The 66923-nt window shown below is 36.2% G+C and overlaps 11 protein-coding genes across 18 annotated transcripts; 6 read left to right on the top strand and 5 right to left on the bottom strand.

Annotated features, from left to right (window-relative positions):
* The first annotated feature begins 7147 nt into the window (after window positions 1-7147).
* On the top strand, window positions 7148-11972 carry LOC18046864 (nuclear pore complex protein NUP62). The gene is made up of 9 exons (XM_006445301.2): window positions 7148-8932; window positions 9350-9446; window positions 9753-9831; window positions 10072-10194; window positions 10469-10546; window positions 10778-10881; window positions 11285-11372; window positions 11458-11556; window positions 11645-11972. Exons 1-9 carry the CDS (start codon window positions 7570-7572, stop codon window positions 11735-11737), a joined length of 2124 nt encoding a protein of 707 aa, XP_006445364.1. The 5' UTR covers window positions 7148-7569; the 3' UTR covers window positions 11738-11972.
* On the bottom strand, window positions 10189-13767 carry LOC18046863. Of its 2 annotated transcripts, none has more exons than XM_024188164.1 (5): window positions 13267-13767; window positions 13047-13194; window positions 12770-12863; window positions 12482-12678; window positions 10189-10222 (listed from the first exon to the last, which is right to left on the bottom strand). In XM_024188164.1, the coding sequence occupies exons 1-5, from the start codon at window positions 13569-13571 to the stop codon at window positions 10217-10219; spliced, it is 750 nt and encodes a 249-aa protein (XP_024043932.1). In that variant the 5' UTR covers window positions 13572-13767; the 3' UTR covers window positions 10189-10216. The 2 variants fall into 2 exon arrangements, with proteins under 2 accessions (XP_024043932.1, XP_006445361.2); XM_006445298.2 differs by lacking the exon at window positions 10189-10222 and adding an exon at window positions 10893-11047.
* Window positions 13768-16326: 2559 nt separating this feature from the next.
* On the top strand, window positions 16327-18182 carry LOC18046579 (cell number regulator 6). The gene is made up of 4 exons (XM_006445295.2): window positions 16327-16671; window positions 16856-16970; window positions 17119-17384; window positions 17661-18182. The coding sequence occupies exons 1-4, from the start codon at window positions 16561-16563 to the stop codon at window positions 17889-17891; spliced, it is 723 nt and encodes a 240-aa protein (XP_006445358.1). The 5' UTR covers window positions 16327-16560; the 3' UTR covers window positions 17892-18182.
* Window positions 18183-18358: 176 nt separating this feature from the next.
* LOC18046578 (elongation factor G-2, mitochondrial) lies at window positions 18359-24084 on the top strand. 3 transcript variants are annotated; one of them, XM_006445293.2, is made up of 20 exons: window positions 18617-19039; window positions 19131-19352; window positions 19460-19581; window positions 19693-19843; window positions 20121-20192; window positions 20365-20460; window positions 20548-20636; window positions 20763-20829; window positions 21160-21198; window positions 21308-21368; window positions 21671-21780; window positions 21862-21936; window positions 22014-22082; window positions 22186-22307; window positions 22674-22799; window positions 22986-23106; window positions 23233-23333; window positions 23422-23482; window positions 23736-23789; window positions 23877-24084. In XM_006445293.2, exons 1-20 carry the CDS (start codon window positions 18617-18619, stop codon window positions 23979-23981), a joined length of 2286 nt encoding a protein of 761 aa, XP_006445356.1. In that variant the 3' UTR covers window positions 23982-24084. The 3 variants fall into 3 exon arrangements, 1 of the variants encoding a protein (XP_006445356.1); XR_002906344.1 differs by lacking the exons at window positions 22986-23106; window positions 23736-23789; window positions 23877-24084 and having other exon boundaries at window positions 18359-19039; XR_002906343.1 differs by lacking the exons at window positions 22986-23106; window positions 23736-23789; window positions 23877-24084 and having other exon boundaries at window positions 18359-19039; window positions 23230-23333.
* A 91-nt stretch (window positions 24085-24175) lies between these two features.
* On the bottom strand, window positions 24176-27763 carry LOC18046577 (3-hydroxyisobutyryl-CoA hydrolase-like protein 1, mitochondrial). Of its 3 annotated transcripts, none has more exons than XM_024187795.1 (14): window positions 27611-27763; window positions 27426-27506; window positions 27214-27282; window positions 27077-27140; window positions 26807-26886; window positions 26482-26565; window positions 26294-26378; window positions 25958-26043; window positions 25749-25870; window positions 25563-25623; window positions 25315-25413; window positions 25101-25202; window positions 24986-25027; window positions 24176-24788 (listed from the first exon to the last, which is right to left on the bottom strand). In XM_024187795.1, the coding sequence occupies exons 1-14, from the start codon at window positions 27713-27715 to the stop codon at window positions 24669-24671; spliced, it is 1200 nt and encodes a 399-aa protein (XP_024043563.1). In that variant the 5' UTR covers window positions 27716-27763; the 3' UTR covers window positions 24176-24668. The 3 variants fall into 3 exon arrangements, with proteins under 3 accessions (XP_024043563.1, XP_024043565.1, XP_024043566.1); XM_024187797.1 differs by having other exon boundaries at window positions 25967-26043; XM_024187798.1 differs by having other exon boundaries at window positions 24322-24788; window positions 25193-25202.
* Window positions 27764-28575: 812 nt separating this feature from the next.
* On the top strand, window positions 28576-31599 carry LOC18046576 (malate dehydrogenase, cytoplasmic). Of its 2 annotated transcripts, none has more exons than XM_006445290.2 (7): window positions 28576-28897; window positions 29574-29732; window positions 29856-30031; window positions 30219-30496; window positions 30657-30792; window positions 30876-30987; window positions 31292-31599. In XM_006445290.2, the coding sequence occupies exons 1-7, from the start codon at window positions 28855-28857 to the stop codon at window positions 31384-31386; spliced, it is 999 nt and encodes a 332-aa protein (XP_006445353.1). In that variant the 5' UTR covers window positions 28576-28854; the 3' UTR covers window positions 31387-31599. The 2 variants fall into 2 exon arrangements, with proteins under 2 accessions (XP_006445353.1, XP_024044409.1); XM_024188641.1 differs by lacking the exon at window positions 28576-28897 and adding an exon at window positions 29177-29379.
* Window positions 31600-32797: 1198 nt separating this feature from the next.
* On the top strand, window positions 32798-37608 carry LOC18046575. The gene is made up of 5 exons (XM_006445287.2): window positions 32798-32994; window positions 33813-33905; window positions 34333-34600; window positions 35502-35646; window positions 37160-37608. The coding sequence occupies exons 2-5, from the start codon at window positions 33822-33824 to the stop codon at window positions 37161-37163; spliced, it is 501 nt and encodes a 166-aa protein (XP_006445350.1). The 5' UTR covers window positions 32798-32994; window positions 33813-33821; the 3' UTR covers window positions 37164-37608.
* A 1998-nt stretch (window positions 37609-39606) lies between these two features.
* On the top strand, window positions 39607-42163 carry LOC18046574 (squamosa promoter-binding-like protein 8). Of its 2 annotated transcripts, XM_006445285.2 has the most exons (4): window positions 39607-39982; window positions 40260-40994; window positions 41502-41656; window positions 41799-42163. In XM_006445285.2, exons 2-4 carry the CDS (start codon window positions 40312-40314, stop codon window positions 41945-41947), a joined length of 987 nt encoding a protein of 328 aa, XP_006445348.1. In that variant the 5' UTR covers window positions 39607-39982; window positions 40260-40311; the 3' UTR covers window positions 41948-42163. The 2 variants fall into 2 exon arrangements, with proteins under 2 accessions (XP_006445348.1, XP_024044185.1); XM_024188417.1 differs by having other exon boundaries at window positions 39607-40994.
* Window positions 42164-48738: 6575 nt separating this feature from the next.
* On the bottom strand, window positions 48739-52558 carry LOC18046573 (squamosa promoter-binding-like protein 7). The gene is made up of 3 exons (XM_006445282.2): window positions 51585-52558; window positions 51264-51382; window positions 48739-49404 (listed from the first exon to the last, which is right to left on the bottom strand). The coding sequence occupies exons 1-3, from the start codon at window positions 52175-52177 to the stop codon at window positions 48947-48949; spliced, it is 1170 nt and encodes a 389-aa protein (XP_006445345.1). The 5' UTR covers window positions 52178-52558; the 3' UTR covers window positions 48739-48946.
* Window positions 52559-63133: 10575 nt separating this feature from the next.
* Window positions 63134-64100, bottom strand: LOC112100031. Its single transcript, XM_024187607.1, has 3 exons — window positions 64008-64100; window positions 63689-63923; window positions 63134-63597 (listed from the first exon to the last, which is right to left on the bottom strand). Exons 1-3 carry the CDS (start codon window positions 64098-64100, stop codon window positions 63134-63136), a joined length of 792 nt encoding a protein of 263 aa, XP_024043375.1.
* An 899-nt stretch (window positions 64101-64999) lies between these two features.
* Window positions 65000-65758, bottom strand: LOC112100030 (L10-interacting MYB domain-containing protein-like). Its single transcript, XM_024187606.1, has 2 exons — window positions 65441-65758; window positions 65000-65359 (listed from the first exon to the last, which is right to left on the bottom strand). The coding sequence occupies exons 1-2, from the start codon at window positions 65756-65758 to the stop codon at window positions 65000-65002; spliced, it is 678 nt and encodes a 225-aa protein (XP_024043374.1).
* Window positions 65759-66923: the final 1165 nt, after the last annotated feature.

The following is a 66923-nucleotide window of genomic DNA, read 5'->3' as shown; positions in this document are numbered from 1 at the left end:
GAGCCATATTGGCCATGAAATCTGCAACTGAATTCGCTTCGCGATAGATGTGAGTTAGGCAGACTTGCCAGTTCCTATCAAGAAGATCCCAGATTGCAACCACTAAAGCATAGGAAACATTGGGCACGACTACCTGCTTGGAAATCATTTGTGTAACATACAGACTATCCACTTCCACCAATAGCCATTTTATGCCAGCCTCCCACGCCAAGATTAGCCCTTGATAAAGACCCCATAGCTCCGCCATAGCCACCGTACACTCCCCAATATTCATACAAAATCCCGAAATCCAATTTCCAACATAATCACGAATAACGCCCCCAGCTCCTGCCTCATATGAATTTCTAACGGAACCATCCGTATTTAATTTGCACCAAGGCCATGTAGGAACCTGCCAGCCGACAAACATCTCTCTTCTCTTCGGTTGCTGACTCATATGAGAAAAATTAATTCTATGAATTTCATTTGCTCTAGCCATAACATCCATAATGATTGCTGAGCTATCCACCAATTTTCCTTCGACCATGAAATGATTTCTCCAGAACCATAGCCTCCAAACGGCCACCCCAAAAACACACTCCCAAGGAATGTGAGAAGCAAGCTTTGACTTGTTCTGAAGATTAACTACAATCCAGTCCCGGAGATTAGCGTGAAAGATAGAGTTATAATCACCCTCTGAAACAAGACACAACCATACCCGTTTGATGCACGGGCAGTCTCTCAAAGCGTGAAGAATGTCTTCAACCGGAGCCCCACACCTATCGCATGCCATTGACACAGGAATATGACGTCGAACTAATTCGCCATGAGTTTTTAAGCTACCATGCATAATCTGCCAGAGGAAAAGCCGAACCGACTGTGGTCCCTTCCACGACCATGCAAGGCTCCACATTTCCTCTTTGATGGCGGGATTTTGGCTGCAGATGGAGTCATATGCTGAACGGACAGTAAAGATGCCTCTGTGGTCAAAACTCCAAAAAATTCTATCAACACCTAGCTGAGGCGCGGGAGGCATAACTGATGCAATTTGCATGAGGATAAAGTTAGGTAGCAAATGCTCAAATCTCGGCCAGTTCCAGCCCCCATGTTCAGTGACATACTCACTCACCGGATCATTGATACGCTCGTGCGGGATTGGCTGGATGGCAAGCGTTATCAAGGGTTCGTGCTTTGTTGCCCAACAGTCAAACCAGAACCGGACTCTCCCCCCGTTGCAAACTGACCAGCGAGCTCCATGCATGGTGTCTGCCCACGTTTTCCTGATAGCCATCCAGATCCTAGACCCTTGTTTCTCCGGAAGTGTAAGCGGTAAGTTTCCAATATCCAAACCATATTTAGAACAAAACACCTTTACCCATAATTTTTCCGAATTCGAAACAACTTCCCACGTTAGCTTCATCAACAACGCCTGATTCATCACATCCAACTTTTTAAATCCCAAACCTCCGTGGGTCTTTGGCTTACAAATTCTGTCCCAGCCCACCATACTTAGCTTGTGCCTCTTCGAATTCCCATCCCAAATAAACCGGCGACATGCCGTGTCAATTTTCTGCCGCACCGGGGGGGGGGGAAGTAAAGTTGTTTGCATTGCATAGATAGGCATTGCCTGAACCACCGATTGCGCCAAAGTTACTCTTCCAGCAAAAGATAAATGCGCGGCATTCCATCCAGTAAGCCTCATGTTCACCTTATCCAAAATGGACTGATAAGTAGCTTTATTCACCCGCTAGTGAATTAGAGGCATGCCAAGGTAAGAACCCAAATCCTTAGTAGCCGAAAAACCCAATGCGTCACCAATAAGCTGGCCATCTCTAATTGATACATTTTTAGAGAAAAAAACTTTGGTTTTCGATTTATTAACCTTTGCTTCAGAGCTTCGGCAATAATTCTCCAACACTTCGTCAATTATATAGGCTTGATCAACTGAGGCTTCTGAAAATAAAAGTAAATCATCAGCGAAAAAAAGGTGAGTTAGGGGAGTTCCATGTTTGGCCAACCGGATTGGTTTCCAAAAGCCTTCCCTCACAGCTTTAGAAATACCATGACTTAAACGCTCAATGCAAAGCACAAAAATGTATGGAGATAGAGGATCTCCCTGTCGAATTCCTCTCCCCGGGGAGAATTCCTCTGTAACCTCTCCATTCCACAAAATGCTCATTTTAACTGTAGTAACACACTCCATGATGAGCCTAGATAGCTGAATCGGAAAACCAGCCAGCTGAAGAGTTTCGAAGATAAACGACCAATTGAGCCGATCATATGCCTTCTCAAGATCGACCTTGATAGCCATAAGCCCTCGCTTGCCTGTCTTCCGTCGCATAGAATGAACTACTTCTTGGGCAACAACAATATTATCGATAATGTGGCGGCCAGGAACAAAACTGGTTTGATGTGGGCCTATAATTTCAGGCAGTACAGCTTGTAAACGGTTCGCAATTATTTTAGTCACAGTTTTATAGGCTACCGTACATAAGCTGATAGGTCTAAACATTTTTAAACTAGTAGGATGCTCCACTTTAGGGATCAACACTAAAAGAGTAGTATTGACCTCTTTAGGGATCCTACCAGAGTTAAAAATGTCAACAATGAACTTGCAGAAGGAAGGTCCAACCACTGCCCACTGAGACTGATAGAAGATAGCTTGCAACCCGTCTGTGCCTGGAGCCTTAAGCGGCTTCATACTAAAAACAACATTCTTGATCTCTTCTACCAAAACTGGTTTAGCGGCACAATCAATATCAAAAGCTACCAGATTTGGGAAATAATTGGGGACAAAATAAGTGCAGGGGTTTACCACCTCACTTGTGAAAAGATCTGAAAAATACCCCATTGCATGATTTCGGATTTCTTCCTCATTATAAAGCCAATTTCCCGAACTGTCCTGGATGGCTTCAATTCTATTCCGTCGCCTACGGACAATAGTTTTTTGGTGGAAGAACCTAGTATTTCTATCCCCATGCATAATCCAATCCTTCCTTGATTTTTGCCACCAAAGAATCTCCTCCTGCCCCATCACTGTCTCCAATTCTTTCCGCAACTGTGCCTCTAAGCGCATTAACCCCCTCGAACTATAATTCTCCAAGGCTGCTTGAATTTCGTTAATTCGAGCCATTAAGACACGTTTCCGCTGAAAAATATTCCCAAAAACCTCTCGATTCCAAACTTTAACCTCTTTGACAAAATTGGATGCCGCATCGCTATAAGAAGCTTTAGGATCCCACGTCTGCTTAACAAAATTATTAAACTGATCATTTGTTAACCAAGAAGCCAAAAATCGAAACGGTCTATTAGCATGATGTCCCCGTACAATTCTTCCAAAACGAACTAGAACCGGTCTGTGATCCGAAGCAACTTTTGGCAGATGGAGAACTGAGTTATCTGTAAACTTTAAAAGCCACTCATTATTACATAAGGCTCTATCTAGCCTTTTAAGAAGAAAGCCACGAGACCATGTGAAGCGAGGGCCTTTGAACTTTAAATCAAATATTTGGTTGTCATCAAACCACTGCCGAAACAAGCCACACCCTCTTGATTGTCCTGCAGCTCCCCCCTGTTTCTCTGATGCGTACAATATAGAGTTAAAGTCGCCACCAATCAGCCAAGGTTCTTTAACAGATAAAGCAAGGCTATCCAAGTGATTCCATAACTGTTTCCTCACCATAGGATTTGGGCTAGCATAGACAGCCGTTATCCACGACACAAAGTTCTTATTTTTGCTGATTTTGAAATGAATAAATTGCTTATGATTTAACCGCACCTCCACCTCTATAACATTCTGCCAAAGCAACCAAATACCCCCAGCGAACCCTACTGCCTCCACACGATGGGAATATTCAAAACCACTGCTCCTAATAAAATCATCTGCTTTTCTTCCACTGATACGAGGTTCCATCAACACCACCAGGGAAGGATTATAATTCTTAACAAGCGTCTTAAAAGCACGGCGAAAATTATTCGAAGCCGCCCCTTGAACATTCCAGAACATGATGCTAGCTGACATAAAAAATTCCAGTAAGGTATGAAAGAACCTTAATTTTGCTGAACTATAATATCAGCCATCAACGCCATGGGCGTTTCTTGAACCACCGTTTCCTCTCCCTCCAACATTGCAGCCTCATCGGTTCCACTCCTAGACTGCTCAGGGTGCATACGGGCATTCTCAACAATATTAGCACATGTTGTGTTTCGAAAGTCTGGCGGATCAGAGGTATGCTGGGGGTCTGTTCCCTGCCGAGCTCTATGCTCATTGTCCACATCCCCTCCATCCCCCGGGGGTAATGTTTGAGGCGAACAGACAACTACAGTGTGCTTCGTTGAGTCCAAAGTGGTGGCAATGTGGGAGACTTGGTGGAGCTCAGCTGCAAAACGAGACGTAACAAAAGGGGTATGGTTTCGGTTTGCATGGGGATTGTGATTTACGTCGTTCTCGCTTGTGGGAAAACCACTTGACTGGAAGGGGTTCTGGAGAGGATTGCATGAGGTTGCCATTTTCTGCCCTTGAGGTTTTGTATTCACTACCTTGTTACGAGGCTTACGCCTTAATCCATGTCTTGCCATTGGCTCTTGATGAGAGGTAAAAATGGGGTTCAGTTCAGACAAATTCATTCGGCATGAAGTAGATGGGCCATCCTGTACCGCTGCATGGGCGGGATCCTCCTGCTCATCTGAATCTTGAGCCAAAACATGAAATCTTGAAGTGCTGACCCCAATCGACTCTCGGTTGCGGTTTAGCTCACTATTTTTCTCCATGCCAATGTTTGTTCTCCTGCCCTTTCTCGTGGCAATCATCCAAGGGCCAAAGGGTTCCACATTGCTATAGTCATGACAGCCAAACTTCTGACGAACATGTTCTTCCTGGCGTTGCATATTAGGCTGGGGGGGATTTCCGTCATCATTCACTGCACCAGCTTCCTTGCAATTGTTGTTATTATGTCCATATCTCCCACAGTTAAAGCAAATCACCGGCAACCCTTCATACTCCACCTTTTGAATCTTTCCATCCAAAACGAACTGAGATACCAACGGCTTATCCAAAGAGATTGTGACTGCAACTCGAGCAAAACGTCCTCGTGTGGAAGAGGCTGTATTCGCATAAATTTTAATCACCGTTCCCACCAAATCTCCAAGCTTTTGCAGAATTTTTCGATCATATAAATGGACAGCAAGACCAGGCAGTCGAATCCATACAGTGACTTGATTAATATCCGTTTTAGTGAAGTCGAAACTGGGTGTCCATGGCTGTACCGTTAAATAGTGCCCCATAATCAGCCAAGGCCCCTTAGTTAAAGCATCGAGAGCATCATTACTTGAACGAAAACGAATCAAAAAATAATTGTTCTCTAAATCAATCACTGAAAAACTCATGGTTGTTTTCCACATGACGTTCAATCTTGTGCAGAGAGTCCTATAGCCGATTGTCCGGCCAAGAAGTTTCACTACAACAGAATTCCTCCACGGTTCACTCAACTTCTCATGGATCCTAGCCGAGAATGCTATTGATGGCATAGGTCCATCATTCTCCTCAATCACATCTCCTTCCTCAAAATCCCAGTCCAAAACTCCGTCTCCATATCCGTTCTCCATTGCTTGCGAAGAGTTTACTAAGGTTTCTTTGTACGAGACCTGCACGGGCTGATCACCAGCTACTTCCTCATCACGAAACCGTGCCTTTTTAGTCGTTCTAGCCTCCCTAAACGGCGGATGAAAAGTGCCTCCGAAACTAGGGTTTTTTCCACGTCCGATATTTTCGGAGGTTTCCTGCATTTGGTTAACAATTCCGAACGCATATATTTAATATGTTGCATATGTTCTTTATCATACCTGATTACCTTAAGAAATGACATGTCATTTAAATGCTCCATCGTCGAATGTCATTCAAATGCTTCATTGTCGAATGTAGTCTGTTATAAGTTATGACGTTAAAACTTTCTATTATGCCGCTTTATTGGGATTTTGAACTTATATATGTAGTAAACTACTTATTCAACTAGTGATGCTTGAAATTCTATAAGTGATATGGAGAGATTTTAATTTTATGTTTGTAACTTTGTATTACGTGTTGTCGAAACTTATTATGTTTTACTTGAAATCATTTAAAATTTATATATGTATTTTATGTTTGATTTTTCTTTTAATTTATCAGCTTAATATTAGTTCAAAACATAATATAAGCAGTTGGCCGCTTTTTTCAAAGCAGTGTGCTGCTGTGCTGCTTGTGTCAAGTTCCTTCACTTTTACATTTTAGTCGCTACAAAGTTTATAAAAGCATTAAGAAATTTTGTAATATTTGTAAATATGTCTATTATTATTATTAAAAGAAAACAATCAACTAAAAGAACATTTTAATAATTTATAACAATCAATTCAGATTTTAAGATAAAGTAAACACATTAATAACAATACAATCTATTTCTATTATGATTTATACAACTAATTTAAACAACTTATTCTGATTCTTGTTTTTTTATTCTCGTTCTTAATTTGTAAATGCACCATCAATCTATTGAAACTCAAGATTGGAGAGTGCCCGTGAAGCTCCTTCACAAATATGGCTATTGAATGACCATAATCTTGTTCTTACCAATGGTTCAATTTTCAAAACCCATTCGGTATTGTCAAATGCCATGTCAATATCTCGGTAACAAAACTCTTCCAAAACTCCGGCTTAATTTGGATACAGGATACAATTGGCCAGTGGGAGAGTAGACCCTTCAAGCATGAATGTGAAAGAAAATGATCAAATACGATCAGTTGTTGCCCCCATCCTCATCCTGTTCAGGCACTTTTTAACTCCACTAAATTAATTGCAATTGCGTTAAGTAGTTGTCAACATTTTCTTGTGACAAATGCAGGTTTCAATCAACTTTGATGCTAATGGGAACTGCCAAGACTATTTTGTAGAGCCTTTGAATCAACGGAAGAGTCCTTCAGATATTTCGATCATCATCAACCCAACGTACTCTGGCAACAAAAATATGTGCATTTAAGCATTGACGTCTTCAGGGTCCATATTTCCCATTTGATACGATGGTGAAATTAAATGTTTTAATAAAGTCTGTTAGTACTTTTGACTCCCAAGAAGATATTTATAGGTGAACCTAAGTTTGCTCGGTCCGAAAGGAGTTGAAGAAGATGATGGATGGTTACCTTGTAGTGACTGAGGTACCAAATCAACTTATACTCTGTTTCAAATTTCATTTTAAAGCCCTTTGTTTACTGGTTCTAAATTGTAAATATACCTGATTTCATTGTACTCTTTGCAGTTTGCGGTCTTATTTTATTTATTTTTGGAAAAAAAAATAGCTGGCTAACTCGCCTGTTATTAATAACCCCGACAATGTTTGGGCTTAGTTGTCCAATTTCTGGGCTTAGTGATTTTTGATGTTTCATTTATAAGGGATCCACCACCAACGGACACAAAGCCAATACCGAAGTAAACCGACTGAATTCCAATTCCCACAGGTGGTTCCGGTCCACCGCCAAAACCCTCGAATTCAAAACCCCAACGCAACGCCGTCGTCTTAGAACAGAGCCAGTGAGAGCGAGAAGAGGGAAGGTGAAGGTAACAGAATGTCACAAACCGCAATGTCAGGTTCCTCGTTTTCCTCTCAATCCTCCACGCCATCACAGTTCTCATTCGGATCCTCCGCTTCGTCCACGGGATTCTCATTCGGATCCTCGCCTCTCGCTTTCGCAAACCCTACCTCTGCCTCTTCCACCACTACCTCCTCCCCTTCCCCTACCTCATTCTCTTTCAATACCTCTTCTTTTTCTTCTTCCTCGTCTCCCTTCGCATCCACCGCAAACCCTAGCTCCGCCCCTGCTGCCGCTCCTCCCGGCTTTGGATTTGGTTCATTTTCGTCCACCACTGTTCCGAGCAGTTCTCCATCCCTGTTTGGGTCAGCTTCATCCGCCTTTGGAGCAGCTTCATCCACCGGCAATTCCAAATCCGGTGCGAGTCCTTCTCCGTTTGGCGCAAATTTATCCGCCAACACAATTACTACTACTCCATCTCCGTTTTCAGTAGCTTCATCCGCTGCTAATTCTGCGTCGAGTACCACTACGTCACAGTTTGGGGCATCGTTTACCGCATCCAGTGCAGCTTCGCCTTCTTTTGGAACGGCTTCATCCGCAGCGAGTACAGCATCTCCCTTGTTTGGAGCACCCTCATTGGCGGCGAGTACAACATCAAACGTGTTTGGAGCACCCGCATCTGCCGTGAGTACGACACCATCCCCGTTTGGACCGGCCTCATCCGCAGCAACTACGACACTGTCCCTGATTGGTTCAGCTTCATCCACAGCAAGTTCTGCACCGGGCCTATTTGGTGCTGCAACTGGCTCTTCTAGTTTATTTGGCTCTGCATCCAGTGGTCCTTCATTTTCTAGCTTGAGCTCATCTTCAAGCTCAAGCTCAGCTTCACCTTTCTCAGTATCTACTGGATTTTCATTTCCAAAAGCAACTCAAAGTTTAACATCTACAACTGCATCCACTACAATTCCATCGCTAACATCCTCATCTAGCGCTAGCTCTTCTAGTCTTTCATTTAGTTTCAACAATGCTACTACCTCAACAGCCACAAAGCCAACCTCGTTATCATTTGGTATGTCTACAGCTCCATTGTTTTCTACTGTCACAACCACTAGTGCTTCCGCTCCGGCTGCTAGTACAACAACTGCTCCTGCAGCTTCAACCGTAGCATTGCCTAGTTTCAGTGTGAGTTCTTCTTCAGCTGCAATAACTACAGCTTTAACCTCAGCACCTGCTAGCTCAGCTGCTTCCACTACTAGTTCTTTTACTGGTTTTGGCACAGCCAGCACAGCTACTTCTTCTGGGACTACTAGTTCTTTTACTGATTTCTCATTGGCTAGTAAACCAATTGTGCCCGCATCTACATCACAACCACAATCAACAGCCACTGCAACTGCTTTTGGTATGTTTGTTTTTTATTTATTACCTTTTGTTGTTTATTGTTTCCAATTATTTTTTATTGTAGTTATGGAGAATGGTTAATAGATGTTTCTGAGGTGCTTGTCTAGGGATAAATTAACTGTTTCTTTGAACTATATGCTTGTCTGCAATACCGTATTATGAATGAAGCTGCATAATTGAATGTTAATTTGTTATCCTGTAACGTCCACAATGAAAAAAAGAAAACAAAATCCTGATCTGAAATCAGGGTTTTCACTTGGTAAACAAAAATGATGGCAGCACTGCTTTAATGGACATTATTGAAGAATTAATTGTCGCAACAAGACATATGTGTGGAGTACCCTCTTTCTGTGTTTCTGCTGTGTACTCTATTGGCAGTTGTTCATGACCTGAGTTCTCATGCAAATTTGTCATGCAGGTGTACCTACTTCAGCTTCTACGGCAGCAACAACTTCCAGTGGCAGTACTCCTGCTCCTCAGACATCTTCATCTCTTGTTGTAGCTTCCAGTAGTGGGTCTGTCTACATACTGCCTCTTGGATCTAGTGTTATTTTTTAATTTTCCTGCTTTTGAATCTGCCTCCCACTATTAGATAAAAGTAAATCTCAATCACTATTAGAAGGATCACTTTAAACATCGCTCTTTCCGCATGCATTCAGAGTCGACTCTCTTAAAAGCACTGGTGTTATATAACAGACTGTTTTCTCCAATCTCTAGATTTCGTTTACCATTAGAATCACATAATAATGCATGTATGAGGTTTGTGCCTCAATGTTGCATTATTGGTTTTCTGTTTATCTTATCATCTTCTTTTCCTGTAGGACAAGTTCAAGTGTTAGTACTGCAGTAACTACCACACCAAAATTACCATCTGAGATCACAGGGAGGACTGTTGAGGAGGTACTTACATATATATAATGAAATAGAAGCTGGGGACTGCCCCTCAATTTTATGTCCATCTCTGATAGCTACCTAAAGAGAGAATGAGAGAGAGAGTCTTTCTTTCGGCTCATTTTTTCTTGAACTTGTTAGGGGTCTTATTTCTATTTTGTTTTTGTGGTAGGAAATAGAGTATGTGGGCTTATTTATATTTTCAGCATTCTGGATATTTTATAATGTAAAATTTTATATTGTTTGAAGATCATTAAGGAGTGGAATTCTGAACTACAAGAGCGCACTGGGAAGTTTCGAAAGCAGGCTACTGCCATGGCTGAGTGGGACAAGAGGATCTTGCAAAATCGCGATGTTCTTCTTAGACTTGAGGTGATGTATGGTCTATTAAGTATTATGACTGCATATACCAGAAAGAAAAAAAGAGTATTATGATTGTATATACCAGAAAGAGAAAAAAACAGTATTATGATTCTATATTACCCTCTTAGTTGAATCGATGTCAAAGAATCTATTTGCTTACAAACTATCTCTTAAATCCACTGTTAGTAAAAGGCTTTAATTAACCGTTTTCTGCTTATCTGAAGTCATAAAATTATGATCATTATGTTCTGTTTGTTTGACCTAATGTACAAATTAAAAGCAGATTGAAGTGGCAAAAGTAGTTGAAACCCAATCTAACTTGGAACGACAGCTGGAATTGATTGAGACTCATCAACAAGAGGTATTTTCTATTAGGGCTGTCTGTCTGGGTGTTGTATATAAAGCTCTTTGATACAAGAATTATTTTACATAAACCCCCATTCTCACAATGAGGTCCAGCGCAATGAGTGAACAATCTTGATCTTTGCTTCTTTGTGAACTTTTGTAAATGTGAATGAGTGATCAATAATTTAAATTTTGTGTCATGATTTGTGAATAATTATGGTTCTTTCTCCTTTGCAAATATTGTCAGGTTGATAAGGCTTTACAAAGTATGGAAGAAGAAGCAGAGCGTATCTACAAGGATGAGCGTGGATTGCTTCTTGACGATGAGGCTGCATCAACGAGAGATGCAATGTGAGGGCTTGTTTCTTTGGCCATTTTCTTCTTTATCCGACTTAGGTTATCTTAGTCATTTTACTTTGGTTGTCCATAATCTTCTGGCTTTTGTCCATTACATCAATTTTAGAGCCAGCAATGAGCTCTTTGAACTTGGGGAAATGCTGGTAGTCTGGTCCACTACCTGTAGTTAAAGAACTAACTGAATTAGTATTATTGTTTACCAACACAAAAATTTTATGGATGATATCCAATGATAGCACATTTATTTTTTGGTCTAGACTCTGTTTAACCTTTTACACAATTCTTAATTTAGGATTGTGGGTATGTGTTTGCAGAACCTGTTTTCCTTAAGGAAATTGTGTGATTCAGGTCCTGCCCTCACCAGAGTTTGAGACATTCTTTTTGGTTCTTGTTACAGGTATGAGCAGGCTGAATTTGTAGAGCGGGAAATGGAGCATATGACTGAGCAGATTAAATCAATTATCCAGACATTAAATGCCAGCCAGGTAATGGTCCAACATTCAATGATTTTAGTCTTTTTATTAAGCTCATTTAACAATTATCAATTTATGATACCTTTGATTATTTTAGGGAGGAGGATTTGATGCATTTGATGGGATGACTCCGTTAGATGTGGTTGTCCAAATCTTAAACAATCAGCTCAGTTCCTTAATGTGGATTGATGACAAGGTTTGTATTCATCATGTCTTTTCATCAGCTTTAGGTTAATAATTCACTTGTTGATTGCAAGAGCACTAATCCCCTGACATCTTATCAGGCAGAAGAGTTCTCATCTCGTATCCAAAAGCTTGCTACCCAAGGTTCTTCTGCAGATCGTGTATTGATGGGCCCAAAATTTTGGATGTCTTGATCCCTGGATTATCAAGTCAGTTTCTAAAAGTGTGTGTGTGTGTTTGTTTTTTTTTTTGGTTGGGCCCTGAGAATGGGGTGGGGGGAAGAAAAGACCTTATACAGTAAAGTAAACATGGGGGGCAAGTTCAGTTTCACGGGCATGTCTGTTGGAAATACATTTGCTTCTGTGGCACTTGTGGATTTTTCTCTCAACTTTACATATACTCTTTATCTGAACTCTTTCTTTTCCTTTTTGGATCTTTAGCATTGAAATTTTTTATCTGGTGATCATGATATTCAGCAAGCTGTAGATGTTTAGTTGTTTGGAACCTTGGCAAATTGAATTGTGGTTGGCTGACCGGTTGTAATCCTGTTCTATTCTCCAGCCTGATGTCTGGTATTAGCATCCTCTCAAGTTTTCTAACTCTTTTCTAGATGCTTGGTTTCAACAAGAGTTTATGCTGTCTGGCTGCTACATTTTCAGGATCACTGCCATCGAAAGTATATGATGAGGGGTTGAATTGGTAAGTACCCAGCAGTATGGGTATAAAGGTTGAAAAATCACAAAGTTGAACTCGGCATTGCTGTTATAGTATATACTGTTCGATTGAGCATGAAAGCTAATGGGTAAACAAACATAAAGTCACAGTAAATTATAAGAGTCTCTCTCTCTCTACTCTCTAATAATTAACGATCAGCTATGAGCCCGAGCCACAACCACGATCACAAGGATCACAATGGAGAGAAGAAAGGATGACCTAACCTTGTCTTCCAAATCGCCTCTGGTTTCTTCTGTGGGATTTTGATCGCTATCAAAAGGTTTGAAAATCTGATCCATAAGCGCTTGGAATTTCTCGATAAGTTCTGTAACTTTTGCTTTTGTGGTGTCTAAGATCCACTTCAAAATATCCGCTGCCATATTTGGTTCTTCATCGGAGTTATGCTTAAGTGCGTTGTCAGCTGCACGGAGACCAATATGAAATTACTCGGATAAATTTGAGAGCAAGCAAATATGTTTGCATTCAGCCATAACAATTCATTCTGAGCAGACCTGCATATAGTGACTCTCTGAGCTTCCGAACCAACTCATTGTTAATAACAGCCTCCCAAACAGCTCTATCAGATGATAGTGAAACCACCAACCTCTAAATGCTCAAAGTCACATGAGAAAAACGAGAGCTATAAATCTAAAAAGAATAAGCTAAATCAATTTGTTTTAAAAAAAATGTTAACGAGTCTTGTATAAGTAAGATAAAATCGGGCCGATAAATTATATTTGAGTCATCAAGGTCTTTAGATAATGCAAAATATGTAAAGGAAACAGACACCTTAACAGATGGGTCTGACTGTAGCATACGGAAAGCATCATAAACTCCTCGTCCATATCCTTGACCTTGAGATAAAGATATTGCTGGATCACACCTCCCCAAAAGCCATTTCAGCTCCGTGCCGAATGAAGAAATCCGATCCATAAAACTGGTTCCAATGGCAATTTCATTAGAATCACGCAATTGTATCAAAGCCAAAACATAAAATGTAGCTAGTCACCTCTGAAGAGCAGCTACCGCATTTTCAACTTCAATATTTGATGGAACAGGCCCAAAAACAGTGTTATCTGACAGCCCACTTGCTCTTTTCTCTTCGCTTCTATCTACAGAGTCCAGATTTTGACGAGGATCACTGTGGCAGGAGCAAGAACAAGAGGTACAAGTCTGTCTGAGAGCACTGTTATTATTGGCTGAAACCGGGAAGTTGAGATTAGAAGAAGAAGAAGAAGATGGAGATGGTAGTTTTGACGAGGAAGTACAGAACTGAGTCATAGGAAAACCTATGTGCATGGTCCCTCCTCCCATACTCGATGTTTTCTTTCAAATTTCAATCCGATACTGGCCTGGTTCTCTCCACTTCCAGTTCAGCATAGAGAGATAAGAGATGGAGATAAAAACCGCTGCTTTTATTTATTTATTTCACTTCTCCTTTGGCCAATCATATTATTGTATGGCAACACGCCTTTGAGATATAAAAATTTTTGGAAATCTCCCCTGAGGTTTGCCCTTGCTACACTTAGAGAGAATGTATGCATATATTGACATATAACACCCCTGACCGTGTATGAGCGTTAGAGTGCCGTTTGGTTGTTAAGGGCAATAACGTAATTACAAAAATAAAGAAGCTGACTGCAGAAAGAACGCAATAGCTTTTGCTTCCTCTCCATGTCTTCGTTCTTATTTTTTCTCTCTCTCTCAAAAGAATTTGGAGGCAGAAAAGGAAAAAAAAAATTCTTCTTTTCTTTCTTTTTTCCCCCCTTCCTCTCCACCCATTTCGTTCTTTTATCAGTAAAGTTGAAAAACAAAGGCCACTATTCCTACATCACCACCAGTTTGTCGTATTGCTTTGCTAGTCAACAAAAATTCTAACCCCATGTTAAAAAATAGCATCAATATTAATGCTTCTTCTTCTTATGATTCTTTCACCTCTTTAGAAAACGGTGCACTAGTTATTCATAACAAAAGAGAAAGAAAACCAGCAGGCACCCCATGTAGCTTTCTTTTTCAATTTTCTTTTGTATATGGGTTCAATTCTTTTAAGGCGAATTGCAAGTTTTAATTTTTGTTTTTCCGTTTTTTGTTTGATACGCACACACGCATAAATCCAGATGAGAGGTGGTTTTTATATGTTGTTCAATCTAATTATAAAGCACATCTAAAAAATTGTGGTACTAGAGGCCATTCTTCTAACTGTGGGCGAGTGTTTTCCAGGTTCTTCTCTTTCTCCTAAATTTACTCCCTTTTTTATTCTTTCAACAAAAATGAGATTCTTTGCTCCTTCAAGTGGAACCTCGGGGGCAAATTACCTCCACAAATTGACCCACGGGCCACGGCTACTAGATTTGGAGGGGAGAGAGAGTGACCTACGGCTGCTGGAATTGGAGGGGGGAGAGAGTGACCCACGGCGGCTGGAATTGAAGGGGGGAGAGAGAGTGAACCGTGCATTTTGTGCTAGATTTGGAGATCCGAGGGGAGAAAGAGAGTGTGACCCGTGACCCACAACTATTGGATTTGGAGGGGAAAGAGAGTGAGAGCTGTCGACGGAGCGTGGTGAGGAAGAATGAGAGATTGGTGGCTTGGTGAGATTAGTGGCATGAGCTGTGAGGGAGAGCGAGAGAGGGTGTGCTGTGAACATTGCGTGTGTGTTGCAAATGGTGTTGCACAGTTCTTTCAATCAAACCCTAAGATCCTCACAAAATCATGCCAAAATCTTGATTCACTAGGCCTTTTAATTAAGTTAAAAGCTTCTGTTTTGTTATCTTCTGCAATGTAAGAAGCATCGTCACGTCTGCAACTCCACGTTGCTGCAAGTATTGTCAGTTATTGAACTGTGCAGCGAAGGGCATTATTGTACTTTCGGTAACAGAGCAAATGGCAGTCTAACACTGATACACGGTCAAGGGTGCTATATGTCAATATATGCATACATTCTCTCCAAGTGTAACAAGGGCAAATCTCAGGGGAGATTTCCAAAAATTACCCTATTATAATTTTCTGAGCGTCATTTTACCATTTCGATGTGTGTGTGTGTGTCTGAGCTTTTTCTCTGAAAATACCTTGTTTGTTAAAATAAGTTTATTTTTCACAAAATAATTAATCATTTTATTCCAAATTTGACCTTGCACCTATCTTCTTGGCAAACCACTAACATTGTTAAATTCCCTCGTGTTCTTGCTCAACTCTCTTCATATCAATGGGACTATATCTAGGAACCTGTCTCAATTTCTCTCTATTTGCTTAAGTGATCAGCACCCATTGTAATGGATGTGGGTAAACTGTTTTTAACATCAAAATGCATAAAGTTAATTTCAACTCCATTTTTCTTCTTTTAAAATATCTTACTCATTTTTTAGTTGAATTTCTTAGTTTAAATAACAATGGATGTTACGAAACTTACATTACATTAATATTATAGTAGGTATATAAATAAATAAATAAATAAATAAATAAATAAAGCTTGTCAACTTCGATTTGACAATCCGTTCATTCAGATAGAAGTATTTTCCGATAAAAATATTAAAATTTAGGAAATTGTATTAACTTTTATAACAACTTAGGGGATAATTAATTTCAAAGAATGTTAGAAATTAAAGAATATCGGAAATTAAATTTTGTCTGAAAGCGAAACCTACGATGCGTTAAAAAACAAATGCAGTTTAGTTAGTTTTAGGCTTTAAAATAACTCAGTCCATTGACAGAAAAAAGTTGTTAATGATTTGAAAAATCTCACAACTAATTGACGCGTCTCTTTATTGACGATATTAAATTGACAATAAAAAGATAAATGAGTCAAATAAAAGTTAAAATAGTAAATAAAAAAGTAACGGGTTTCATAAGAGTTTTAAATGGGTACAAAGTAGTAGTAGTAATAATAATAATAATAATCATAATAAAACAACCTTTCAAAAATAATCCAAGACGTGTCCTAAAACGCCAGCATAGAAAGCCTCACAGAATTACTGCAAATGCCCTCTACTCTAACGACGCCGTAGCGTGAAATTAATGGTTTAATTAGCAACGAGTACGTAATACTTCCCTCGTTCCGAAGCGCCATATTAGACTGAAAGCGCCAAAGCGGGCTCGAAATAATGCGTTAAAAAAGAGGGGAAAAAAATTAAATAAATAAAGGCGGTAACCGTTGCTCCAAATACGGAAGCGAATGGTGAAATCTCTTACGACATTTTCTTCATATTCGAATTAGTGCGTTCTTTTCCCACACATTTCATTTGATCCCTCACTACTCAAATCAATCTCTCTCTCTCTCTCTCTATATATATATGGTTTTTACAATCAGATGGCCGACGGAGGACAACAATCGCGGTACGTGAAATTAACGAGAGATCAAGCGCCCGTTGATGAAGATATCACACCCGGCGACCTCAATCAGCCCATTCAAGTTCCTCAGGTACATACACTATTTCTTTTATTGTCTAGCCGGCCGCTGTCTTTTCTCTTTTTGATTTCTTGCATGTTGGTTTATCAAATGTCCTCTGTAAATACAAGAATTTCGCTGTATTATTTCCTAAATGTGAGATTGTATAATTAGATCCTATTTGTGTTAAGTTAGATTGTTGTGGCTGATTTTGCAGTTGGTTGTACATAGATGCTGCGAATGTGGGCAACCGCTACCGGAAAGCTACGAGCCTCCATCCGATGAAGATTGGACTACTGGAATCTGTGGATGTTTTTCAGATCTCGAGAGTTGTAAGAGTCTCATTTCATTTGCCCCGCCCAGCCCAGTTGTTGTGACTGATATTCAATTAATTTTGATGATATTTTCTCGTAGTTAGGATGATGTAGGTGGACATGGCAGTTGACTATTGATTGTACATGTTGAATATAACTGTTGCAGGTGCGACAGGATTCTTGTGCCCATGCGTGTTGTTTGGCCGTAATGTTGAGACACTGAGAGACGATATCCCTTGGGCCAATGCGTGTGTTTGTCATGGCATGTGTATTGAAGGTGGATTGGCACTTGCAGCAGCCACTGTGCTGTTCCATGGAATTGATCCCAAGACTTCATTTCTCATATGCGAGGGCCTGTTCTTTGCTTGGTGGATGTGTGGCATCTACACCGGCCTGTTACGGCAATCATTACAGAAAAAGTATCATCTCAAGGTGCTTTTTTTTATTTTTCATGTTCGCTGATACTTCGGGTTCAATCATTAAATAAGAATAATTTCATGTAGAAACTGGAGTCGGTGCATTATTTGAAAATAGCTACGTTTTTCTGCTGTGAAATTCAGTATTGTACTTTATGTCTTTGTACTGGTAAATTGAAGATTGTCGCTCTAGGTGGGGGGAGTAAATCAAAATTTACCTTTATTTGCCTCATCTATATATCCATGTCTTCTCTGTTGTTTGCTGACTCACTACTGCGTTACTTCTTCGCAGAACGCACCATGTGATCCGTGCCTGGTGCATTGTTGCTTGCACTGGTGTGCTCTGTGTCAAGAGCACAGGGAGATGAAGAACCATCTATCGGAGAATGCTTCTACAGCAATGACCATTGTTAATCCTCCACCAGTTCAAGAGATGAATCCCGGTGAGAATAAGGAACCTGTTCCATCAGAATCAGCTTCTGTAAAAGACGAAAGCCCCAGTTTGGGAATACAGCCTCTGTAGGATTTTATGATTGCAACTCTCTGGGAATCCAAATTGTTACGACTTAAACGGGGATCATCTAATAGCTGCTAGGCAGTGAGGTTTTACATTTCATCAAAACTTGCTTTTTACGCAAGCAGCAAGATGATGAGATTTAAACATCAATTAATTAAGCCACTGCTTAGCTCAGCCCATTTCAGCGATCTGTACTTAACATATGATTGCTTCCAAGGTTTTCTAACTATGTAATTGATATTTCACCACTCATACCATTGGTTGGTTTGGTGGTAACATGGGGAATGAGCTGTAAGTTTTCAGAGACTCAAAATTTCAATATCTTGTTTTCATTTGTGTAGATTTTCAACTATATTATATAATTCTGATGATTTAGATCTTCAAATAGACCCTGTGAAATGTGTGGGCTGTTAATTTAAGCACTCACAAATACAACTTAATACGTACAATACCTATTAATTTAAAACATTAATACGTATTGGCATCAAACATAGATGACTGGAGAACGGCTGAAAATACCGGCACGACCCGGTACATTTTCAACGAACCGGTTTTTTTCCGGTCCGTAAACAAACCGCCCATCACCGGCAACCAACTACCCGCCGCAAGATCCAAACTCGCAACCATTTCTTAACCGTTACTCTTTCGTGCACATTTAACAGTACAACAAACCCTCGAACCCCAAACCCTTAAAAAATCTCAGGGTTTAGGGTTTTAGATAAAAAAAAGCGATGGCTAGATTCCCACGATCTCCAGCACCACGTCTCCTCTACACTCTCTTCTCCTCTTCGAGAACGACACCGACCAAATCCTCACCCCAATCTCCGTCTGCAGCCCTCCTCCAAGGAAACTTCCACCTCCAGTCGCGGCAGTTCTCGGCGGGAGGAAACCTCGCACGTGCGAAGGATGATAAGGAGCCATGGTGGAAGGAATCAATGGAGCGGCTCCGAAATATCGGAATCTCGGCGCATATCGATTCCGGAAAAACTACACTAACCGAGCGAATTCTGTTTTACACTGGACGGATTCACGAGATTCACGAGGTTCGAGGGCGAGACGGCGTCGGCGCCAAAATGGATTCTATGGATTTGGAGCGTGAGAAAGGTATCACAATTCAGTCAGCCGCCACTAGCTGTGCTTGGAAGGATTACCAGGTATCTTTCATTTTATTCGCACGAATGAAATTTTTGAAAAAAAAAATAAAAAAGAGTGCCGTTCATTAATTATATGGATCTTATGTTGCAGATTAATATAATTGACACTCCTGGACACGTAGACTTCACAGTTGAAGTAGAAAGGGCTTTGCGAGTTCTTGATGGCGCAATTCTTGTGCTTTGTAGTGTTGGTGGCGTGCAAAGTCAATCAATTACCGTTGACCGGCAAATGAGGAGATACGAGGTGCCAAGGCTGGCTTTCATTAACAAACTTGATAGAATGGGAGCTGATCCATGGAAAGTTTTGGATCAGGTACATTTTGAAATTGCTACAACTCATTACAGGAATTTTGAAAATTTTGAAAGCAAGCAAATAAGCATTATGTACAATCTGGATTAAACATTAACTGATGTTTGTAGGCAAGGTCTAAGCTGCGGCACCACTGTGCTGCTGTGCAAGTTCCAATGGGATTGGAAGATCAGTTTCAGGGTCTTGTGGACCTTGTGCAGTTAACAGCTTATTATTTTCATGGTTCCAATGGGTCTGTTTCTAACAATGTGCAATTTACTTTCTTACTTTTCTTGTGAGTTTAAATTGTCCTCTATATATATGTAGCTCCTTGTATGCTTATTATTGTGTTGCCTTTTTGCAGTGAAAAAATTGTCACTGGAGAAGTTCCGGCTGATATGGAGACCTTTGTTGCTGAAAAGAGGCGTGAACTAATTGAGTTGGTTTCTGAAGTTGATGATAAACTTGGTGATATGTTTCTCAGTGACGAGCCTATATCATCTGGTGATCTTGAGGTGTGTTGGAAATATCTTGCTTTCAAAAAAAGATAAGGTTATGGAAGAAGGATTTACTGAGAATCTTGTCTTCTATTACAGACCCTTTAATTCAATTTTCTATTTAATTTTCCTAGTTGGGAGTATAAAATGCTAAAATGGCCTTCTAGAGATTTTAATCCCAGTTTGTCCATGTTCATAGTTCAATTGTAGGTGGAGCTACATTTCACTTTTCTTTCTTGAAAAAAAATTCATTTGTGCTGATGAAATTGAGATATTTGCATTTCCTTTTGGGTAGGAAGCAATTCGCAGAGCCACGGTAGCACGGAAATTTATCCCAGTATTTATGGGCAGTGCATTCAAGAACAAGGTATGCTTCTTTTCTTTTTTGCCTCTTGTTTTTTTTTTTGGGTGGGGGGGGAAGAGGGTGGCTATGGTGTTGCATTTGGATTGCTTCTGGATGATATGTACAACTACTTGAATATGTGATTGTCGACTCCTGTGGTTAGTGTACCTCTTTTTCTGCCTTTCATGGATGACAGGGGGTGCAGCCACTTCTGGATGGTGTACTTAGTTATTTGCCTTGCCCAACTGAAGTTAGTAACTATGCTCTAGACCAAAAAAATAATGAAGAGAAGGTAATTTATTTTAGTGACACCTGTTTTTTGAGTTTCACTTTTTCCAAATGAATTGACTAGGGATTATTTTTTCTCTTTATCTTGTAGGTTATTTTATCTGGAAATCCAGATGGACCCCTAGTTGCATTGGCTTTTAAGTTGGAGGAAGGACGCTTTGGTCAGTTGACATATCTAAGGTATGCCTAAGAAGTGGTACATTTGTTTTTAGTACCTTTGTAAGTAGCCTTCATCAATTAACTGTAGCTGTGCAGTATGTGTATGAGAAACCAGTACTAACAGCAATTTTTTGTTGATGGATAAAGAATATACGAGGGTGTGATTCGGAAGGGTGATTTCATAATTAATGTAAACACAGGCAAGAAGATTAAGGTGCGTTCATAATAAATTCCTTTCTTATTTCATTTTTTCAAGTGGCAAGATCTACTGCTTAAATCACACAATTAATGTTCATCTAATGTTTTTTATGATCCATCTTTGGCAATTGTCCATTGCAAAATTTGAAGCAGTATGTTATTGTCCACATATATCGACTGTTTCGCTGTACCATAAGGAGACTTAACACATGAAATTCAATATTAAGTTGCTTAACCACATGAAATTAAATATTAAGTCACGTTAGAAAATTTATCGATAAATTGGTTGTTCTCCCATTTGCCAATTGTGTGACATGTCCAGTGCTCTGATATTAGTCTGATACAGGTTCCTCGTTTGGTGCGGATGCATTCTAATGAGATGGAGGTTTGGCATTCATCTTAATAGTAATGGAATAATTACTTTCTAACTTTATATAACTCTGAGTTGGTTTATTTTAATTTTTTTCAATTTGTTTATTTATTTTCATTCACAGGATATACAGGAAGCCCATGCTGGCCAAATAGTTGCTGTCTTTGGTGTAGATTGTGCATCAGGTAACACTCCTCCCTTTTACATAAACAAGCTTAAGCATAATATTTGCCTTTTCTCTGTTGATTTCTTAATTGTGTGAGGCCACACCGGGTGTATAAGTTATTGATTCTGAAAATGAACTTTTCTTAAGATCTTCTAGGAAAGGTTTGAAATTCCATACTCAGCATAAGACTTAGTGTTTGAATTACCAGAACTGGGTTAAGGTTTTATGTTGCAATCTCTAAGTAGTTGGAATGAGGCTTTCTAACAAATGCTTCTCCCCTATGTTGCACATCCTTTAACATGCGTTTTCGTTTGTCATCAGGAGATACATTTACTGACGGGTCTGTTAAATACACCATGACTTCGATGCATGTTCCTGAACCAGTAATGTCACTAGCTGTTCAACCAGTTTCAAAAGATTCGGGGGGACAAGTAAGTAGCTTCTGTTTATGTTGATTTCTTTGTCTTCATTATCAAATGAATACTAATATTTTTTTTTTTAATCTTTGATAGTTCTCAAAAGCATTGAATCGTTTCCAAAAAGAGGATCCTACCTTTCGTGTTGGCTTGGATGCCGAAAGTGGACAGGTCTGATTTGTAAACTTAGTATCTCATTTCTCCAAGTTTCATTCATAACCATGATGTTTAATTCTTTTTTATTGCAGACAATTATTTCTGGAATGGGAGAGCTGCACTTGGACATATATGTTGAACGCATCAGGAGAGAATATAAGGTTCTTTGTCCATTTTTATTTAAATTAAATTTAAGGGTTTTGGATACCTCCTTCGTAATTTAAAAATTATTTCCTTGCTGATGTGTAATTTTTCTTCCAACAGGTTGACGCAACTGTTGGGAAGCCTCGTGTAAACTTCAGGGAGGCTGTTACAAAACGTGCTGAATTTGACTATTTGCATAAAAAACAATCTGGGGGACAAGGTCAATATGGGCGGGTTATTGGGTAAGAGTAGAAGATGTACCTTAATCCTATATGGAAATTGGAGACTTCACAGAAAGTTATTGTGGAGCATCTCCATTGTTAAAATCAATTATGTCACCACCCTCCCTTTAATCTCTCCTAGTACATGGAAACATCTGGATGTTTCTTTAGTGATGTGTTTGTGATTGTATGTTAGTGATGTACGCTTTTGATGTAATTTTGTGGTGTATTTAGGTAGTGTTAAGAAATATTTGAGTCAGCAATGTTACAGGAGTACCATCAAGAAACCTTGTACTGTTTGATATGGGTTTCATTTAGTAGTTCTATACTAATTACATTTTGTGACCTCTTCTGATGATACTCTCTCTTTGTTTCCTATGTTGGTAGGTATATCGAGCCTCTTCCACTGGGGTCACCAGCTAAGTTCGAATTTGAAAATTTACTTGTCGGACAAGCTATACCATCGAATTTTATCCCAGCAATTGAAAAGGGTTTTAAGGAAGCTGCCAATTCGTGAGTATTCATCATTTTTTGGGTACTTCCATTAGTTGGTGATTGAATATGCTCTGATATTATATATGGATTTACTATTTAGGTTTGCAGTAAGTCCATGATGTGATATTGATTTTTTTTCCTATATATATATATATATATATGGTGCATGTTTTGAGTTGGTCTATTTTGCACTTGTATGTACAGGGGTTCCTTAATTGGACATCCGGTGGAATATCTTCGTGTCGTCTTAACTGATGGTGCATCTCATGCCGTGGATTCTAGTGAACTTGCATTTAAAATGGCTGCAATATATGCTTTTAGACAGGTCATCATCCACTTTGTTATTAGCTGAAACTCACTGTAAAGATTATGTGCTTTATATTTTCTGCCCTTGGGCATCATTTTCCCTTTTCATGATATTTGTTACCCATTTATCTTGTAAATGAAGCAGTGCTACGCTGCTGCAAAGCCTGTGATTTTAGAACCTGTTATGCTGGTTGAGTTGAAAGTGCCCACAGAATTTCAGGGTAGCGTTGCTGGGGATATCAACAAGTGAGTTGTATTTCTTTCTTTTGTGAGAATCATTAGGCTATCCTTACCAAACATTGTGTCTGAATTCTCTGTGCATTGCATAATGTAGGAGGAAAGGTATGATTGTTGGAAATGATCAAGAGGGAGATGACTCTGTAATTACTGCGCATGTAAGCCTGTTTGCTGTTTCCTCTTTTATTTTCTTTCCTTTTTTTGTTTCTTTTTTCATAAAGCTATTTGGTAAAGCTAAACACTGCTGTCATGAATTTCTATTATCTCTGAGTACATTGTGGAAGTAGTTTCTGGAATTTGTCAGCTAAATTATACAAGCAGCAGGCACATCTAACTTTTATAGCTATTCTGGTTTATTAGGATATTATGCAATGCGTGTAAGATTGATTATTATTTTATTGGTCTCTTCAGGTCCCTTTGAACAATATGTTTGGATATTCAACAGCACTTCGTTCAATGACACAAGTAATGTGAAATTTTTTTTGCGAATGCTTTGTTGCTCAGTCTTGTTATAATGACTGATCTACATCTTGTTAAATTGTTTGCATACAGGGGAAAGGTGAATTCACAATGGAATATAAAGAACATGCGCCAGTTTCTCAGGACGTTCAGTTGCAATTGGTAAAAACTCACAATGCTGGCAGGGGAGCCGAATAGTTGGCGCTAAGCAACGTCCAATGCCCCTATATTTTTTGTGACCAATAAGTATTCAGTCAATTGTTATATAATTTACTTGAACAGACAAAATTTAGATTTTTTGAGAGGAGACAAACTTAAGATTGATCCTTCTAGTGGTCAAAAAAACTATTGGAAAAGGCAATAATTGTTTTTTAGGGGGACACGTGTGTGTGCGTATAAGAGAGTATGTCCTGTATATTTTTACATTGTATGGTAGGTATCACCGGCACAGCAAGTTTTTAGTTGCATGAAGTTATGGTGTTACATTTAAGACTTGACAAGAAACTTGAGAATGACAGAAGAGAGAACACTAGAAACGTGCAATGAAAAACACGGTACAATGCATTAGTCTCGACTCTGTTTGGTCACGAATAGACCTCTAAGCAGGAAAAGCATACGTAGAGGCCAGTGTAGCCAACCGAAATGTTTTGGCCCAGCCGCTGAGACTCCAGTCCCAATCACGTTTATTTCGAGTCATGAAACCTTTATAATTCCCTTTGGCGCCATTGGAAAAGATTGATCATCTTATAAATTCTTAGCTGTTCATCGTCCAAACAAACCTATCTTTCAATAATTTAGCTGCCAATTCATTAGCAGCATCCAACCACTTTCAGCTTTTGAAAGCATTTAGCCAACCAAAAGAAACAATGATGTGCTAAGAAAACATTAGTTAAATGCTTCTCGCAGTTTTGTGGGCAGCTCTAGATCCAGCTCTGATTCACTAAGTGGGGAAAAGTAATGATCCACCATGTCTTCTGACACTTGTTCCAAACTTGGTGGACTCCACTGCATAATATAGAACCATGAAAACATATATTACACCATTAGTAATACACTTATGAAATATTAGTGTATCATGATTCATCAGTCGACATATTATTAATATGACATGTATCACAATCTTTAAAAAATTTAACTGTCTAGATTCATCTTGGCAGAAGGCACAACCCCTCCCCCTTAGGTAAGCTAAGGTGAAATGGTACCTTTGGTGCAATGTCCCTGTCCACCATTCGTGCCCGAACCCCCTGGCAATGAATCACAGAAACAGTATTGTGAAAAAGATCACACATGCTTGTTCAAAATCTGGAAATTTGATACCTCATAAAAATCCCCTGATATTAGCCTAGATACTCCCTGTAGTGACATTCGGTACTCACGAACCAAGCACTCATCAAAAGTTTGAAATCTACCTTCTCTTATCTGAACCACCAAATAACAATTTGTAAGGTTACAGCGGAAAGGCTTTTTCAAGTCATTCAATACAGGGTGGCAGGGAGAGAAAAGACAAGTGACAAGAGTGCGGGAGACTCACTGATCTCAGTGAAACCTTCAAGCTTAATGGCGAGGCCTCTTTCAGCAATCTTAGAGTGGAACCACACCATGGATCATTTATTAAAGATGCCTCACTTTCCTGAGAACATTTGTCATGTTACATTAGTAGGCATAACTTGGTGCAACATCATCCTAATATGAGGGGAAAACAGCTCATCTCAGTATGAAGAACTCATTCTATGGGTCTAACCTAAGAAGAAATAGACCAGAGGTGAAAAGAATGTATACCAAGGAATCAATAATTTCTTCAACTGTGTCAAGACCGAAGCATTTATCAACTATGTCAATCCTGACCAAATGATACAGCAAAGAAGCAGAATTAGATACATGATAAAAATCAGATATTCCAATGTGCTTGCAGTGAAAGGATTTATAGATATACTGTGAGAGGGAAAAGAAAAAAAAAAAAAAAACCTGTGAATTACACTATTCTTGTCAGGATAGACAAGGTCGGAATATTTTTCTAAACAAGCTTCAATGACAGAAGGGTCATCAGTGACCAATTTCCCAAGTTCTTCTTCAATTAATGGAAGTTTCTGTAGGAAAAATGTAAATTGACATACTGTTAACATGACAGAAAGGTAAGTAAATTGAAAGAAACAAAAGGGTCGAATAGAACTAACTTCACTGACTGAATAGTGGGTAGCTAGCCCACAAGCCATCATTTCTGCTCCATTGAGTTTTGCTCCTGTTAGAGCCAAGAACTCACCTGCAAGCAAGAATACAACTCATAGAAAAAATGTAAAAAGGAAGAGAGAGGGAGAGGGGAAAAGACATTTAAGGTACTTCATACAAGGACATCATGGATGTGTAATCACAAATTGTCACTATCCTTAACTTATAGAACTAAATCACATATATAACAAACTCTAATGATATCTTTAAATCAAACCAAACATGAACAACTTTTTTCAATGCATTAATTTCCAGTAATAAATGACATGAAGTCTTAAACATACCTAAGTGACCAGGAAGATGTGAGAGGTAGAAGGATGCACCAGCATCAGGGTGAAAACCAATTAGAGTTTCTGGGGTGGCAAAAACCTACACATGAAGATAATAGTGAACTGACATTGCCAAGGATGAAACTAAACTCAAATAGCAGATCAAAGGTAAACACTAAGATCACATGTATCCTTTTACATACAGTTTTACCACAGGCAACCCGAAATGTCCCTGGTATGGAGACTCCAGCCCCACCGCCCATGGTAACACCATTCAGAATAGCTACCTACATGGAGATTATTGATTACACCATTCAAGATTTTAATACACACCATAGATTACATAAGTGGACATAAATTATCGAAGTAAATCTAAAAGCATCAAGTGAAATTTATGTAAAAGAAAATTAATGTTAAGAGCTCAAGTGGAAACAGAAATCATACAAGTAATTGAAAGAGGGAGCCAAATGTAAACACTTGGCCAAACAGAATCATGACATTAATAGTTTAAAAATAATAAATACTCACATGTGGCTTCAAATGTGTGCCAAGCAGGTAGATGAAGCTATAAAGAGTCCTGAAAAAGTCCTTGCACTCTTCAAGCTTCCCTGCAAAGGCAAACCACCAGACTCATGTATCAACCGCAGCAAACATACTTAAAATATATACCCAAGCAAGTCTAGTATAAACATATGAACATTTTGCAGAATAACACCAGGAAAACAACTGAAACTATTAAAAAAAAAAAAATTAACCATCAGACATGAGGACTTTGTAACAGGATAAGGTGGTGCTTACCTTGATTCATAAAATGGTAGAGAGAAACAATATCACCGCCGGCACAAAACGCCCTACCACTGCCCTTCAGAAATTCAAAAGAAATTTGTAATTCATTTCGTGGCAATTAATCAATCAAATTATCACCGAAGAATTACCTTCATACTCACAAAACCAATATTAGGATCGTTTTCCCAAGCTTTAAATAGTTTATTCAACTTAGCCCCCTGAATATACAACAGATAATGGTTTTTATATATAAATAAAAGTTGTAGATAATAAAATTTTCTATGAACCAAATAGAGAACAGAAATTCAGAAAAATATGAGAAAATAATCCACAAATGATGCACAGAGAATTAAAAGGATACCATATTAGTGTTGAGAGCGTTGAGAGCAGAAGGTCTATTGAGAATTGCCATACGAGAATTAGCTTTGCCTTCAACTAAAACCTGCAAGCCATAAAGACGCGGAAAAAAAAAAGAAAAAAGAAAAAGGAAATGAATTTTTACATATATATATATGTAGATGTACGTAAATGTATAAGCTAACTAACTTGATTGCAGAGATCGTCAGTAAGAGAAGAGGAGGTCCGGTGTTGACTGAGAGCTCGCAAGTCGTTAAAATATCGACTTATGTTTGAAATCTTCAGCCTTCGCATTCTCTCCTCCTTCTCGTCTTCCTGATCCTTCAAATTAATTATTTTGCCAACCGTGTGGCCTTCATCTCTGTTCCTTCTCTCTTATTTTTTACACTTTTTCGAACCGGGTTCCGCCTTTCGAACCGGGTTCCGCCCGACGGTTCTTCTTCTTCCGGTTTGAATTGTTTCCAATAAAATTTAAGATTTAATTTCTTTTCTTTTATATATTTACACACACGCGCACACACTATTCCATGTGTGATTTATGAACGAACTTAATAAAAAAAAAAGTTATTTGATAATCTTAACAAAGATTTAAAATTTATAAGTAAAATAAAAAATTCTTTATCAGTATTTTTGGCCTATATTAATTAACGTTATTAAAAATTTTGGTGACGACTAACTCGTGTCTTGGTTCTCGCTAGACTTGCGCATCCTTTCCAACAAAATTATTCTTCAATTGCAACTATCCTTCTTAATTAAAATAATTTGAAAATTATATATAATTTTCAGCCTCAACATAGCAAAGGAGTTTCTTTTCAATTATTTTTTTTAAACCAAAAAAAAAAATCTGAAAAAGTTAGAAGCAAGCTAACAAAAAAAATTCGAATTATCATACGGGACACAAACCATCGCAAGATCAAAACAATTTATTAGGGACCTAAAACGACAAAATAAGCGGGCCGTGAGTTACGCGAATAACAAAGAAATTGATGAATACGTAGCGTATCGATTGTTTTTCGGTTTAAGGGAAATAAAATATAAAATGACAAAAAATGGAGAAGAGACAAATGGCAGCAGCACGAACAGTCCGTGATGAGTGACGAGCGAGCATGGCGATCATATGAAAACAAACTATTTCGCTTTGAGGCTCTGGCTGACACATTTTCTCTATATTTGTAGCCGTAGACAAGGAGTAGTCGCATTCTTAAATCTCAATCTTCTCCTCCTGCTCCTCATCATCATCATCATAATCCAAAAGCCGGCCTTATCTTCATCCTCGATTGTCTCCAATTCTTCGATCCTGTTTCCTTTTCTCTCAATCACTTTTCCCCTTCTCTCTCCGTCTTATTTATTTATATATATCACAACCACCCTTATTCTTCTATTATTTATCGACATAAAAATATTTTCGATCTCTCAAACAATTCTTCGCTAGAATGGCCAAAAACCCTCTCAGAGTTCTTGTCACTGGCGCTGCTGGTACGCTTTTTAAACACTCACTTGTGTCAATAATCTCACACATGTATTTTATTTATTTCGGCCTCTCAGGTTTTCTTGTAGTGAAAGGATAGCTCGCCATCCATGCATGCATGCTTTTCTTTGGAGTGAGGAGATGTTTATATATTTTTTGTAATTTCTTGTGGTCTTCATTTTGGTATCAGGTTCGCTTCATGTTGAGGTGTTTGTTTATATTCTTAGGTTGAAATGTTATTATATATAACTGTCTTTGCACGTCCATGTAAAAGATAGGACTTTGCTTTCTTGATTTTGGTACAGGAATTAGTTGTTTCTGTAAAGTCTTAAATTTTTTTGTGAAATGGAATATTTTTACATCGTACTGTTTCAGAAAATTCTGGTTGTTTTGTTCTGTGTTGCGTTGTTTTGGAAGATCATTAGACACATGTGGAGTTTCCTAGATATACCCAAGGAGCCCTGTAGAGTCTTGGTTACTGGTGCTACAGGCAAGCTAGCTCTGAAGAAAATGGATTTGTAGATTTTATTATTTTTTTTTAATCTTTCATTTCCTGTTTGAATATGCACCATTGGCTATCAATGTGGGCTGGATTCTAGAATTGATGCCAGATTTCGTTTTTGATATATTTGTCAGAATTTTAAGTCAAATTCTAACAACTGGAAAAATTAATTTGATCAACAGGGCAAATCGGTTATGCTCTCGTACCGATGATTGCTCGTGGGATCATGCTTGGCCCAGATCAACCTGTAATCCTACACATGCTTGATATTGAACCAGCAGCCGAGGCCTTGAATGGGGTGAAAATGGAATTGATAGATGCTGCCTTCCCTCTTCTTAAAGGTTAATTTGTCTCCAATGCACATATATTATATATATATATAGCTAGATTAAAAAAAAAAAAAAAGATTAGTTTGCTTGTTTCTTAGATCTATGATGCTTCTTGTTGATTTGTGGTTCAAATAGGTATTGTTGCTACTACGGATGTTGTTGAAGCTTGTAAAGATGTCAATATTGCTGTCATGGTTGGTGGATTCCCAAGGAAGGAAGGTATGGAAAGGAAGGATGTCATGTCTAAAAATGTTTCAATTTACAAGGCTCAAGCCTCTGCCTTGGAGAAGCATGCTGCTCCAAATTGCAAGGTGAATATAATTAAAATCCTTTGGAAACAAAATTTTATTCCCCATTAAAGTAATTACGTGGAGCATAGACAGGAAAAATCTGCAATGTAGTTGCACTCGCTCTGATGCTTTTAGGATGATACGTTATTTTGATATTTGGAGATCATTCTCGATAATTTGTTATGTTAACATTTCTTATATCACGCAGGTGTTAGTGGTGGCCAACCCAGCGAACACCAATGCACTCATTTTGAAAGAATTTGCACCTTCAATCCCTGCGAAGAACATTACATGTCTGACACGGCTTGATCATAACAGAGCGATGGGCCAAATCTCTGAAAGGCTCAAGGTTCACGTTAGCGACGTGAAGAATGTCATCATATGGGGAAATCATTCTTCCACTCAGTATCCTGACGTCAATCACGCAACCGTAACCACCAGCAAGGGAGAGAAGCCTGTCAGGGAAGCTGTTGCCGATGATAATTGGTGGCTAAAGATTTCCAGCCTCTTCCTTTAATATTTTTCTTTTTATGCATTGAAATGATTTTCACATCTTTGTCTGCTATACTGTCTGTCTACCTAGCTATATCTAACCCAATTAAGTTCTTTTCTAATCAATATGTAATCTTTACGGTTGGTATTACAGGTTGAATACCGAGTTCATTACCACCGTGCAGCAGCGAGGTGCGGCCATCATCAAAGCGAGGAAGCTATCAAGTGCACTTTCTGCTGCAAGTTCTGCTTGTGATCATATTCGTGACTGGGTTCTTGGGACTCCCAAGGTAGAAGGAACATCATCAGCATCTAAATTCTCAAGCAGCTAGCATTTAGTTCTTCCACTGAATATTTGTTTCCTTTCTCTCAGGGAACGTGGGTGTCCATGGGAGTGTATTCTGATGGATCTTATGGTATCCCAGAAGGCCTCATCTACTCTTTTCCGGTAACTTGTGAGAAAGGAGAATGGTCCATTGTGAAGGGTAAGTACTAGTTTTGTGTTCGTTGATCAAATTGCCATGTATAGTATAGAATCTCCCGCAGTCGTAGGAATATAAAGGTATGTTTATTGTGATTAACATGTAAGCACTTAACGGAGGAGATTTCGTAGCTATTAAAGATTATATGACAGACCATAGTTCAGGATTCATGACAAATAATAGATCTGTGAATGTGTTTCAAGTGATCGTGACAAGATGAGGATTCTAAATTACACGATATCACATTAATTCACTCTTATTTTTTAACTAGATTACTAATTCCTGCACAATTGTTTTGAGATGGCAGGGCTCAAGGTAGATGAGTTTTCAAGGGCAAAAATGGATGCAACAGCCGAAGAGCTTGCTGAGGAGAAAACTTTGGCCTATTCCTGCCTCAATTGACTGTGAACATTATGCTGTAATTGAATTGACCCCGAAACTGCTCTTCCTTGAAGGATTATATTGACTTTAAATAAATCTATTGAAAATAAAATTAAAATAAACAGGGAGTCTCTTTCCGTTGTAATTGTAGTTAATTTGACAATAAGCATCACTTTGCATTGCGGTGTTTGGCTTGCAAATGAAGTTACGAATGATCGACAAAAACAAATTAGCTTTGAGTGTAGCTTTGAGTGTTGTGATAGTTGTCACCATTTCGATTTTTGAACACTTTCGGTTCGTTGTTTTCTTATGAAATATGAATGGGAAGGTAACTGCAAAATCACTCGGGGAAACTCAGTCGATATATGATTAACAGCGCTGCTATTTACTCCAAAGTTAACCCCGAATTTACGCCCCGAATGTAAAACGCACCGTTTTGATTAAACTGAAAACGGTGCATTTAACACTTTCCTTTTTCTTGTTTTTCTGTGTTACATACACACGTTTCTCCTTTCATTTTCTTGCTTTTTTGACGAACCACACAAATCTTATTTCTTTTTCTTTCTTTTGACGAACTGAAATCTCCTTTCCTTTTCTCTATTACACAACGCCCCAAATTGAAAACGGTCTTTCTAATACTCAAATCGTCCCAAATTGAACAGCTGCAGTCTATTATTCTTCTCCTTAATCATGTATGTAACTCATACATACAAATACAATGAAATCAATCCATCAAAATTGTTCCATGCACAGGAACACAGAGTAAAAAATTCAAGGAATAATAATATCCCCAAATCCCATCATCAATCCCTAACCAATTTGTACAAATCTATCAAAGAATATGGCTAATGAAAAAAAAAATTGTTACAAATAACTGAAAAACCCAATCAATGAAGAAGAAGGTGGAAACAAGACTGAAGATTGATTATGATCTTTGATTCTATTACTAGGCGGAAACAATAGAGAAGGAAACAGCATTTAAATGGAAGGAAAAAGCAATTAAACGGAAACAAATTTGTTGGTTTAAACGAAAACAATATAAAAGGAAAAAAATAAATGAAATACGTACTGCACAGTTGGAGGCAATTAAATGGAAAAAACAAACTAAACACACGTGTTGGCAATTAAAAAAAAAAACAAATGAAACACACGTACTACGCAGCGTTTTGACAAATTTAGGGTCACGTTCGGGGTAAATAGCTTTTTCCTATGGTTAATAAGGCCGGCAGATCCAATACTATTCGGTCTTTTAATCCTTTTAGCTCACAGAAATCCGTTCGGTTTTTATCAAAAACCGGAGTTCAGAACCGAGTCTGTAGACTGTAAACCGAAAACATTGGGCAATTTTGTAAATATAAAATTGTGCGAGGGTACGTAACATAAATTCATAAAAGAGTTCATAACAAGAGTATTATTTATTTTTGGATTTATTTTATGCATCATTCCTAATCTAACTAGAACTAACCCAGAAAGACAAGATTGTAAGTTTGTAGAATTGTAGTCGCCAATTCATTCACTTACCTCGCGGCCGGCCACTGCTTCGCTCCTTCGCCGTGCCTCTGCTTCGTCGCGCCGCCGCCTGCTTCGCCGCACCGCCTAAGCTCCGTTTTGTCTATATTAGGCTGTGAGGTGAGTGGAAGCTAGATAAATTTGTTTATAATAATTTTATTTGTGATTATTATACGTTAAAGTGAGATGAAAGTGAAGTGAGGGATTGCTTATTGGAGAGAGCTTTGGTTTGTTTGGCCTCATCGGGGTCTATTTTAAACTTATTTTGTGAATCATTCTCCACTGCATGAACAATACAAGCTGAAGATTTGTTAACATAATGGCTTGTTCTGAAGAAATGAGAGAGATTGCAAAGAAAGCTTTTGAACGTTCCAATTATTTTGATACAAGAAGGTCCTGGAACTGTTGTTATATTTCATTAGTAAAACAAAACTGATTTAGGGGTAGGCCGTATTTCCAGCTATCGAGAAAAAAAAGTTGTTATTTGAGAAAAATTCAATTTTTGTGTTTTTGTAGTTGAATTAAAGCAAAACACAGGAGATACTGGAATTATTAGATAACCTCGCACCATTTGAAATCTTGAATTGTGTGGCTTATTGGTTCATTCCCAATGTTAGAATGTTTTATGATTGTGGTGGTGCAGTGAGATGTGAGAAATATAAAAATTACCATAGTTCTTAGATGAAACTGTTTTAAAATTTCTCTTCCTGTTGAAAACCCTAGTCGCATAATTTATTATATGCCTTTTTCTGTACTCGCTAACTTTTTTATGCTGATTGGCTTTTGGTGCAATCAATTTGAATAAAGTCATGATTTGTTATGCATATAATATGTAGATGAAGATAAGTCAGCTTCTACAGTTTCTCAATACCCTGTAGCATTAGAGTTTCTGCTACAGGTTTTATTGATTACAAATATGTTTTGAATGGTATATTCAGGATTGAAAAATGGAGGAGACAATGAAACAATTCCAGCAAAACCTTATTGAGATTGAAAATGAAGCTGAGCATCTTCTCTTCGCTCGACATCAGGTGATTCAACCCAAACAGTTTGTGTTTCTTAACGTCATCATTTTCACACGTTTGTTTGAATTTGTGTTCTATTTGGTTGTTGAAGAATGTATATCACATTCTCAATATTCTTTGACAACTGAAGTTAATGCATTTGGCTTCTTTTGAAAGCGACAAGAATAAGTTGAAATTAGAAGCCACAAGAAACTGTAAGATTTTTTGAATCTAGAAATAAAGTGCCACAGAAGGCTCATATTTTGATGTTCAGGCTAAGAGAAACAATAAGTTATGTATATTTGAGCGCAGTACAAGCATTTGATCTATTCAGGTTTCAGGTTTTCTTGGTAATTGTAAAAGCATACAGCATAAAATACAATATTGGTTTTCTTTTCCTTGGTTTCCTTAAGCCATTGATGGATATTATTGATCTTTGGTGATGGAAATGCAGTTGGTTGAAAGTGACATAGTGAGGAATGGGAATAGGGAAGCACTTACTGCACTGAGGAAAAGGGCTCGGACAACAAAAACTAGTGTAACCTCTCCTTTTGAGTCAATAATGAAGGATACGGGAGGCCCTGGAACAAGGCCTTTGGTGAAGGAGGTGTGCACAACCTGTGGCAACCATGATTCAAATGAGCACACTTGGATGATGTTTCCTGGAACCGATGTCTTTGCCAAGATCCCATTTCATGCTGCTCATACCATTCTGGAGACAGGTCCCTTCTGCAACCTATACAATTTGATAGAACTATGCTTTTAAAATTGCTTTACAGAAGAAAATATGGCTGAGAAGTGAAAATTACTTGAATTTCATGTGATGATTTAATAACCGTTGAATTCTGGTTTTTCTTGGTTATTTAGGGAATACTTAATTGCCGAATATCAGTCTGCACATGAACCAAGTTTGTGCTATTTAGACATTTATTTGGTTTACGAATAAACAGTGACTGTCTGCATTTTTTCAACTTTCAACGACAGCGTATAAGGTTCTTGATGCTTTGAAATGCTTGTTTATCTAAAAGAATTCGTGTTTGTTTATTGAACTTTCTTCACTTCAGCATATTTCTCGGTAGATAGGATAAGATTTAACTGATGGTTTGTTGAGCATTTTGATTTTGAAGGCTTCCACACATGTCATGACATGGAGGACTTAATTAGAATTTGAGGAATTCATTGGCATGATTAGTAATTATCCTAAATAATGACTGAAACACTTAGAAGCAAATGATCGTGGAGTCGATTAATCTAACTTTCTATGTATTAAGGTCAATCCTATTCAAACATTTATTACCATGATATGATATTCTTTCTTCTCTCCAAAAAATCACCAGGTACTCATTTTGTAATAACTAAGGCACAAAGTTTATTCCTTTGATGACATTGAATTGCCACCAATGACAGTTTATACTCAATTGATCCAAACTAATACGTTTCTTTTTAGGGGACTCTTAAAGGCATTTTCTCAGGGAATTTTCTCATAGCTGTTGTATCATGTTGGGATATGGGTCATGAAACCCTTGGTTGAGTCCTATTATTTTGTTGTTCTTTTGTTTAGGATGCTAAACTACACATTCTTTCGTGGTGGGTTCCTTGTATCTTATTATTGTTTCATGGCAGATCAAACACGACTAGATTTTGAAGCCAAAAAATTGCAAAGCTACGTAAAGGAGAAATCCTTGTTTATATCAGAGAAAGGTGCCCTTGCTGACAAGATCAGTCCTGGTGTGCTCAGATCTTTAGTAACCTTAACTGATAAATCAAAGTAAGTTATGTTATGGTAATTTTGGCATACCTCTTTTCTAATCAGTCTGCATTAGTTCTGAGATTTAATTATATATTTAAATAATTGACTGAACATAGTCTTCTCCTTTTGAGTGACAGTTGCTAAGGACCTGGTATTGAGGTGAGGTGGCTTAAAGGCCATAGTTTCCATGGAAAAAATGTTGTAGATAGTGTGTGGTAATATGATTTTCAAATAACGATTTTGACAAAAATGGAAAAGATATTATAGGTTTTTCATCGTAAAAGTATAGGATAAAATCAAATTAGCTTCCAAATCACAGTTTCAAGTGTTTACCAAACACTAGTGCTGTAGCTTGGCCAACCACAATAGCAAATAGGGCCTAGATCCATGTTTACCATTTTGGCATTTTATAATTTAAGGAATTTTCCCCCTATATATGCAATTTACGGGGCCCTGATTGCCGAATTTATCTTCATTTATTAATTGAGGATGATGAACGTGCTAAGAACTGTTGTGTGTATATTTTTTCTTTTTAACTACAGGTCTGTTGTGTGCTTTTGCTGTTTTTTCTCATGCTCACTTATTGTTTACGCCTGTCGAAAACTCATAGATGCATTTGTCTTGATGTTCTAAACTGAAGAAAAAAGAAATGAGCTTGCCATGTTTTCGGATTGTAAGATATATGAAATTTTGTTACAGGCAAACTTATTAGTTCTGAATACCTGTTATGCAGAGAATGTCTTGTTATATATAGCTCACGGTTTGGTTTTTTATTCTAGTCTTGGACTATTTGTTCTAGTCCTGGACATTGAAGAAAACTCTCCTTTGTTCCTCTAAACATGCGTGAAAAATTATGAGCACAGTTCAATATATAGTATATGTTTCATAGGATACATGTTTAGAACTCTGGTTTTATGGATTGGGTTTCTTATGCACCTAACTTCACTGTAAATGGATAGTTGGATACTGTGGTTTTTTACAATAGGTTTTGGCTTTTCTCTTTTTCCTCAGCTTCTCATTTATTTTCTTCCTTCCCACTGAAAGAAGTGTCAGAGGAGCTTTTTGTCAGTTTAGGGACCATTTAATTTTGTACTTTAACTGAAAGTAGGGAAGTTTCGCAGGGACTGATCAAACAGTTGTAGATACTGGGTAACATAGTTGTCTTATTGTTTTCATGTGGTCCTAATTCCTTATAATATTCACATGATCTAGATACCCTTTGAAAGCTGTTCTTCTTGTTTGTTTGACATATAAGCCTTTGCCCAAAACTCTCTCTGTCAAAATATCTAATCTTGCTTATGAAGCTTTGAGTTAGAAAAATTAAGTTTAGATGCAAATGGTGAACCACAAGTAAAATTAACTTTCAGTGGCTGTTCCACAACTCTCTGCATTTTCCATGTTGTGCTTTTCCAGATGTTTTACGGAATGGCTTTTTAATCTGGACTTGCTTTATCATACAATGACTTGTGTACTGTTGATCATCCGTAATTCATATCTACAAGAGATGATTGTGCACACCTTCATATTGCAGATAAGAGGAATCTACTGTACCTGCCTTCCAATGAAGTCGCTGGCTAAAGCAGTGGAGATTTTCTATATTTCAACCGATTACAAGGATTGCAGCTATAATTGCGAGTGAATGGAATGTGCAGCTTGGCTTTCCTGAGATGTCCTGAAACTTCTCAGTGATTTTAAGTTTAGGAATGATTCTTTGTAGAATGTAGTCATTGCTGCGCATTCTTGTGTGATTTAGTGTTAATGGGAGTGGAACTGAAAAAACCAATGCTTAAACTTTACAACTCGATTGATCCATCATATCTTACAACAGTTATAGCAGAAGCACAAGCGTCACAGACCACTGAGTGGTAAATTTAATGCACCAGTAATGTATGCTTTAGCTTCCAAGTCTGTAAGCACGGCTTGGGATGTTGGGTTTTTGGTGCATTTTTGTAAATACAGATGTTAATTTACTCCTCTGAATGCTTAGTTGCTCTGGTGTCTTTGAATTGATAAAGTTATGGGCTGCCGACAAGGCAAAACGATGGAGTCCAAATATAGAGCAAAGACCTTTTGGCTTCTCGTACTTTTTAAGTGTAGATCGTTCAACAATTGAGAATAAAACTTACAACTATATGTAATGGAAAAAAATAAGTTTTTCGGAAGAAAATTTCCAATGGGGGCAATTCAGCCCATCTATTCTTCATTTTCAGCAAATTAATCTCCAATAAGCTGAATTGTCTATGTGTTTTAATCTAAAAAGGTCGCGAGAAAAAGAAAAAGAAAACCGACAGTTTTAAAGTAAATTAGTTATTTCAATAAAAAAAATTAAATAAAATTTATGAGAGTCTGACTAAGTAGTTAGACATTCCGTACAGATGAGTCAACGTCTGTGTCAGCCTTTCACCAAATGCCACCATACTCCTACTGTATTCCTCTTTCCCCCCCCCCCCCCCCCCTGTTCTGCTTTGGACTTATTTGACTCGGTCTCTGCAGTTTCCCTCCGCACGCGACTTGCGGTACACAGTTTCTTATACTCGCCCTGCTTCACTTAAACCTGTTAAGAAGTTGGGGGGTACTTTTGTACTTACAACTCCCGGACCGAGCGAACGCGGAGAGTGTGTTGTACAAATACTAAAAAAAAGTTGTGGCTCCAGATTTAAAAAAAAAACAAACTACTTGCAACACAGAATAATACATCATCGTACATTGAAGATTTGATCGGCCTCACCTCCCCCTGTCTCTTTTGTTATCATATGCCCCTCTCTTTTTACCTTAATCACAGGAATTGCCACTCTCGCAATTCTTCTCATTCCGACCCATGATGATGATGTCGTGACTCGTGATGGCCCCCATGGCCAAACGCATGTTATTGAGTTATGGACCCATTGCTTGACATGGGCTTCAATTGTAATCTCCAAAAAGGCTTTCATGTCGTATGAACCGATCCTAGAGCTGGGAGTGCATGAATTTAATGATCAACAACAAATAATATATCAGCATTCCTTTGTACTGTGTGGCAAAAGCACAAAATTCAAATATGTCAATTCATTTCATTTCCATTGAGCTAATATCTGAACGTATGATCGATCACCAAAGGCAAAGGGTGCATGTATTAATTTTCCGCTGGAGAACTCTGCGATCTGCACCAACACACAATAGTACTAAGGAAGTACATTTAATCTTGTACCGGCTAACAAATTAATGCGCCTGAAGAAAGCATGTGAATAGAAGAATAATCGAATGTGGAGGAGCTCACGATCTTCAAACCCCCAAGCGTGGTTTCATGTTTTTTTTTTTTTTTTACTCTGCTTTTGATTCTATTTAATTTCTTAAAAAGTATAAACGTGATGAATTGACTAATAGTCAACGCCCAAACTCTAATTCTTTCAGTGTTCTCCACATGGTAGCTCGACTATTTTATGTTTCGGTCCAATCACCGTTAATATGACGGAATCAAGAATTTTTGCAGTGTTCGTTCGTTTATATGTACCGGGCTAATTTCACAATTTTGATTATTTTTACTTTGGTTTAAATGCGTTTATTTTCAGTAGGAGTAGAGTTACGTACAAGTATAGGCCAAGAGAGTCAGAGGCCTATGAAATTAAGGACTGACTGACACACTATTTGATGATACACGTAACCAAAAACCGACCACCGTTAATAATGAAGTGATTTTAAGTCCTGTCTCTTTCAGCGTATGGATAACTTTCAAAATTTTGGTTTTCTTTTTCTTTAATTTAAATAATAAAAGACAGGGTGAGAAGAAAACCAAGGCAGTGAAGAAATTCATGTAAAAATCCATGCCAATTTTACATGCATGATGAGCCTTCTGAGCAACTGATTAAAATTTTCAGTCCAGTGGGCCCCATTAATTTTTTATTTTCTATTCTTTTAAAGAAGCAGAACTCGTGGCGTTAAACTGAAGGGAAACCAAAACTACACGCAGCAAGCATTTCTGACCACTGTTGCTATTCCTAACTAGTTGGACTAAAATTGATGAAGAAAAAAGTAAAGACACCTCATATGGGGGTAAATATGTAATTCCAACTCGTTTTTATTTTTATTTTATTTTTTTTTAAACTGGCCAATCACCTCTGCACAAGCCGCCTCCTCCTCATAACCCCCCCAATTCCAAAGCAGGCTGTGAGTTGGAAGGATTTTAATTAAAGAGAGAATGGGCTAAAGAGAGGCGGAGTACAAGGCAAATTAAACAGTGGAGAAAGGAACAGTTAAATAAAACTCTGCAAGTGTTGAAAGCTAGGGTTTCGGAATTCGCATCCATCACTACTGCTGACTCTCTTCTCCTTCACTGAGTTCCATACAGCAGCTGCTGCTGCTGCTCCTGCCACCATAGGTGAGTGATTGAGTGAGATTTAACCGCTTAATTATCTAAAATCCCCCAAACAACCAACATGTCTCCAAAAGCCATTCATGCTTCTCATACAGCAAAAACCACCCAGAAAAATGCCTTCTTTTAGAGCATCTACTCAAAAGGAAAAAAAAAAAAAGCCACAGCTTTTCTTTCCCTCTATAATCTAATCTCTCCTCAAAGCTGACACGCACACATTCATTCCCTTCTCTCTCTCTCTCTCTCTCTCTCATACTTATTTTGTTCTTGCCCTCGGTCACAGATCACAAAAACGACGTAGTTTCTCGCCGGCAGAACAAAACAAAACAAAACAAATGGTGGATTACGAATGGGGAAACCCGTCAACAATATTGCTTACGGGAGATGAAGCGACTCAAGAACCAAACCAGAGCCGTCAGATTTTCGATCATTACACGACACAGGAGCCTTTTAGCCAACACAGTACAAACAATAACAACTACTTTCATCAACCCATCACTAACACAACCCTGTACCACCACCATCACCAACAGCAGCAGCCTCCTCCTCCTCCTCCTCCTCCTCATCATCATCATCATCATAATAACAATAATAACAATAGTAATAATGCTCACTCCCTTTTCGACCCACGCGCATACACCAGCGCGTCGTCTTACGCTCCCACCCACCACTCCATGCTCTCCATTGACGCCGCCTCTGGCGGTTACTTTATGATCCCAAAAACGGAAGAAGTTTCTAGACCAGTCGATAACTTTGCTTCGAGGATTGGGTTGAATTTGGGCGGAAGGACTTATTTCTCTTCAGCTGATGATGATTTTGTGAGCCGGCTTTACCGTCGGCCTAGACCGGGCGAAGCCGGTTCGGCGAACATTCCCAGGTGCCAAGCCGAGGGTTGCAGTGCCGATCTGACTCACGCTAAGCACTACCATCGCCGCCACAAGGTCTGTGAGTTTCACTCCAAGGCCTCAACCGTCATTGCTGCCGGATTGACTCAACGGTTCTGCCAGCAGTGCAGCAGGTTTTTGCTTATCATTTTACAAAAATACCCTCCCCATGCATTTCCACATTTCAGTTCATGGCTAGCTAATGGCATTAATTCTTTCAATGATCCTGATTCCCGAGGGCATTTCTGTCCGTAATAGTTTCCGTTTACGTATTTAACAGAATATTAGAACTAATATTCCCCTCCCCTTCCCCTTCCCCTTACATGCATTTATATTCTCACGGTGACCGCAATTTGTGTATTATAAATAATCGAAGTCATTATTCCATTCTGGTGAAGAGGGCTGTCGTGAGATTACAAAAATGACGGAAACGCCCCTCCAATTATGATGCGGAACTAATGATTGGTGGTCCGTACATGGGGAAATCCCGAGGGTAGTCTCGTCTGTGAAATTTAACTTGATATTGTCGCCACACTTTCCATTTACGTATACCGTTCTTTTTGCTTCACATACCATTGTTGATAAATGGTAAATTGATTTAAACTAATTCTTTGAGTTTTGATGTTTGGAAATGAAAACAGATTCCATCTTCTCTCTGAATTCGATAATGGAAAACGAAGTTGCAGAAAGAGACTAGCTGATCACAATCGTCGCAGGCGAAAATCTCAGCAACAGCCCACTACTACTCCTCTTCAAGATAACCAAAAGTCCCAGCTTGAACCCGAAATTCTCGCAAGTAAACCCTAATCATAAACTTGCTACGTCCATTATTGCATGGTTTAATTAACTAATTGTTATACCTGTTAAGGAAAAAAGGCAAAAAGAAAAAAAAAAGTTCTCTAATAATGCTTTTTTTCTTTTTTAAATGGGAATAATAGAGTCACCTCCAGATTCAGGAGCTCACTCGTCGTCGTCAGTGACGGTTGCTGTGTCACCGCCGAGAATGTCATTGGATTGTTTCAGGCAAAAACCTTCCCAAGCGACTGCTTCGACTTCAGCAGGCTCACTTTTTTTCTCGAGTGGGTAACCAATATCACTGGGAGTATTTATTTTAGCTAGCCAGCTTTTGATTAATAACGTAGTGATTAGTGAACTGAACTACTGTCTGCCTTTTTTTTTTTTTTTTTTTTTAAACTCTCAATGTTAGTTTACTCGTAAATTGGTGCTAGAAATTGCATCATAATGAACTAATCATGGAGCATCATGCTATTGCTAATATATTTTACTTTTGCTGGAAAATGTTGCTGCCAATTATGCGCATTTTGTGATTTTATTTGTTCAACTGTTTCCTATTCATCACTGCGTTGGGGAATTTTCCAATACAAGGGGTCTGTTTGGTTGTAGGGATAGTGCTGATAGGCACGGGCGTGCAGGTTTTTATTCATTTTGGGAATTGCATTATTGAGGATTTGTCCGGCCCCGAGATTTTCCCGGAAAATGCAGTAAAATTTTATATTGTAAAAAGATGAAAATGACCACGTACGTCATACGAATTATCAGGGAAAGAAATTGAAGCAGTCTTGCTGCTGTGGTGCTGTCTCCCTTATGGAGGCTGTACTAAGCAAAGTCATTATTGAAAGAATCAAATCAATCAGATGGGCCCAATAATCTTAATTAATTTAATTTCTGCATTTCAAAATTGTATGAGCGTGGCTGTTTTTCTTTTCTTAGTTTGAGATTTGATAGTTTAAGAGATAGGACCCTTCCTGGTTAATTAAAATATCTCCGAGCTTGGTGGGTGTATCTTAATTTGAATAATTACTATTCAATTAATTATTTAGGTAGTACTTAATTACCACTCTAAAGGTCTACCACTTCGTTAAATATACAGGAGAGTAGTAATAGTAATGATGATTTAAGGACACAATTAAACTATTATAATTAGCTTAATAGCTTCGTGTATTCAACCATGTGAAATGTATGCATAACATCAATTCGCCAAAACTTACCTAAATTTTTGTGCATCTTAAATACAGTAGGGGGGGACTTTATATTATTAACGTTGTTAGATCTTCAAATGATACCAATATGAAGTGACTAATTTAATATGTTATATAAGTGACCTAAGACTAAAACCAAATTACTTCTCTGAGAACAAGTTTTTGGTCGTACTGAAAGTACCACGTCATTAACCAACCATCTACTAATTAAGGGACACCATGAGAAATTTTAAAATACATTAGAAGTACTACGTCAGCCATACAATCGGTAAATGATGATATGATATGTGAGTATTTTTTTGAAAAACCATCATGCAAGTGATGATTATATTAAATTCAACTACAAATGTCATAAATATATCAATTAGTTATAATATATAAGAGATATTCTAAAATTTCTCGGACACCACAGATATTCTTATTCATTCATGTTGGGAGCTGAGGTCCTTATCAACTAAAGAACTATGGAGATGAGATATAGTTACACTCCTCGAACTGCACACAGACATATGAAAGTGAAGACGATATATAAGTACAAATTAATAGCTAATGGAGATGCATGCATTACGAATTAATTGCTTACTCTCTTTATCAAATGCATGCAAAGTGCCAGTCACGTCAAGACCTAAGATAAAGTTACACTCTTTGTCCCGGTAATGATGATTGATGATTATAAATGTGATACTGAGGGATCTTGCGTCTGTTTCTTCTTTTGCAATTGATCCCGCCCTTTTTGCTAGTTCTTGAAAAATATTCATTGTGGTTGCTTATTAGGAAGCCTCTTTGCAGCTTCGAGGAAATTGAGCAGTGGGTCCTTTCGTTTCAATTTCTTGTGTGTCCACATTTGAGTTAATTCTCAATGTTTGCTAGCTCTTTGATTGACAAAAAGCCATTATAGATTAAAAGGAGTCTAAATTTTTCTTTAATTAGTGCCCAATATTCGGGGGTGGAGTGTGAAATTGGCCATGACGTGTAAAATACAACTTCTGTGATTACAAAAAAGTTTACAAGGTACCTAATTTATTTTTATTTTTATTTTTGAATTTTACTCTCACAACTGTATATATACGTAGACTCTCCACCTCATAAGAAGGTGAAAATGTGTCAACCAACTTATTAATCCTTTAATCCTCACACATTGATTTCATTGGATGCATCTACCGGACAATTCTTGGACTAGATGCCTTGTTTGTAATTTTAGCATGATAAATTTGGCAATGATAAAATTTTATCAAATTTTGAATCACCTCGTGCTTGCATTAGACCCATCAACCTTCTACATGATATTATTTTGGTATCACATAACAGTGTATAAAAATTGGGTCAGAAATAGAATTGTACATGACCCACATAATTTACGACTCAAAAATTTTAGCTAGGGGGGCTCTTAGGAACCCTTCCTCTTTCAGGGCGAAACCTTTATTTCTAGAACTTGAAAAATGAAAATAATTTTTCGCTTTGCTCACGTCAATTAACAGTCCGCTTTTGTAACTACTGTACTTGGCAAGACTCAAGAAACTGATAGGTTAAAAGTTAAATTTTACAAGGGATGTGGATATTAAAGCTCGTCTAAATATATAAATGTTGCAATGTTTTCTGATAACGCATTGAAAAAGGATCTACGTAGGGGAAATGCTGGAAACCCAACCTCAGTCGTTATAACTATCAACTAATGTTTGGAGAAAGGTGGTCTTTCTTTCTTGCACTTTGGACCTTAAAGAGTTATGTCCGGCCCCTTACCCTGAGCAAGAAGGCAACTCTAGATAGCCACGAAAGGAGAATTTGCATGGAGACTCTCCTTATGGTGTTTTTCTTTTATATGTTTTTATGCATAAATTAAAAATGTAAATTTCATAGCTAGGTATGGGATTAAGGGGGAAAAAAAAAAGAAAAGAAAAAAGAAAGAAACATTTTTTCTTAATGAAATTGGCCTGTAAAATCTATCGACATTTTGAAACCCTAATACATCCGTATCATAAATTCGGAGAGTTAGTTGGGACGTGGAAAGAAAGAAAAGTGGTCCAACACAATCATCAAATAAAAATCGAAGAATGAGGGAAGGGCGAGGATGAAACTGAATTAAATAAATAAAAACCCGAAGCTTTTTCTTAATCTTAAGACAAAGGTATGAAAGGTACGAATGCCTCAGTTCCCCATTTCCAGTTCCGCCCTTTTTTTTTTTTTTTTTTTGGTTGGGGGTTGGGGGGGGGGTGCAAATCCCTAAAATTATACATTTTCTTTTTTTTTGACATTTTCTTAGATAAGGACAAAGTTTGCTAAATACCTCCACCCACGAAATGATCAAAGTACTCTTAGAAAAAAAATAACGAAATTTGGCATTCTAAAGAGTATTGCTAAATGTCCAAATTACCCTTAAACTGATGAATTTAAAATATTCATAATGGTGGAAGGGAATGTAAATTTATGCTAAAGAGTACTCTGGCCACCCCAGCACAGAGACAGACAGGGACCGCCTTGAAACAAATGACCAAACTATTTCACAACTTGCGAAGCTACAAAAAGATGAAGGAGTTGCATGATAGATAAAAGTTAACGCCATTTTGTTTTCATTCGAGCGTGGGTCCCAGAAATGACATCTTTTTCATCTCAATTACAAGGGAGTCTCTATGTTACATTTTATGTAACATACACAACCCATAAAAACTACACAAATTATAAGACTCATATAATTATGTGGTTCCTGAAGATTGTGTATGTTACAGGAAATGTATCATAGCAAAATCCCTCAATTACTACCAGGCCTAACCCTCCGAACAGATCATCATCATCATCATGACACTTTGTGAAGGAAATTGGACGGGCCCATATTCTTTAAATGCAACTACTAACTCGACTGCAGCTGTTGATGGAGAAATACTTTTCAAGGCCCTGCACGTGGTGAGCTTTCTTTATGGTAACAGAGAAGTTTGTGGGCCCGGCATCCGATATGGGTTGATTTGGAGTTGCAGGTTCACGGGCCACGAACGTGATCAATTTATCATAATTCATACATTCATTCACTCATACTCATACTCACACACTTATTGTCCTCTGTGGGGACTTCGCCAACAATTTTGATTTCGTCGGCAGTTGTTGTTGCTACCCTTAATGCGCGACTCGTGAGAGATCTTTCTCTTCTTCTTCTTCTTCCATTTTTTTTTTTCTATTCTTTTGCTTTCTTTTTTCTTTGACAAATTTAAAGAAGCTTCGTACTAATTTTCAATTTCCTCCTATGGTTTGCATTGAATTGAAGCTAATATTAGACCGACCCAAATACTACTTTTGAGAAACAACTTGGCTCTTTTATTTTTGTTTGGAAAATGAGAGACTACTTAACATAAAAACTGAACTTGAATGCAGTGTTCAGAGAATAGTATTTAATTTTATTTAATATTTTAGCTCACGTGCAAGTCCTATTATTTAAGCTGTTAAATTATTATTTTTTTAACACAAATTAAATTCACAAAGAGTGGATTGGTACCTTTGTATGGATCTATAGCATTGTTGAATTTTGTCGCACATTAATTATTGTAAAAGAGTCACTTGAGCTTATAACTAAGATAGTTCTCTTTACTTAACATATTAATATTTTAGGCCGAATACATAAAAATTATGGAGCTAGCCTCTCATTGAAACAAGTCTAAACGAACATGTGAAATTAAAATGTTAAAGAATCTTTAATATGTATTGATTTTTGGCCCCTTACCTTCAAAATTAAACTCTTAGTTAGGCCAATTGATTTTTCCACAAAATAAGCCAAGACTCGAGACTTGTCTTTAATACTTTTGTTGAGCCCTTCTCTAATAATCTAAGTTAATGTTTAAGGTTCTTAAACCTCCACTTACCCAATTCATGATAACTCAATGTAAAATGGATAAAGAGTTTTACCTGACTTCCTCCTTTAATTCTGATTGTATGTTGAGATTTCTAACGATTCTTCTCAAGCGTGTACCTGCGAAGGATACTTTGACACTTAAGTAAGTTGTATGTTTGAGTAATTTTCTAGATCTTGATGTTTCTTGACTAAATTTTTTAGAATAGCCAAAAGACCGTCTCTCATCCTTTGGCCTTTATTTATAGACGATGAGATGTAAGTTTGGTGGGAATTTCATTTCAGATCTAAATCCCCACCTTCTCTTTTCCATGTTCAACTTACGTCGTTGGATTTGGTACACGTTTTTGTCTGTATCGAAATTTGTTTGCACGTGATTTCATTAGTAATCAGTGCTGCTAATTATCAGAGCATCTAGATCAATTGACCTTTCACGAAAATCATCCGATGGATATTGAGCTCAAATATGAGATTGAACATAATTCACGTCCAATATTAATTTATGATCCAAAATTAATATGACCAAATTTTGCAATGGTCTCTACTCTAGGACCAACGTAAAATACATATGTTTTTGTGAATTAATGATTTCTAATGGACATATGGCGCAGGTTAAGTATTTTCTAGCACTTACAATGTTGTTCGATCAAGTGTTTGCATATAGAATTTCTTAGTGTTTTATCTCTATTTTCTGTGAACTTGAAAGGTCTGTTCGGCTGATACCCAAAGGACAAAGTTACTCTCAAAGCTATTCCTTTTGAATTGTATAATTATCCGTCATCGTAATTTAGGAAATTATAATTATAAGTCTCAATTAATAAAGGAAAATAGATTGATAGTTTGGTAGTACATTGAATCAAATATTAATGAAGCCTGTACAGTCTTTCTCCAATAGGTTTTGAATGCAGTTACCCACCTACTCATTATCGGAGGCAGAATAATTGTGGATGGTCATACGTTAACAAGCACATTAACTAAATTACCAGGAGAGTAGATTTACAAATCAAAATATAAGTCATTTGGAACTTCCAATATAATTATTTACTTGCAGTTGAAGATGATGGGTCCAAGCTATAATATCTTTTTAAGCAGACACTTGCATGTGCGTTCATATGCTGAAATTTCTCCGTGAAACATTGCAAGTACTCCGTGAACCCATTGTCAGATATTCAGAATATATTGATCTCAATCAGCCACATCACATAATTTTACATTCGATCAACCTTTTACCCCCTTTTTATCAAGATGGATTACCATAATAAAATTGCATCAATTCCTGATGCGCAAGCTACCAGTGCTTTTCAAAGTGAAAGAACACAGCTAGTTGCCCGTAAATAAAAGAGATGCAAATTTATCACACGATCGTTTCGGCGGCATGGAGAACTAATGGGCACCCGTAATTATCTGTTGATTCCACTTTCAATGCCAATGCAGAGCCATAACTGATTTGCAAAACTGTTGGCTTCCGAAACTTTGAAATTAACATGAAAGTACCCAAGTCATGTAAAAAGGGATCATTCTATTTTCAGTTTAAAAGTGTGTCGTCCGATCAACTTTTGATTTTGTGGCCATGCAGGAGGCATTTAATAGATGCTGCAGGTATGGGCCTGGCATATTTTCAACACTGTAAAACAAAAATAAGCCTTTTAAGATGAATGTAACTAATTTTCTCACCTAAACAATTTTAATTTGCGCACTTCACAGCTTTGAATTCAAATGGACCTATTTTGCATCGAATCACCTAGTTAATTTCTACTTCCTGCAGGTTTTTAGCGTTGTGTCTGTGAAAATTCTTAATGCCCCGTCCATGCATTCTTAAAAATCAGGTCAATTTTTCTTTTTTTTCTTTTTTTTTTTGGGCACAAAACGACTTTTTTGCAGAACTAACAAACTAGAGTGTTTACGCCTGTTATAAACTTAAAATTTATTATATCAGCGAGTTCGGCAGAAAAGGGCTTGGAATCTTTGCACTGCCACAATGAAGAGATCACCATGAAAATTGCATCAGTAAATTGACTTTTTTATAAAAGTTACTTAGCCATTATTGGATGAAAAAAAGTTATTGTTCTCATTGAAATGTTGTGGAACTTCCACAACACATTTCTTTTGAAGGGAAAGTAGAGCTTTCCAGTTCTACGACACTTAGCCACAAAATAAGCTACCTAGAAAGAGTGTAATTCTCTTCATCAAATGTACAAAATAAATCAAAATTATGGCCAAATCCACAAGAACTCAATACGCAAAAATTATTTTTTTAAACTAGATGGTCACCTTCCAGGGAGCTCCAAATTTCAGAACACTCTTCTTCTTCTTCTTCATCTTTAGTTTCTCCCCTCACTGACAAGAACCCCAAATCTTCAGTGGGTGCTTGCATTAGGTCTAGAGTGACATGTGTGTTAGTTTGTTGGTATCGGCCCCAGTTATGCTGCTCAGTTAACATCTGGTATTGATGGCTGCTTGTCATAGAAGTGGAGCAGACCATTTGGGTCTCCCCGTCATTTGCAAGATGTAAATGCCAATCACGGCTGTCAAGTATGAGGTGCCGAGCAACAATGGCTGCACGGTTTTCAGCTATAAGCTCACGCAATGCAGCACTGCATCTTGAAGAGAGGTCGGATGAAGAAACCCACGATTCAGCCTTTGATGACAGAAGAGAGAGAGCACGTCCTGTTGGCGAAGGAAATGGAAATCTCCCAGTCATCAACTCGTTTACTGTTATTAGAGAAATAAATTTACTTCTTGATCAGCTTTCTGAGATCACAATAGTATTGAATTATTGAGCCAATGCTTTTCATAGGTAAGTATTTTTAAGATAGAACAATGTAATATTACTAAAGATGGAATCAAACTAAACAAACATTTATTTACACACTTCATGCTTATTTGTCATTTTGGATCAAAATCTTGATCTTGTTTTAATGTATGAGCTAATCTATCATAAATGCCAAGTACCTTTATAAGTTGCTTGTGATGGACACAGATGAATAGTGGAGAACAAGTTAAGAAATCCTTCTAGTACAAATTATATGAGGGGAAAATTTTGTCTAGCCACTAAAGAGATTACAGTGTTACCGAATATACAAACATGTGGAAATGAAAGTAAAAGAAAAATCGGATGAGGTAAACTTGATGTATATCTAATTTTGCTATTCGGTGTATAATTGAATAAATTTAAAAGCTAAAACGAGAGAAGAGGCCAACAACAAAAAGACAGATTGAACGAACAAATGTTGCTAAATCTATATATTTCCAAACTTCGCAAAATCTGGCTCACAGTAATTAACTTCTTAATATAGACTCTAATGCCTGAAGCTGATTGTAAGTGGGCAACCAAATCAAAGACAAATATATCCTCTCATAAAATCTTCAATACTGTGAGAATGTGATTTTAAAGAATTTGAAAAGAACTAGAATCGCTCTAGGAGCCCCTTTAAGTTGTGCAAGTTGAGTTCTATTAACAGGATGATTATAAATTGTCGTCAAAGTAAAATCTTACAGGATCCTCTACCTTCACAACTGAACAAACTGAAACGATACAGCTACAAAAATTTCAATTTCATATTACTACAATTACAATTTAATTTTCCTGTTTCTGCATATATAAGTTCACTGCTATCAATTGACTTAAACATAATAGGAAATGTATAGATTAATGGGACACTAATAGATTTTGATATTACTTTACCTCTATTCATCCCCTAGTATCACAAGCGCTTCTATTATTATTATTTTTTCAAATAATTCTCGATAAAGAGAGGCAAATTTATAAACCTGGAAAAGTTAATGATCCATTTCACGTAAATTGCTAATTTTAATAGAGCTAATGTTTATTATAAGAAAGGTCAGGTGATTCAAATAACCACATGTTTCTTTTCATTGTTACAAAAATTGTGGATATTTTAATTTTAGTCCCGGAAAAATCCTTGGAAAGGATCAAAGGATGGAAAGAATTAAAGAAAAAACTATTCAAATATGAAACTTACGAATCAATAATAAAAAAATTGATTATTTATTTCTAGGAGACAATCACTTTGTGACTGCCTAATTTAGTGATAATTAATATTAAAATTAACAAAATTTTCAAAAGAAACTGGAACATCAAGAGATATAAACCCATGTGCAACTTGGAAAAGCACAATAATAATCCCTTGTTACTAAGATTTTAAAGATTAATTAATATAAATAAGATAAATTTCGTTTTTATTTATTATGAATAAGATGACTAAATTTATTTAAAGAATGAAAATATTAAAAAAAGTACAAGTACCATAATTTGATATTTGATTAATTTAATCAATGTAAACGTTAATTGATAATTAATTTTAATATTAATTGATAACCAATTATTAAATTGATTGACAAAATTAACACAATCAATCTTGGCGATTAATTATCTTTTTCATTCTCTTTATCTTCATTCTTATCAAGCAAGTTAACATTTTAATAGTAATGATCATACAGCCACATGCAACTTATGCCAGGAAAAAAGAAAAAAAAAAAACTTCACAAGAACCGATTGAAATTTTGAACACAAGAAAAGAATAATTAATAAAATTAAACAAAAAAGGTACCTTGAGAAGAGTTCCTTGAAAGAGATTCGTGAGAGCTCTTTCTTCTACGCTCATTGTGGCCGGCCAGTCTCCTTCTGCAACTCCTCTTCGAGTCGTCAAATTCTGACACCACATGAAATCTATACATGCATGCTCCGCATTAATTACCAAAAATGCAATCATAAAGATCATTTCGAATCTTTAAAATAGCAAATTTTCCTTTAAAAAAAAAGATATTAAAAACTAAAAAAGGGGGAACAAATCAAAGGATTTACTGAACAGTAGTTGAAAGATTTCAAAAATTGAAACGACCCAGAAGTGAAGAGATATGACAAAAGTTACCTGCTACACTGTTGACAGAACCGCTGCTCTAACCCCAGAACCTTAACCTTTGGAGCCTTAGAGTGCACTTCACAAACTTTATGCCTTCTGTGATAATCCTTGGCGTTGATCAGAGGCACGTGGCACCCCTCAACTTGACATCTAGGCACCGTAGCCGTGGAGGTCACCAGAACGGGAGAAGACGAGGAGGGACCCACACCACCACCACCAGCACTGGCAAATGTATAGTAGGGTTTCCCCTTTTTTACCATTGAAAATCCTCGGTCGCCTATTGACGTTGCTGTAGCATCCTCGAAGTAGTGCCTCTTTCCGAGTTTCAAACACATGAGGTGTGGATCAGGGTGCAAGTTTGACCCATCACCGGCGTAAAGAGACTGGCCGTGGGGAAACATGAGCGCGTGTGCTGCATTTCCTTCTGATGTGTGCGTGGTGCTTGTTATCTCCGCCGTAGCGTACAAGCTGCTACTGTTACCCAAATCAAACCTTGAGTGATTGTTAAGCGCCCACATATTTTCCCAGGCAAGGTTGTTACTGTTATTATTATTACTATTACCGGTATCCTCTCTAATGAAGATGTTCCCGCCAATTTCCATTTCTCTCTAAAAGTGCTTGTTAATTTACGGTTCGATTGGATAGATTAGCTCGAGCTTTGCTGCTTTTGTGCATACTAGCAGTAAGATATTTTGCTGATTGCCAGTAGCTATTTAATTCAAGAGGCTAAGAGTAAAGTAAGCTGCAGCTTACAGTGAGCTAGCTTAGCTAGGGTGACTAGAGAGTAGAGACAGGAAGTGGCACGTGCGACTGGAATAAAGCACGTGCGAAAGTGCATGTTAATTTACTGATTGATTTTTGAAGAATCAGCTTTGGCCTTCGAGGCTGTGAGGTGCAATTAGTAAGAGAGAGAGAGAGTGTGTGGGCGTGATGATAAGACTAGAGAGAATCGGTTAGGCTACTAAGACTCCATTACACTTTTTTTTTTCTTTTTTCCTTTTGGGGCTTTGTTATTCTTTAATGCTAAAGGTTTTGTGTCTATCATATATAACAGAAGCCATATGCACGCGCAGTTAACAGGTCGTGTGCTACACTGTCTCATTGCTGTAAATTTGCATGCATGTTTCACGTAAAATTGCAGTCGAATGTCGAATCTTATGTCTCGACGGTTACGTTCTACTTATCTTGCATGTGACGGTAAATATTCTCCCTACAAGTCCCAAATCTATACACAATTACAATCGCTTGGGATTGGCCACACAATTGTAGTTTCTTCATAATATTCGAATTTCTAGTTTATTATTGCACATTTAGATTTCTTTTATGGTGCGATTACTAATTGGTAATCAGAACGAGCATGAATCGGAGTGGACAATAGAAATACAACAAATTATACACTTAAACTGTAATAATTGGAATCGAAATGAATTGTTCTTATTAATGTGTTTGCTTTGTTTTGTAATCGGAATAGATTATTTTCAGTTATTAAAATGCCCTAAGTTGTTGTTGTTGTTATTATTATTATTATTATCATCAATAATAATAATAATAACATTAATACTAAGAATAATACTAATAACTGTGACAATAATAACAACAACAAAAATAACATTATTTTTTACTAATCGGCAAGCGGAGTGGCTAGACAATTGGCAAGTGACGATCAATGGGTACTGTATACGACGACTGGCAATGATCAATGGCACAAAGCTGATGATTTGTATTGGTGCAAGGCTTTGTTGTGTGATGCAGCGGAAGTTTAATGTTCAAAATATTCCGTTGATTCTAGAGAATACCGGAATAAAAGAACAACTAAATTCACGTTGATTCAAAAGAATACCGCGAATTTAGGGATTAAGACTCGTTGATTCCGCAGAATACCGAGAATTAACTGTTCAAATACTCACAAAGAGATTTGAAAATTGAAATATTATTAAACTCAAAAATCTTTGCTTGTAAAAGCTACAAAAGACATTTATTTATACTAAGTAAGACTTATCCTAATATGATTAGAAAACTTATTTTAATAGGACTTATGCCTAAATTAGAAATATTACCCAAATAAGCAATACCTAAACAATAAGACTCTAAATAGGAAACCAAATTAAACTAGAATACAAATTAATTAAAATATTCCTAAATATTATACATTTAAATATAATTAGGATTTCTTCAATTTCTTGCTCTGCATCATTCCCGCCATGTTGGAGAAAATTCGTCCTCGAATTTTGTATATTGTAATCTTCAAGAACATCTTCATGTGCATAAGGATTAATTTTTAAAACAGAGCTTTGACATAGACGACGAACTTTAAATTTTCCAACTTTTGTAATAACGTCCATCCAATCACTCCAATGGCGTAAAATAAATTCTTCTATCAACAACTTCTCCAATAATGTCTTCTCATATTGTTCGTGTCGAACTTCAACATAGTTAAGGAAAAACGATTTTTTCTTATAATCCACTAACTGTTGAAAAATATCACAACTCTTTTTGTCTTCTTTCGGCAAATCAAGAGAACAATAAGAGATTGTATCAATAACTATCTCTCTCTCCTCCACAAGATCAAAAGATGGATAAACAATTACCTCTCCTTGTCCCACAATATCAAGATACTCATCAAATTTCGGCGATTGATCCAAATCAATATTGTCTTTGTGTTGAGGATTTGTTGTAGACATGAATGACCAATTTATATTCTCCTCGGAATGAATAATATTGTCGAAAGGAACAAAGTTACAATTTTCCTCATTATCTTCATAACAAACATCATCGTGAACAACTTCATCAAATCCATATGCATGCTTTATGTGTAAAGATTTTCTATCTCGAATTTTCTCTAAATCTTGAGAAATTGAACGCAAAATCCTCAACATCTTAACTAAAACATCTCTCAAGATGAAATCTTCACGTCGATATTGTGATTTCATGATATAATTTTTTTCTTTTTTTTTCCTATGCTTTTTTTGGTGTTGTTTGGGGTTTTTTTTTTAAACTAAACGGAAAAAAACAAAAAAGGAAAAAAGGAAAGGTTTGGTGGTAGATGGAGTTAGATTGGTGAGACCAGGTTTTGGCTCTGATACCAAACTGATGCAGCGGAAGTTTAATGTTCAAAATATTCCGTTGATTCTAGAGAATACCGGAATAAAAGAACAACTAAATTCACGTTGATTCAAAAGAATACCGCGAATTTAGGGATTAAGACTCGTTGATTCCGCAGAATACCGAGAATTAACTGTTCAAATACTCACAAAGAGATTTGAAAATTGAAATATTATTAAACTCAAAAATCTCTGCTTGTAAAAGCTACAAAAGACACTTATTTATACTAAGTAAGACTTATCCTAATATGATTAAAAAACTTATTTTAATAAGACTTATGCCTAAATTAGAAATATTACCCAAATAAGCAATACCTAAACAATAAGACTCTAAATAGGAAACCAAATTAAACTAGAATACAAATTAATTAAAATATTCCTAAATATTATACATTTAAATATAATTAGGATTTCTTCAATTTCTTGCTCTGCATCATTGTGTTTCAATGGATCTACATACGACGGTGATGCATGAAGACCGAGTCTGCTGCATTCAATGGCATGCGGTGGTCATGGCTTTTATTCTCATCCACGAGGCTGCCAATCGACCATGACTGCCATGCTTTTTTTTCTAACTAAGGATAAAATTGAGTTTGTAAATTTCCTTTTGAGGGGTAAAATTGTTAGTTGTGAGTATGAGAGTCTGATTTCCAACCCCTCTTAAGATTTAGACTGTCATTTCCTAATCTCGTGCTGTCATGGTTCGACTCAATAGTTTGATTTTGATTTTATGAAGTAAATATGGTTAATTATTCGATTTTAAATTTCGATTCTTCAATTTATTGAAAAGTAATCACATCATTAATTTAGAGTTTTAAACTCTGGTATGGGCCCATTAGTCGAGCATCGTTAAATGTCAGCCTTCGTGTCCGGATTATATATAAGTTTTATTATTACTATTATTATGGAGCCGCCTATGTTGCAACAGTTGCAACATTTGCAACATACCAAAGCAAGAATGGTAAAAACAAATCCAACATACCAAAGCAAGAATGGTAAAAACAAATCCAACGGTAGGGTGTATTTATTTTGGTTTTTTTCATTGTAATCCCTCTTATTTTTTGAAATGCCAGGAAAAAATATAATTATTATTATTTTATTTATTAGCTTAGTTGTTAAATGATATGAATAAGGAATAAGTATGAAATTTAAGAGAACTTTTATTATTGATATTAGGTAATTACAATGCATGATTTAATACTCGTTTATTTATTCCACAAATTCATAAATATTTCATAATTTATTAATTATTGCTATCATTTCTAGATCTACTCTCATTATTTAAATTTATTAATTATTATTTTTATATTAATTATTGATAAATATAATATAATATAATATAACAAAATAATATTATAATATAATTTATTTTTAATATTATAATTATTATAGTAAAAATTAAAAAATAATTTAAATATATTTAATATTTCAATTAAGACAAAAGTTAGCACACTATAGTGAATTATATAATTGACTACAATCTAACTTTTAAAACTTCCAAACATAGGTAAGTAATAAACTAATGTGAACAATATTATAACAATATACAATATTATGTTCTAAACACATTCTAATGGTGCGTTTATTAAATAAGAATTGAAATGAGCTAGAATTGTAATAAGGAATTTGAATTAGAATAAGTTATTTACTTGAGCTATAGGAATTGGAATCGGAATGAACAACATTCCCGTTGATGTATTTACTTTATTTTATAATTGGAATAGACTATTATAAGTTATTAAAATGCCATTTGTTAATTGTGTCCCTAATATTATTTGTATATATTATAATTAAACAATAATAATAATAAAACTAAAAATAATAATTATGACAATAATGTTAATTAAAACAAAAAATTTAAAAAAATTAACAATAACAATAATAACAACAAAATTAACTGAAATAATAATATTAATAATGATAATAATAAAAATTATTAATAAGTTTTAATAATAACAACAATAATTAAAATAATAAAGTTAATATATTTTAATAACAATAATTTTAATCATAACAAGATAAATATTAATATTAATGAATTAATTACAGTATAATAACAATTAAAATAATAAAAGAAATAAATTTTAATAATAATAATGACAGTAATAATCATAAATAAAAATAATTAAAAATAATAAAATTTAATAGAAATAATCTTATATAATAATAATGATAATATTAATAATAAAAAAAATTAAAATTCTTTTCAAATGTCATTTTATTCTAAAAATAGACTTATATGTAAAAGTTTGTTACTTTTAATGGCTCAGAAAATATAAAGTAGTGTAATGTAATCAAACACAAAATAATAAAAATTATTGTATGTTACAACTGTTATAAGATAGACGGACCCATTACTACTATTATTATTATTTTTACAAGAAGTCCATTCTTCATTTAAAGCAACACAGACTGTAAAGTATTTGTATACAGTCATCAATTTGGCCAAGCCATACACGTGTCTCGAAACGGGCACCACCAAAAGGTGGATGCATATCTGCCTTTTTTTTGGTAAGATGCATATCTGCCTTTTAACTACAGCAAGAATTGACCACGTTGACTTGACTGTGACCACTCCTTAGCTTTCCTTGTTTTCTTTTGAATTGTTATAATTTATTTTATTCCCACTGGTGGCGGGAGGGATACTTACTCCAATATTTAGTTGTAAGATATTTATCTTTATTTTTAATTATGGGAGAAAAATAAATAAATTATTTAAATCACTGACGTGAAGGACCCAAACCAGTGCCCACAATGTCATTAATGGGGCAGCGGCTGCCACCAAAGTCTTGGTGGTGGCCTTTGCTTTTACCCATTTGATCGGTAAGAAACTGCGGCATGCGTGACATTTTCTGCAAATTAAGTGGAACCACCGGTGAACGCTAAAACCGAGACCGGGCAACAATAAGCAGAAAAGTCATGCTTCCATAATTTACCCCCGTTTTGCCCCGTGCCCATTCAACAATCCACGCGCCATTCGCCAATTCCCTATAACACTAGCATTTGAAATTTTTATTTTATTTTTATTGAAGGAAGCATTTGAATTACTTATTCAAGAAATGAACACGGCGCTTTTAACGGGTTTCCTTTGAATTTTCTTATTTTGTCATATAAGAACACATACAGTTCATATTTTATTTTCAAACATGTCCAATTCAACCCTTTTTTTTTCAACCAGAGTTGGAAACCTGTTTTACAACACCATTAAGCTATATAACTATTGAATAAAATGAAATCATTAGGAACTAAGATAATACTACTACCTTATTTTATTAAAAAAAAAATTATGATTTAATTTAAGTAAAAGAAAAATATGTCAATATATTATAACATTGTCACTAGCATTAGAATGTTACAAATTGACATATAGTAACAACTAATAATATTTTCATCATTTCATAATTTATTTTCTTACCGTCATACTTGCTCTTTTTTTTCCTTTGAGTACAATAAAATATTCAAATATTTTATCTATTCTATCAATAAAATAAAAAATTTCATAAATTTTTGTTGACAATTTTAATAATTTACAAGTTTTTTTATTATATTATTGTTATTTTTTTGGTAAACATATATTTTTTTACTAAGAGTTTGGTTATCTTGCATATTTGATATTCTTGTTTTTCTATTTTTTAATATTATACCAACATTAAAAAATATATATATAATAAATGTACAAATTAGCCTGAGCTGAAAAAAGAGTTTTGGGCCGCCCCAATCTGTTGTGGTTAAAAAATGTAATATAATAATAGGACCTGACTCTGATGGGCACTCATCCATGTCAACGACTCTTTGCATGGTTGTTAAAGAGGAAAAATGGGAAGACTTGCTGTAACTAATTAAAAAAAAAAAAAAATCGAACTATTGATCAGATATTCTGAAGCAAATTTCGATTATTTTTTTATAGGCTCCAAAGTTCAGATAAAGGCTGCATTTTTTTCCTATTGCCGACCCTTCTCCGGGGTGTCATAAAGATGTATCATTAAAAGACTCAGATCGATATTGTTTTGTCACTGGGTATCCAAAGAATCGTAGGACCCGTAATTAATTAAAGGACTGCCACGTGTACGGCTATTGTTATCCAACTTTAAGTAGGGCATCTTTGGTTAATAGTTAGTACAGTGTCGAAAGCAGAAAGCTATTATAAAAATAAGGGTTTGCCTACCTTACGTTTTTAACGTTAGGTACAATCTTCAATATAATAATGGATTCCACTTCTTAACTTTATGGGAAGGCTGTACCTTACGTTAAAGCGTAAGGTAGGCAAACCCTTGAAATAAATAAGGAATGCTACAGAAAAGTTTAGAACACAAAACAATAGAGTTCCTGAAAAGCAGGCAAAAAACTTTAACTTTGTACTTGGTTTAGTGGGAGTTTGACACGTGTACGTCAGTTCTCTTCCCCCCCGTACTCAACAGAACTCCTTGAGCCAACCCAGAGACATGGCAAGTCTGAGACTACATTGTTTCTTTTAATGAAACACGTTGCAAGATTGCAAACTAAAGAAAAATGAAGGAAGGATATGGGAGGAGGGGACCATTTTTCTTTTTTCGCTAATTTTTTTGGGATTTTTGATTTGGGACCATTTTTACCTTCTCATTTGCTCATGATCCAGAGCTTTAGATCCCTAGCTAGATTTAGGGTAATTCATTTAACTTGAAGCTAACCTATAGGGCATTGAATAAAATTGAAAAAAATAAGAATGACAATTGTAGAATACTCTCATCCTCACTTTCGAAATCTCGAAGGTTTCTTAGTCTTTTTTTGTGTTATTGACTCTTCAAGTTTTTATTCATGTCGCCCAATTTATCCAAAATTATATACAATATTGTAAAACTTAGGGTGTTACACTGTCAACAAAGCAAAACTTCGAAGTTCAACATAAAAAAATTACAAATTTTCGGTAGAGAGTGAAGGTGTTCTACCAATCAAAAAAGGCTAGCTACTGCTTCTTTGATTTGGAACTAACAAGAAACAACGGTGGTTAATTTGGTTTAGCTTTGTGACATAGAAATTAGTAATTTTAGGTAATATACAGTTGATGATATTTCACAAGGCTATAGTTAAAAATGAATATATGTACATATGGGGTGTCGATTCAAGAAGTCCAATCAAGCTGAGTCAAGATGGGGCCAATTTCACTGCACGTCTCTCTGTCTCTGTGAATTTATTCACAAAAGAAGCAAAGTGTACAACTGGATTTCAACCATCAATGGGGCCTCGTCTTTACTGTCGACCTCCATCAAAGAAAACAAATGCATCAATAATTCACACATTGAATGTAGCTTTTGTTGCTTCAGCTTTCATACTTCCACGAAATTTCTGCTTTTAAAAACTCAACTCTCTTGGGGCCATCCAATAATGTAAGCATTTTAAAGCTCAACTTTTACAATGCATAGTTAAAAGGTTTAATAACGATTTGTTCATCATGGAGATATGAAGTGTGCATGCTGCATGCAAGGATGCAGGTTTACTTGTTTCGGCTGGCTAGTGGCAACAATGTTTTACGTAGCTGGGTCGGTATCAATATCGATTGTGGGCCTTTTATAGCTCGAAATCCACACATTTAGGCCCAAGCTCTTTCAATGATTAAAGAGAAGGAATTTTTGTTCCCGTGCTTCTTGTTTTTCTTCCTTTTGTAATGATTCCGGTCCCTGAGATTCAGATTATGCTTTAGTTTTCTATTTGATTTAGCTTTATATGATAGGACAACACATTATTTGTAATTTTATTAGTTTTTACATAAAATTTCAATCGGTGAAGTCTCTTAAGTGAAAACAAGAGATTTTGAATTCAAAACCAGTCACATGGTTGAGCAGAAAATTAGGTTAGCATTGGGCTATAAATAAAAAGTTAAAGTTTATTGGGGTTGCCATGAGTTTGAAAAGTAAAGTATATGTGTTTGGTAAATTTTATAATGAAAATGTTGTTTTATTATATAATGACCAGAATAGATATAAGTTTTAATTATTTTTTATTTTTAGACTACATTTAATAAATTGTTTAGACATATCTTTTTTTTTCTTAAATATGTAATATAGATTAAACTTTAAAAGTCATAGTTATGAAATTAGAATATGAACTTACTAAATCAAAATTAGAGAGAACGTACGTGGTTATGGCGGTAATATGATATATGATGATTTATATATCAGGGTTTATGGATAAGTGAAATACAACTGTCTTTTTATTAAAATATAGGGTTATAATATGAATTTTAAAAAGGTGTGATAGTTTATTCAATAAGCTGCTTATGAAAAGCAACCCCTACCTACTTTTAAAAGCTGCTAACAAAGTGTAAAAAATTATGAAATAAGCTACTTTTACAAAATTTAGCAAACACTATTTTTATCAAAAAGTATGAAATAAACAGTTTATTTAATTTCAACCGCACTACCAAATTGACCCTTTGTGTCCTAGTTATGGCTATGACTCTACTCTCCTTCCAATTGGATAGGGGTAGATAATTACTTGAATATTATTATGGTAGATATGTTTTATTATAAAACGACCATGGAATTGATCGTAGATATATTCATTATTAAGTTTATTAGTATTATAATTGAAAAAAAAAATAGAAAGGTAAGATAACTAGATACAGATAAAGGATTTTTTTTTTTAATCTCTTCACTTGTTAAATTGAAAAGAAGAAAAATGAGTATAACCTAGATTGTTGAAACTACACAAAATCTCCATGATATCTTAAGTAGTTCGAAATTTCACTACCATTATAATGATGTTAACTTTATTAATCATTTTCTTATTATATCCTTTATTTTAATGTTAGTCATATTACGTGTTTTGGGGATGTCAATCAATTATAAGGACTTATATATCCTTAAAAATTAAATTAATTGGATCTATATTTTTTTTAAAAAAATTTTAATTCAATTTAAACTATCTAATAAAAATGCAAATTTCCTCTTGCGAAAATCCCCTGTGACTTGTGGGGGCTTGCCCCTCTTTCATTTAATCAAGTTTCTAGTAACTGTCATTTTTGTTGATGATGGATGTCTATTGAAAAATAAGTATGATTTATTTGATTGTTTCATAAGTTTTCAGGATCTTATAAAGAATCAATTTGATGTAAAGATTACACACACACACACACATAAATGCCATTCTTCATATACCTCATCTCCGAGAATATAAGTGGTTCGTTTTGTTTCTATACGCAATTCAAGATTTCGTTTGTGTTCATGTTGGCGATTTTTTATTTCTGATGTGAATTCAACATGTCATCCACCCTTTCCTACAGGTTCCCCCACCGATCCAGTAACACACATCAAAATCTCATGAGCTCTCACTTATAGGAATAAAATAGAGTGGTGGAAAGGAAACATAGACTCCTATAGAGACAAGCTTGACACTCATTTTTCATGCCAACTTACCACAAACTTTATGAATGGATGCTTTTCTAACAGCTATGTTCCTAATAAATCAAATGCCATCCATTATACTAAAGTTACAAACTCATTATTTTAAGCATTCTCATAAACATCTTGACTATCAAAGGCTGAAGGTATTTGGCTGTAGGTGTTTTTCTTAACTTAAGGACTATAGCAAGAGTAAAATGTTCCTAAAAACTTGTTCATCTTTTCGTAAGCTTCGAAATAATATATAATACGCGGAAAATAGACACTTTTAAGGCAAGTTATGATCTCCGCAAAATATTTTACTCCTTCTAAGCAACCAAACTACATCATATAAGGTACACCTAAAATCATAAAGGTTACAAGTGTCTCGACCCCATAGCAAAAGCGATCTATACTTGAAGACATGTAATTTTTAATAAAGCGCATTGTCACAGACCACAATCGTGACACCCAAAATATGCGCTTGTACGCTAGTATCGATAATGGTTTTGCTAATTCTTGGAGACGTGCTTCAGGGGAGTGTGTGTGGGGAATACAATGGTCCTAAATTCCTTGGAGTTTAGGCAGGTCGACCCGGTTGAGTTTGGGGAGCTTGTCGCTAGTCGAGGACTTAACATTGAAGAGGGGTCTAGGCGAAGCCCTTCACACACTGATTGGGAATTGGAGCCATTCTCCTAATAAGCCTAAGGCAAGCCGAAACCAATCGATATTGTGCAACTTCCACTAGACTTAGGTGGCGTTTGTTTTTTTGTCTGAAATCTGAATAGACCTGAATTAGTCTAAATTCTGAATAGATCTAAATGTCTGAATCTGAATAATTTGTTTGTTTTTTCGTCTGAATCTCTGAAAATAAGTATTAAGTTGTTTGTTTTTTTTCAACTTAAAAAACTGAAAATGTGTAGTTTTACATTTGTATCCTTATTAAATTTAAATGTCAAATAAATAATATATTAAATACCACAATATTTTAACATTTATAAGTAAAACTATATTTAAATGAACACATATTGATTTTGGAATTTTAATATATAAAATACCATAAATTTAAAATTTTATCGTATATAATATAAAAAAGAAAAAACTAATAAGATGTTTGAAACAGTTGATTTGCAATTTCATCTCGAAGTTGTCGCATGTAATTTTGATCTTCCATACTTGAGGAGTTGATAGCATTAGCTGTGTGGTTTTGATTGCCATGACCACTTTCTAGCTCAACTTCATCATTTTCATATTGAGCAAATAATGCATCATCCACTGATATTTTTCGAAGAAAATTATGAATCGCCATGCATGCCACCACTATTTTTCTCTGTGTATCAAATGAGTATGGTGCCATCCTTTTTAGTATTGGAAAACGGGCCTTTAGCACACCAAAAGCACGTTCAATAACATTTCTCAATTTAGCATGGGCATGATTGAATATTTCCTCCCTTCCTCTAGCTCGACCGCCACTACGAAAGTCACCAAACCAATAACGCACATGACGGTATGGTGCCATGAAACCTCTTGTATGTGAATATGCTGCATCAACTAAATAGTATTTATCTAGAAAAAAACATTCAACATGAGTGACTAATAAAATATAATATTATAAATTATAATGAATAAATTGGTAAAATAATAAATAATGACATACCAGGCGGTGGAATAGGAAAATTATTTCTTGAATTACGAATGGTTTCAGTTAAGACCCTTGAATCATGTGCAGTTCCTTCCCATCCAACAACAACATATCTAAATATCATGTCAAAATCACAAAGGGCTATTACATTTTGAAAGCATTCTCCCCTACCCCGACCTCTATATGGCACTTGTTTATCAGTTGGAATACATGCATGAATAAGAGTTCCATCAATTGCACCAATTGAATCCTACATATTAGTAATTAAATTATTTCAATGATCAAAATAAAAAGCTTTATTCTTCAACATATTAGTATACAGAAAGTTTTATACCTTAAAAATTTGCCTTAATCGAGTATTACGGATGCCTCTTGAATTATCTGTAAATGACGGAGGAGTGATCATTTCTTTCGAAAACTTCATCATTGCCTACAGTACTTCATGAAAATACCTATGCACTGTATGACCTGAGTGCTGGAATCTAATTTTAATGAACCGATTTCGAAGATTATGGCTAATTGTAAATAAGAACATAGCCATTTTCTCTTCAACAGTTAAATGCTTACTATCAGAAAGCCATCCTTTTTCTTTGAACAATTGACATAGAGATATGAACCCATTCTTATCCATCCGCATAAGATCATAGCAGAATATTGGTGATCCATTTAAAAGTTCTTGAATGTAAAGAGAACCTGTCAGAGATGATGTAGATACTCGTTGCCTTTTGGTCGACCCTTTCAATAATTTTTTTACCAACATAATCAATTGTTTCCGTAATATTCGTCTAACCCCAATCTTTATGTCAACTTCTTCGTCAGCCATAGCCATATCTATTATACGAAAATATATATATATATATATATATATATATATATATATATTATATGTAGCATTTAAAGAAGAATATTTAATATTAATTGAATGTTGACATACCTACTATTAAAGTCCAAAGTATTGCTTAGGCTGCAATTTATTTGTGATAGGATATAACAACCTGACCATATAAACAAATTTATAAGAAATTACAAAGACAAAAATAAAGTAAAAAAAAAAACATAGGTAAGCAATGTAAACCACACTTTGAGCAGCAAGATATTCATTAAATATTCAAATAACCAAAACACACCAAATAAAACATTGACAAATGAACTAGGAATAAGATATTAAGGCCCTTTTGGTAAACTATAAATCCATCCAATTCGTTCTTCATCACACTCCATGCCCATCCATAGTTCTCGATACTCTCTCTTATTGCAGAGTGCATTAGTAGCCACATAATACATGGGATTGTCATAAGTTAGTAGCTTTCTCAAAATCGGCATGCACTAAGTAATTGAAGGTCCTTTGTCATCGGTCTTCTCTAATACAGCCACTAATTTGTTGATATCTTCGCGAGTTTCATCCGATTTGCTTTTCTTTTGTTTCTTTTTACACCTTTGCATGTCATCGGGAAGCGGTTCATCCACATTGGTGTATGAATCTGGTGTTTTTACCTCACAATCATTATCTTCTACGTTAATTGGAGTTTCAGATAGCATCGATGATAGATTCCCCATTTCTGGTATCCCTTCCATTCCAGAACTCCAGTTATAAGCTCCTGTTGCTACTGCACCTGAGAACAATGCCTCCAACTCTTCAGCATTTGCTAAAGGTTTATTGCGAAATTGTTTAGCTTCTGGATATTTCTGTTCAATCAAAACATAATAATTGATTATACTTATATGTAAAAATATTAAATAATTTACTTAAATAAAAAAAAATGTTACCTTCAAGTATTCTTCCCATCTTTCAGGTGGCCAATCAAAAGTACGAGTTGTAGAATTGTAACCATGTCCTGTTGTCATTGTTAATTTCAGCCATGTGAGGTATTGCCTTTTCATATAATCCCATCCATTTTTAAGTTGTTTCGGGGTAATAGATTTTCCTGTCAATGTTTTCAGTTCCTGAGAAATCATGTTCCAAGCAGTAGGCTTCAAGGTTGCCCCAGATCTATTTCCATTGTTTGCTTCACGCATGCAGAGATCAATAAAATATTTCCTATAAGTTGGATCAGTCCAATTTGCTCTCTCCCCTTGTGACGACATCTATGAGAAAGTTCCGCAAAAAACAATCAAATGGAACCAATTGTGGATTATTAATTTCAGCAATTGCCATTATTAATTTCACTCAAGGAGACTGGAAAATTCGTAACCACCCAAGATAGCTCTATTAAAACTACTTCAACCAATTACATTAAAAAAAAATGCAATGTCATATCTGCATTCAGTCAATTGATCATACACAACATCATCTCAATTATAAAAAAGAAAAATGAAATCAAACAGATGAGCGAAAATTCTCCCAAATAAATCACTGTCAGATTAACAAAATATATTCATATAAATAAAACAATATCCAAAACGCATAACGAAGTGTGTCAGATCCAAAAAGAGTAGCAAAGCTATTAATTATTAAAAGTGAATGCTAGAAAACGTAATTGAAAAGTCAAATATAATAAAAGTGAATGCTAGAAAAGGTAATTGAAAAGTAAAAAAGAAAGGCCCAAGTCAAGTGCTTGCCTGGTGAGCAATTAATGGGAGATTCAAGAGAAATTAATGGGAAATTCAAGAACTGGACGAGAGAAGCAAAGTGAGGGGAGATTGCATGACGGCTAAAAAAATAATGATAAGATTATTATGTGGGATAAATTTTTTTAGGTGAGTTTTAGGATAGATATGAAAAATAAATTATAAAGTAGGAATATTTTTGACATTAGAAAGTAACTGACTTAATTCAGATTTTTCCATTCAGTAAAAAGCTAAAAAAATTAGCTTATTTTATTAAGTCAAAATTATCTAAAAAGTCCTATTAAGTTATAAAAATAAACACTTCTAATTAACTTAATTAATTAAGTTAAGTCACTTTAAGTTATTAAGTTAAAAAACAAACGCCACCTTACTCTCGTAGTATGGGATGCGGGAGTGTGGCACGAGCTCGAAACCTCTCATCCCGTGACAGCGTGCTTCCCTTTTCCTTTTGTTAAAAAAAAATGTTAACAATGTCAATTCTATGTAGGTCTCTAATTCTAAAATAGTTGTTATGAATGACAAAGAGAGACTAGCCAAAGACGGTGCTTTACTGTCAACTAAACATTGCTCGCTCACGGTCTTATTGCACCTCTGCTGAAAATTGCATCAGAAGTGCACCCAAAATGAATCACCTAAAGTCACTCCATATCCACATCTACAATATCGTTCATCAACAGCAAGT

The sequence above is a fragment of the Citrus clementina genome, unplaced genomic scaffold (assembly GCF_000493195.1).
Source record: "Citrus clementina cultivar Clemenules unplaced genomic scaffold, Citrus_clementina_v1.0 scaffold_3, whole genome shotgun sequence".
Lineage (NCBI taxonomy): Eukaryota > Viridiplantae > Streptophyta > Magnoliopsida > Sapindales > Rutaceae > Citrus > Citrus x clementina.
This window is presented reverse-complemented; position numbering and strand designations above follow the sequence as displayed.

What these genes read in the sequence shown, in the direction of transcription:
- LOC112100030 (XM_024187606.1), bottom strand. Translation starts at nt 65,758, where the DNA reads ATGTCGTCACAAGGGGAGAGAGCAAATTGGACTGATCCAACTTATAGG. An exon ending in GATGGGAAGAATACTTGAAG is followed by an intron (nt 65,360 to 65,440) that starts GTAACATTTTTT and finishes TTGATTGAACAG; the next exon opens with AAATATCCAGAAGCTAAACA.
- LOC18046574 (XM_006445285.2), top strand. Translation starts at nt 40,312, where the DNA reads ATGGTGGATTACGAATGGGGAAACCCGTCAACAATATTGCTTACGGGA. An exon ending in TTCTGCCAGCAGTGCAGCAG is followed by an intron (nt 40,995 to 41,501) that starts GTTTTTGCTTAT and finishes AAATGAAAACAG; the next exon opens with ATTCCATCTTCTCTCTGAAT. An exon ending in TGAACCCGAAATTCTCGCAA is followed by an intron (nt 41,657 to 41,798) that starts GTAAACCCTAAT and finishes TGGGAATAATAG; the next exon opens with AGTCACCTCCAGATTCAGGA.
- LOC18046577 (XM_024187795.1), bottom strand. Translation starts at nt 27,715, where the DNA reads ATGCGAAGGCTGAAGATTTCAAACATAAGTCGATATTTTAACGACTTG. An exon ending in CTGACGATCTCTGCAATCAA is followed by an intron (nt 27,507 to 27,610) that starts GTTAGTTAGCTT and finishes TATGGCTTGCAG; the next exon opens with GTTTTAGTTGAAGGCAAAGC. An exon ending in TGAAGGTTTCACTGAGATCA is followed by an intron (nt 25,203 to 25,314) that starts GTGAGTCTCCCG and finishes TTGGTGGTTCAG; the next exon opens with ATAAGAGAAGGTAGATTTCA.
- LOC18046573 (XM_006445282.2), bottom strand. Translation starts at nt 52,177, where the DNA reads ATGGAAATTGGCGGGAACATCTTCATTAGAGAGGATACCGGTAATAGT. An exon ending in TTCTGTCAACAGTGTAGCAG is followed by an intron (nt 51,383 to 51,584) that starts GTAACTTTTGTC and finishes ATGCATGTATAG; the next exon opens with ATTTCATGTGGTGTCAGAAT. An exon ending in TTCAAGGAACTCTTCTCAAG is followed by an intron (nt 49,405 to 51,263) that starts GTACCTTTTTTG and finishes CTCTAATAACAG; the next exon opens with TAAACGAGTTGATGACTGGG.
- LOC18046863 (XM_006445298.2), bottom strand. Translation starts at nt 13,571, where the DNA reads ATGGGAGGAGGGACCATGCACATAGGTTTTCCTATGACTCAGTTCTGT. An exon ending in CAGAGAGTCACTATATGCAG is followed by an intron (nt 12,679 to 12,769) that starts GTCTGCTCAGAA and finishes GTCTCCGTGCAG; the next exon opens with CTGACAACGCACTTAAGCAT. An exon ending in GAGGCGATTTGGAAGACAAG is followed by an intron (nt 11,048 to 12,481) that starts GTTAGGTCATCC and finishes CTTTAACTACAG; the next exon opens with GTAGTGGACCAGACTACCAG.
- LOC18046578 (XM_006445293.2), top strand. Translation starts at nt 18,617, where the DNA reads ATGGCTAGATTCCCACGATCTCCAGCACCACGTCTCCTCTACACTCTC. An exon ending in CATGGAAAGTTTTGGATCAG is followed by an intron (nt 19,353 to 19,459) that starts GTACATTTTGAA and finishes TGATGTTTGTAG; the next exon opens with GCAAGGTCTAAGCTGCGGCA. An exon ending in GCAGTGCATTCAAGAACAAG is followed by an intron (nt 20,193 to 20,364) that starts GTATGCTTCTTT and finishes CATGGATGACAG; the next exon opens with GGGGTGCAGCCACTTCTGGA.
- LOC18046576 (XM_024188641.1), top strand. Translation starts at nt 29,235, where the DNA reads ATGGAATATTTTTACATCGTACTGTTTCAGAAAATTCTGGTTGTTTTG. An exon ending in GGGTTCTTGGGACTCCCAAG is followed by an intron (nt 30,793 to 30,875) that starts GTAGAAGGAACA and finishes CCTTTCTCTCAG; the next exon opens with GGAACGTGGGTGTCCATGGG. An exon ending in AGAATGGTCCATTGTGAAGG is followed by an intron (nt 30,988 to 31,291) that starts GTAAGTACTAGT and finishes TTGAGATGGCAG; the next exon opens with GGCTCAAGGTAGATGAGTTT.
- LOC18046579 (XM_006445295.2), top strand. Translation starts at nt 16,561, where the DNA reads ATGGCCGACGGAGGACAACAATCGCGGTACGTGAAATTAACGAGAGAT. An exon ending in AGCCCATTCAAGTTCCTCAG is followed by an intron (nt 16,672 to 16,855) that starts GTACATACACTA and finishes CTGATTTTGCAG; the next exon opens with TTGGTTGTACATAGATGCTG. An exon ending in AGAAAAAGTATCATCTCAAG is followed by an intron (nt 17,385 to 17,660) that starts GTGCTTTTTTTT and finishes ACTTCTTCGCAG; the next exon opens with AACGCACCATGTGATCCGTG.
- LOC18046864 (XM_006445301.2), top strand. Translation starts at nt 7,570, where the DNA reads ATGTCACAAACCGCAATGTCAGGTTCCTCGTTTTCCTCTCAATCCTCC. An exon ending in AGCCACTGCAACTGCTTTTG is followed by an intron (nt 8,933 to 9,349) that starts GTATGTTTGTTT and finishes TTTGTCATGCAG; the next exon opens with GTGTACCTACTTCAGCTTCT. An exon ending in GCATCAACGAGAGATGCAAT is followed by an intron (nt 10,882 to 11,284) that starts GTGAGGGCTTGT and finishes TTCTTGTTACAG; the next exon opens with GTATGAGCAGGCTGAATTTG.
- LOC112100031 (XM_024187607.1), bottom strand. Translation starts at nt 64,100, where the DNA reads ATGATGAAGTTTTCGAAAGAAATGATCACTCCTCCGTCATTTACAGAT. An exon ending in GATTAAGGCAAATTTTTAAG is followed by an intron (nt 63,924 to 64,007) that starts GTATAAAACTTT and finishes ACTAATATGTAG; the next exon opens with GATTCAATTGGTGCAATTGA. An exon ending in TTTTCCTATTCCACCGCCTG is followed by an intron (nt 63,598 to 63,688) that starts GTATGTCATTAT and finishes GTTTTTTTCTAG; the next exon opens with ATAAATACTATTTAGTTGAT.
- LOC18046575 (XM_006445287.2), top strand. Translation starts at nt 33,822, where the DNA reads ATGGAGGAGACAATGAAACAATTCCAGCAAAACCTTATTGAGATTGAA. An exon ending in TTCTCTTCGCTCGACATCAG is followed by an intron (nt 33,906 to 34,332) that starts GTGATTCAACCC and finishes ATGGAAATGCAG; the next exon opens with TTGGTTGAAAGTGACATAGT. An exon ending in TCATACCATTCTGGAGACAG is followed by an intron (nt 34,601 to 35,501) that starts GTCCCTTCTGCA and finishes GTTTCATGGCAG; the next exon opens with ATCAAACACGACTAGATTTT.